At 39.8% G+C, this 71,270-nt stretch overlaps 5 protein-coding genes across 8 annotated transcripts; 2 read left to right on the forward strand and 3 right to left on the reverse strand.

Moving 5' to 3' along the window:
• Window positions 1-21,748: 21,748 nt before the first annotated feature.
• Window positions 21,749-37,633, reverse strand: rpap1 (RNA polymerase II associated protein 1). 4 transcript variants are annotated; one of them, XM_054614181.1, is made up of 27 exons: window positions 37,525-37,597; window positions 37,026-37,225; window positions 36,674-36,822; window positions 36,127-36,219; window positions 35,681-35,867; window positions 35,399-35,563; window positions 35,020-35,250; window positions 33,038-33,153; window positions 32,817-32,915; window positions 32,193-32,294; window positions 31,944-32,111; window positions 31,550-31,729; window positions 31,148-31,282; window positions 30,862-31,032; window positions 30,291-30,448; window positions 29,954-30,124; window positions 29,304-29,499; window positions 29,025-29,134; window positions 28,650-28,845; window positions 28,251-28,397; window positions 27,908-28,050; window positions 27,214-27,646; window positions 25,774-25,892; window positions 25,451-25,682; window positions 25,113-25,289; window positions 24,458-24,514; window positions 21,749-22,790 (listed from the first exon to the last, which is right to left on the reverse strand). In XM_054614181.1, exons 2-27 carry the CDS (start codon window positions 37,219-37,221, stop codon window positions 22,641-22,643), a joined length of 4,281 nt encoding a protein of 1,426 aa, XP_054470156.1. In that variant the 5' UTR covers window positions 37,222-37,225; window positions 37,525-37,597; the 3' UTR covers window positions 21,749-22,640. The 4 variants fall into 4 exon arrangements, with proteins under 4 accessions (XP_054470156.1, XP_054470157.1, XP_054470154.1 ...); XM_054614182.1 differs by lacking the exon at window positions 37,525-37,597 and adding an exon at window positions 37,438-37,514; XM_054614179.1 differs by lacking the exon at window positions 37,525-37,597 and adding an exon at window positions 37,396-37,479.
• Window positions 37,634-37,735: 102 nt separating this feature from the next.
• si:dkey-13p1.4 (transmembrane protein 151B) lies at window positions 37,736-43,243 on the forward strand. Its single transcript, XM_054614213.1, has 2 exons — window positions 37,736-38,301; window positions 40,714-43,243. Exons 1-2 carry the CDS (start codon window positions 38,170-38,172, stop codon window positions 42,331-42,333), a joined length of 1,752 nt encoding a protein of 583 aa, XP_054470188.1. The 5' UTR covers window positions 37,736-38,169; the 3' UTR covers window positions 42,334-43,243.
• A 2,980-nt stretch (window positions 43,244-46,223) lies between these two features.
• On the forward strand, window positions 46,224-51,314 carry lrr1 (leucine rich repeat protein 1). The gene is made up of 5 exons (XM_054614229.1): window positions 46,224-46,670; window positions 48,551-48,649; window positions 49,463-49,715; window positions 49,939-50,413; window positions 50,511-51,314. Exons 1-5 carry the CDS (start codon window positions 46,488-46,490, stop codon window positions 50,764-50,766), a joined length of 1,266 nt encoding a protein of 421 aa, XP_054470204.1. The 5' UTR covers window positions 46,224-46,487; the 3' UTR covers window positions 50,767-51,314.
• Window positions 51,315-51,497: 183 nt separating this feature from the next.
• Window positions 51,498-53,668, reverse strand: dnaaf2 (dynein axonemal assembly factor 2). The gene is made up of 2 exons (XM_054614385.1): window positions 51,930-53,668; window positions 51,498-51,839 (listed from the first exon to the last, which is right to left on the reverse strand). Exons 1-2 carry the CDS (start codon window positions 53,643-53,645, stop codon window positions 51,498-51,500), a joined length of 2,058 nt encoding a protein of 685 aa, XP_054470360.1. The 5' UTR covers window positions 53,646-53,668.
• Window positions 53,669-56,003: 2,335 nt separating this feature from the next.
• LOC129103790 (Krueppel-like factor 11) lies at window positions 56,004-59,761 on the reverse strand. The gene is made up of 4 exons (XM_054614386.1): window positions 59,631-59,761; window positions 58,553-58,835; window positions 57,085-58,071; window positions 56,004-56,838 (listed from the first exon to the last, which is right to left on the reverse strand). The coding sequence occupies exons 1-4, from the start codon at window positions 59,667-59,669 to the stop codon at window positions 56,537-56,539; spliced, it is 1,611 nt and encodes a 536-aa protein (XP_054470361.1). The 5' UTR covers window positions 59,670-59,761; the 3' UTR covers window positions 56,004-56,536.
• Window positions 59,762-71,270: the final 11,509 nt, after the last annotated feature.

The following is a 71,270-nucleotide window of genomic DNA, read 5'->3' on the forward strand; positions in this document are numbered from 1 at the left end:
CATCAGTAACATTTTCTGTTTTCAGCAAAAAAGCTTTGAAAACCCACTGTACCCTGTAGCATCAAACCGCAAGTAGACAAAGTAAGCAAAAAGCTGAGGATCAGAGGGTGATATTCATTATGCAAACCGGTCTCCTAGATTCCTTTCCTTACCTCCTCTCCATGTGCGAGGAGAGAGGAGTCTAGGCAACAGGCGTTAATCCAATGAGACATCCTCGCCTGGGACACTTAATTTTAAAGCTAAGTCAGTTAAATATGGCATGTGCACAGCTGCATCAGTTGTCCACTGTTTTGTTATATCGCTGTATTTCATGATCCCTGTTATATGAGCATAAGTTAATGGCAACCTATATACATACTTACAATGCGTCTTGTTGCTGAAACCTTCCCACCATCAACTTAAAAGGTGGTGATATGTCAATGTTGTGTTGACAGCTTGTGTCCGCTACCCTTCAAGTGGCAGGGAAATGTGTTTTTGGAGCCTAACATCAACATCCCAGAGGTTTTCTTTAGGGTCTTATATACTCTGCTGCCTTATAAACTAGAGTCTTATTGAGTGTCTTGAACTTTATAAGCTTTAGGGTCTTCCACCTCCACCCTCCTCTAAGACACAATTGTAATTGAATGTGAGGCCCATCTCGAGGTCTTCCGCTCAGGTCACTGGATATAATTTCATGCTTCCATTGTGGGAGTTTCATGGTTTCATTCATTAATCGTCATGCAGGCTCTCCAGGATTTCTGTACGCAGTCGACCAGCTGGAGTCGTCCAGAATTACAGAATTACGGTACTAGCTGTCGTCCTCTCTCACCACGTTCCCCTGACCTTTGTCTGACTACGTATAGGCTACCATCTCTCAGGAGGATCTCAAATCTAATCATGTAATTCAATTAGAAGAACCTCATTACTTTGAATCGCCTGTAGAAGTAAAGCTTTGTCTCAGGTCTCATTACATGATATTTCTTCTTCCGTGAACAGTCTGGTTTGTTGGGTGATTGAGGACGAGAGGAAGAGAAAAGTGCAAAAGTGGGGGGTCTTCATTTTGAGAAATCAAGCCGATAAATCTTTCTTCCATTAGAGGAGGATGATCCATCTGACAGCTGCCAGGTGTTTCAGAACTTAAAAAATATTGTTTCTGAAGGCTCCTTTTAAAATGATATCTTTTGTTATGTTATGTTCAATTTCAGTTGATGGTGTGTCATTGAAGGGTTCATTCAAGTGTTGCTCATACTTTGTGTCTGTGTGTTCGTTTCTGACAAAAGTTTCTGACTAGCTGATTAGCCTGGGGAACAACGATGAAACTTGTTTTCCTTGTAACCTAATTAAGCCTTGATTGGACAAGACTTCTGGAAACACAGCTTGTTACTTTGGAAAGATTCTGACAGTTTGTGCATTTGCAAAGAATTATCACTTTCTGGAAAAAGAAACACTGATTGAAACAGACTTTTTTTGTTGATTGCATTGTCTACTTTTATTTAAGGGTTACAGGTATAATCCACATGGTGGATGCCTGCAGATGGATCTTTTTATTGCAAGGCTGCAGCAAAATAAATATGTGTTACAGTACATGTAGATAATTGTCTTGAAGTTGAATTTCAGTGGCAGATAATAAATTGAGCAGATATTGAAAAATACTTTTCACTTGTGTTGCTGATAATACAGATTGCTTGAACATCTAATACTCAAGAAGTTTTTTTACCACTCAACATTTGTGCAGCTGAAGCGAGAGCTGAACACAGTTGCTTCAGGAAGGCTATGAATGTAAGGTGTTCATCATGACCTAAATGTTCAAAACGTCACTGACTGTCGGACAATAAATGTACTCCCTGTGGGCATATATTTCATTTTATTCATTGCATATTTACTTCTGCTTTGCTGTATATCTAAAGATGTGATACAAAGTAATGGAGGGCAAAATAAAAGGGCAACTAATGAGGATGACCTTTAAAGCTGCAGTTATCTCAATGATGCATGTGTTTCCTATTTAATCCCTTTAAACGTTTACAACATGCTAAGCTTATTTTATGACTTTATTAGTTAACAGACAGATGCAATGACAGATGTCTTTGTGCAACAGAGAACATTATCTCCACAATCGGCAGGAAATGACTTGCTCTTGATGTCTAATCTAATAAATGGGATATATGAAGCTGCATGGGACTGTCGGGATGTGTTTCCTCTATCTTCGTTTGTTTGTGTGTAGAGGACCCATCAGGAAGTTTTTTCCAAATATTGTTTCCCTGTGACAGTAAACAAGTCTCCCCATACCTCACAGCGACTATGGCAAAATGCAAAAAAAAAATCCAAACTTTGGGACATGTCGACAGAACAGTTAATATGTGAGCAGATGAGGTTCGTTGTCAGTACAGGTGTGCACATGAACCACATCTAAGGCAATAAAGATCACATTTCCCTATCGATTTTGTGCACTTTTTCTTTTTCTAAACTCTCATATGTGGGACACAGGTTCATGCCTTAATGAGAGCGAAGAAAGGTTTTGGAAAGTCACAGATTTTTCTGCAATTTTCTGTAAAAATCTGACATTTTCCAAAACCGTGTTTTGGCTTACTATTGTTGGCACAAGAATAAAATCTTTGACTTAACATAATTTCCTTTCTGCTGGCAAAACATCAAATCCTGAGTCAGATTTGAAAACCGTTGGAAACACTGTCGACGACCTTGATGCAAAGCAAGCAATGGAGTGATGCTCTGACAAATGGAAATTCCTGAAGAGTCAAGGAGGTCTGCAATAAGTACAGGGGAAGAAAAGGTTTGAGTAAATAAAGAAAAAAATGAGAGAGATAAAAGAACAGGGAAAAAAATGAATTTGTCCTAAATTTAATAATGAAATATAAAAGTCAGTATTAGGCTTTGAATTGAAAAATAAAGAACGGCTTTAGGCCTACACTAATAAGTTTAATGACATTAGATGAAAACAGATTGACAAAACAGAACAGACAGGAAAATCAAAAGAAAACACAACAGACACTTGGCAAGTGACCTGAAAGTACATAAAGAGGCGATATGAGAGTGCAGAGAAACAGAGAATACTGTCTGGAGTCTTGAGACACTTAAGAGAAGAAAAATCAGAAGAGTACGCTACATGGTAGGCTACTGTGTGATAAATATAAATCTAGAACTGCCAAACCTGTTAGTGAAGCTTAGCATAGGACTGCAAGTAGGAAACAGTTAACAAAAGCCTGGCTCTGTACAAAGTTCAAATAGTTCACCATCTATCACCACCACCTACTGTAACACTTCAAAGTTTTTGTCATTTTTGATATGTTATTTTTTCATAACACTTTCAGCTTAAAGACATATGCTATCTCTACCGTCTGTGTATTTGGATGACCGATGCAGTTCTAGAGTTTGAATACATATTCTTGTCTGCCGTCCTACCAAATGATAATCTCAACTCATATTAGATATTACAGGAGGAGGTCTTGGCACCGACGTAAAGTAGCCTATCCAGCACTGATTATGAAGGAGAGCATTATGCAGCAGGTTCAATTGTGCGTGTTTTTATTATTTGTACCTGTGTAGACCTACATAGAGTGGACCACACTCTGATCAGAATGATTGTCTAACCAGAATGAATCCTCTCTAGAAATCTACAAAACAACAGACAATTGAAATATGAAAATATTGGCCTAACTATGAGTCCTTTCCTTTTCCAATAATAACATTCCAGACAGAGCAGCACTGCCACTGTAGAGATAAAAATATTTTCATCTCTCCAATCTGCTAGGAACTTTCTTGTGCTGTCAGATTAACAAAACAATGAAAAAGAAATGAATCCTGTTTTGGTTTCCTTATAATGAGCCGTTTATATCAACATACGGATAGATATAAACGTCCTGTTCCATTTTTGGAGGACTTTTTTGAGGACTGAAAACAATCTATATCCTTTAAAGGTCTCCCATAGTTAATGTATGAGAGGTTTCCAAAATAATAATTTCTTACAGTAAACCCATTTGAAAAAATAATTATCACAATAAGGTGTAGTTGTATAAGCCAAAAACATAATTCACATCTGATCGCAGGGACAGATCATAAAGACAGAGGTCCTCTCTGTTTTCAGAGAGAATGCAGCATCCTATGTGCCAAACAAGGCACAAGCAGGCAAGAGATGTCAACCTATCAGAGTTACAAGACCGAGCAGAAGCACTGATTGAACACATAACTGTGACCGATTGTCCAGGTAAATCATTATTTAGGATTAATGTTGTTTGAATACAGCCAAGAGCTGATAAGAGCCAAATCTAATATGAAACATGCACTGCATGTGTATGCCATCAAAGTCAAAATCAGAGGTGCATTTGAAAAGAAAAATGAAACCGTGCAACTGTCCAAAATCTGGTTTGGACAAAGAAGCTGTAGGATAACGGTATCTTCATTCAGAGCAGCCACAAAGACAGACATACAAATTGAAAACAGTGCCCCTCATAAGAAAAATATGCTGAGGTTACCAGGTATTTGAGGTTACCAGGTATTTGTGAGCATAGACGTTATAGCAGTTGGGCTTGTGGGCTAATCTCCAATTCAAACAATGAATTCCACTTGTTTTATAACAATGTGTATCACATAAAAGCCTGCTTTTGTGTTGTCCAGATGGGTTTTGCATGAGGAGTTGGCATTAAAATACTATTAAATGCACCAACACCTCGGTTGTCCTGGTGGAAACTGCTTGAGTCAGGATTCCACCTGATGGCTTAGTTTCCTACAGCTGATGTGGTTCAGGTGTATTTAAGTGCAAATGAACCAGACGTTGTACAGAAGTCTGTTTGCCAAGTATTTTTCTTCTCCAAACCAGCGACAACGTGTGCTAATCCTAGTCAACAGTGGTGCTACTGTCATGAGGCAGAAGAAGGGAACATGTTGGTTTGTGCAGGTTTTAGGGCCGGTAAAAAGTATCACCAAACTTGACTTCACAAGAAAATAATTCATTAACAGTGGATATGTCCCAGCTGCAGAAAAGTAATCAGTTCAAAAATAAAATCAGTTGTAAGACATTTTGAAAAGGAGTTAATGGCCCTGTTTTTAAGCCTTTTCATAGGAAACAGATTAGGGCCGATAAAACACATCTGTTTTCTTCAAAAGGAATTTCTTACAAGCATCTTTTATTATTCAGTTCACAAGTAAAAGGGGAAATTTGGAACCTTTATGTTGATGTCCAATCAGTGTTGTGGAGTCAATTAAAGCAATACGTTCTGTGCAATATTGAACCAGAAGGCTGAGTTTGCTGCAGAAACATCTGTAGCTTTTCCTGCATTAAAGGCAGTTATTTGACGTGACAGTGACGTAGTGTGCACAATGCTTGCTGGTACTTATAGGCACTAGGGGTTGTCAAAATTGGTCCAACATTAGGTCTGAATATTTATTTTAGAAACAGACGTTCAAAAATCTAGTTTGAGTCCTAACTGAATGCGACGCAAGTGAGTGTCAGTGACAGAAATCTTTGTAATTGCATTGTTTTCTAACGGAATGTCCTCATGGTACACTCACTACAAGGTACCACTGCTTTATAACGTCAGTGGCAGGATACCCTAGTTGTCGTCAGCTTATTAACTTCATTACGTCACATTACCCAACTGCACCATGTCACAAATAGTTCCCTTAGGATTTCACACTTTCACCTAACACACAAAAAACATGAACCGTTATTATGGAGGGACTAGGCAAATTAACTATTACTACTAGTTAACTACTACTAAATAAAAATAGTGTGTTGACCATGCTACTACTGGAGTTCTGGTGTCTTGTAATGAATTCATTAAGAGGGGAAGGAGTATGGAGTACATAAGTTTCAGGTTGGAATATGAAGCTTTCAAGGCTGTAAATAATGTGTGTTTTTCCAAGATGTGACAATGGTACCACCTCTTTTTTTTGTCAATACATTTTTATTGTCTGGTTATACAGTTTTTGGGATTTTATATTTGATTGATTTGACCCTCACAATCAACTATAAATACGTCCATAACGCTATGTCCAAAAAAGTTCACCCTTGATTTTATCGAATAGAGTGCTAATTGGATCTTCAATATAGCATCAGGCGTTAAAACCAGGTGTTGTGCTCGGTGCTAAGTCTCTGAATCATTGCAGGTGTGCGCCATGGGAATCAACGACAATAGTCCAAAGAAGTGGTAAGTACACATTTTACTGCTTGTGTGATTGTTTTCGCTGTACTGTTTTTGATCAATGATTTATCTGATAAAGATTTTGGATCACTTTGATCAGTCAAGTAAAATGCTTAAAAGGCTCCAGTTTGGATTTGAGTGGAGCTTGCCAAACAGCTCACTCCTACTGGCGCCATCTCTGAGGTACCTGAATCGGTTACTTCTATAATTAAGGCTACATCCCGTAGACAGTAAGGACCGTGACTTCAGCGATTGAGACCATGAACTCAAGTTGGTTACTGAGCTACTGACTTCTATATATTCAGACTTATTTTTGGAACCAGAGGAGACACCCCCCTGCTGGCTATTAGAAAGAATGCAAGCTTAAGACACTTGGCTTCACTTTTCACACCTGGAGGTTGCCACATGCACATCCACAAAAGTATGTCCCTGCTGGAGGCAGGTGTGAACGATGGCCTCACACTCTTCTGATCCAGGTGTCATAAAAGACAGAAATGTACCTTTCCTTTCCAGATACTTGCCAAAAGCATTAAGGAAAAACAAAGAGCTCCGATTCAACTTCCAATTGCTCAGACAGAGTTGGCAGGGGGCCGAATAGACCGCAGGAACAGTCCAAACCAACAGCTTAACTGATCTCAAACCAGGCTTCACTTCAAGCTAAAAGTAGCCTACTTAACACAGCATGCATCGGATCAAGTAGACTGCAGGCGGATAATGAAGGAGGCCAAGAATAATAATGAGAGAGAGAGAAACAGAGGGGATGCAGACAGAATGGCGTTTGATCTGTTACTTGTGTGTTTTGTTAATACTCACCAAGAGGTCCGTCTGGGATTTCTTCAGTAATAGAAGAGTAGTGATCTCTGGCACAAATCTCCCAGTATAAACCACTAGATTGTGATTCAACCATTATATAGACTATCATGGCAATAAACAATTAAATAACTATTTCTATGCTTTTCATTGTATTAGTATCAGCATTATAGGTTAAAGGGTGCATTATGGAGGATAACTTTATGAATTACAACAGATAATCTGAGTTTACGCAGCTCACTCTGCTTTGACGAGTGTTTGTTTCGTCATATTTTCATCATCCAATGTAGCATCTTTCCCGCTCTAACCACTACAAATATTTTCACCAGTGGTGTCACCTCCTGTGATTTTTCTTCCATCATGCCTTGTAAAACACATAAAAATAAAAATATCATATAAGATCAGGTTTAGTTTAAATATACAAATTTGGATTTTTAAAACAACATGAGCCAGGGTTTAACTTTGATATCTAGATATCTTCTGACCTACAAATCAGAAAAAACAAATGCTTGCTGTAGTTTCTGTAAGTAAGGTTTTATGTTCTGGAATATGTTCATCCATTCACGAAAAAAATTTGATTGATGAAAGATTAGATTTCTTAGTTCCAGAGGGAAATTTACTTCTACAGCCAGCACACATAAATATACAGATATAATGTAAAATGTTGGCATTTTAATACCACAATTAACAAATGAGAAGGTAAACAAACACTTCCTGTTGATCTTTAGCTCCTGCTTTATCCTCTCTGCAGACCTGAAACTGCTATCTCCTATTTACCAGACTCACAAACTGATAAAGGCTGCTTCATGGTCAATAAGAAACTCACTGCTGTTCACAGCCATCCTTTAAAAAAAACAGGTCAAATAAGCTTACTGACCTATTATTAGAGCCTCTGCAATTTGCCACAAACAGCTCCATTAAAACATCAATGAAGCGCCATGCAGGCACTTCACTGCTTCATTTAAGGTTTTCCTAACCACACCAGTATGGCTTTGGCTGTGCAACTGAAGCCAAATACTTTATTAAATTGTACTTTATATGGTGTTAGAAAGCCAGGATATGAATTTAAAATTAGGAAAATTTATCAGTGCCCATTTATTGTTCTGATTAATGTATTAAGCATTTCCACACTGAAATATCTCAATAACTATAGCCATGAAATTTGATACACTCCTGTTCCCCTGTAAGCAAGCACCATCATCAGGTCAACATTTTTATTTAAACTGTGCAATACTTTGCTTTATAACTAAAAACTAGGGAAACTAATGACATCCTAATCATCCTATGATGCACTTCTTGTTTAGACAGAGCGCCAGTATGGTTGTAGACTTGTTTCCTTGTGTAATGATAAAACCTACCTAAAAGAGTAATGGAAATATTTCAATTACTCAACAACCCAAAAGGGAGAAATGGAAAGTGCGATTTAGGGTCTGACCGATCTGCGATTTTTGACAGGGGATGACATAAAGGCATGTTTTTTTACAGAATGTAAGAGAGCCAAAATGCCTGAAAACTCAGGAAAGGTGAATAAAAATACAAATAGATATGGTTAGAGACAAGCTGCTGTATTTCACAGAACTGGTGTAAAGCAAACAGACTCAGAATACTATCTATTAGGCTATTGTTCAAACCAACACAGAGTTTATAAACATCCAGCTGTGAAGAACATTAGTGCTTGGATACAGGCTGTAATTCTGAAATTACATTTTAAAGAGTAACGAAACCCCAGAGATTTGGTTCCTCTAACCTGGAAAAATCTAAAATGCTTATTGAATGTGAAAAAACCCACTGCAAAAGCCTATATGGGCCCCATGGCATCTCGTTTGGGACTGGGAAGTTGTATTTTCACGGTTTGGCCGCTATGTCAAATTGGCTTCAAGCCTGCAGCTCTTCAGAGGGGTTTGGTAAAGACCCACTGAAGGCAGTGTGACAAGAGGTTTAACCAAAACCACAATGTTTTCCTTAAACTAACCAAGCAGAGTTGTTGCCTGATCACTGCAGGGACTTGCGCATGCACGAAAAATCCAAAACAACTTTGCGTAAAATATCATATGAACCGTTGTTTGAGGATACATTGAGTTGCGTCAACACGTCCCCCAACAGCAGATTATCCTTGTTTAGCACAAAATCAGAAGCAAGGTGTTAAAGATGTTAGATATTGCTGTTTCATACAACTCAAGAAAGCAAATGAGCATATTTCTCAACATGTCAAACTTTGTAAATATATATGGATATAATCTAAGAAAGCAGAATTTAAGTATCCTACTTTCAGCAACAGGGGAGCCAAAAGACTGCAAAGAAACTACTTCAGGAATGCTGACTGTCTGTTTTCTCTCCATTAAAGAAAGTGATGAGGTAATGGGAATGATAATGACAGCTCTGAATAAAGGCTAAGAGAGGGACCTGTTTGTCCTTCATCTCGTCGACCTCTCACTATTCTCCAGGATTTGGCTTTGGAACGGAGCAGAAGCAGCAAAAATCGGATTTAAGTGATCAAAGATGCAGCTGATGATTCTCCTGAGTCAACACAAACTTTACTGTGAGAGTGTGTGTGTGTGTGTGTGTGTGTGTGTGTGTGTGTGTGTGTGTGTGTGTGTGTGTGTGTGTGTGTGTGTGTGTGTGTGTGTGTGTGTGTGTGTGTGTGTGTGTGTGTGTGTGTGTGTGTGTGTGTGTGTGTGTGCACCGCAGATCCAGTGTTGTATTTGATCCCATGAATTTTCTCTCCCTTCATTTATACTGTATCTATTAATCCATCCAAAACCAAATTCGGGACATGTTCTGTGACCTATAAACTATTTCATACTGGACGTATGTGCTTTAATAGTTAGGGTTCAAACCCAGATGGGGTTATTATAACTCCCACCAAAGTATTTTGAGCCCAACCCATAGGTGGAGCCACACATACCACAAACACTTACCTCAAAACTCATTGAACAGGATTTCACCTTTACTGGTGCTCTTGGGGCAAGTACTAACCAACATCTGAAGTGTCATATTAATACATTATGTCATGGCCTATTTAGCAGTATATGCTATTTTTTGCCCAACTTTCTGTGTGCTGGAAAGACCTAGAGCCTAGACCTATAATAGTGGTATTTTATTACTTTATAATTCAAGGTAACTGTAACCATATAATTCGTATTCTGGAATCCATTTCCATAGTTGGTCCTAGGACCACAATACACACACATAATACAGTTATCCATCATACTTCAGGTCACAGCCCCAAACCCAGTTAAGGAACTGGGACACTTTTGGTAAAATTCTACAAAAAATGATGTCTCTGAGCCAGAGCCGAGAGGTGACCAGATCTCAGCGCTTCCTCCATATGTGCTGTATACATGCAGCAGATATAAGGAATAACTCGAACAAGGCTTCCCCATTCTTCAGAGATGTCTCCCCCCATGGACTCCATATTTACAGTGTTTGCATCACCATACAGAGGAGAGGAAGAAAATCCCATGAAATGTATGCGTCAACTGCTGCTGGTTAATCTGACAGGTCAAGCTATATAAACATCCAGCATGGAGAAGCCATGCCTTGCTGTGTCAGCTTCATGTCAGGAGGTAGGGGGGAGGAAAAAGAGGATTTCAATCCAAGACGGAACAAAGAATCCACACAGCTCCTCTGACATGTGGCTGCACTTGGAGGGATTAATTAAAAGAATATCTTTGACTGCATTTTTTACGTTGACCAGACAATAATACTACAGCTGGTGTTATTAATGACTATGTAGCTCTCTTTTTATCAGCATGTCATTGTCTAATGTGTATTGGAGGATGATGGATGATTATGGAGATAAATAGGCCCAGTGCAGTTCTTCTTCAGGTCCATTGCTCCACTCAGAGTCTGGAGATAACTTGCTCTGGGATAATTTATGATCTCTTTCTGTCTGGAAAAGTTATCAGCAAAGTATTTGAAAGCGACATGCAGACATTCCTATTGAGAAGAACTCAAGCCAAACATTTTTGGACTTGCATCTATCAGTATCTCCTCTTGTCCTGCCATGACCTGGTATTTTAATCTGCTTCAAGTAAAGTCAACTTCAGTTATATAGCCATGATATTAAATATCTGCGGGCTGTTAAGGCAGACATCAAGGAACCAAAGCTCTCTAATAAAAAGATGAGTTAAAGCGTCAACATATTGTAAAATTACTCAAAATGTTCTGGTTGCGGCTCTGCAATGCTGTTCGTTTGTTTGAGCTTATAACGTCAGTTTGCTAACATGGTAACAATCTTAAAGCTAATATGCTTATGTCTAGCAGCTACACCATCTTAGCATCTTAGTTTAGCATTTCATTTGCTAATCCGCACTAAAAACAAAGCATATATGAGGGTGAAGTCATTGCAGGTTTTTGGTCGTCAACCAATGTATTGGACACATTTGAATTTTGACCTGATGATGGCGCTACATGAAAAGTTAGGGTATCATCATTATTATTTCATTCATCCTTAAAACATGAATGTCTGTTCCAAGTGTCACGGCAATCCAATATTTGTTGAGTTGTTTCACTCAAAGACAAATGTGGACGTCATGGTGGGGCTCCAGGAAAGTAACATCAAAGTCAGTAGTATTCCTCATCTGGGGGAAAAAGAAAATCTGTATAAATGTTCATGTCAATCCAGCCAAAGTTATTGAGATTGTCAAGGCTGGTTTAAGCAGGGCCAAGTTCATACTTGGAAGGAAATCCATACAGGCAAACAAATCCAAAAGAGTTAGAGAATCTTGAGTCCTTGAATAAGGCTGAAGGTCAGGCATGTTAACGCTCAGGGTTCAGGTAACAAAAAGGTTTGAAAGCCAAAGCATACAACAAAGAAACAACCAAGAAACAAACTGGCAAGGAGTAGCCACAGAGCTGATGAGGGAAAGTGGGAACAGGTGTGTAGATCGCTGTGGGTGGCAGTCAGGTGATGGGGAAAGGAGGGATAGTCCGAGGGCAGCTGGTGGACGGATGGAAAATAGCAATGTCTTGTTTTGGGGAACTAGAAATGTGACTGGAGGGACTGTCATAAGTGTGATCGAGATCCTACAGTGTGGAACAAAATGTTGGACCAAACGACAGATATACAACAGAAAGTTGTGACAGTTCTAGGAAATTGTAAATACGACAATAAGACTTAAATTAGGAGAAACAAGTTAATGAAGTAAATATAGTTGTGTATTAGATCAATAAAGTTTTGACAAAAGAAAGTGTTCCAGGGTCATCTACCCTGAGCAGTAGCAAGATAAACCCCCCATGCAGTCCAGACACCAATAGTGGTGGCTGATGACCCTGCTGAGACTGGTGGGCCGATGAAATGATGAAGCTGATAAAATGATGAAGCTGATGAAATGATGAAGCTGATGAAATGATGAAGCTGATAAAATGATGAAGCTGATGAAATGATGAAGCTGATCAAATTAGGAAGTTGATGAAACTTCGAAGACTGGGCGATGATGGAGAGGCAGAGCAGCATGAACGTACTAAAGGCAGAGAGAGGATCTTATTCTAAAAGAGACAGCAGCAAAATGATGGGCTAACAATGTAGTGATGTCACTGTGCTATTTGAAGGATTTCACCAGTTGATGAGAGCAGCTGATATTACAACTGACAGCCCCAAACAATCAGAGCAGTAAATCATCAGTGAGCATGTGTGAGAGGGGTGAATGGAAGGATGTGTGATGAATAAACTACAAGCCTAAGCATGCAAAAGAATAGTCTTCCTGACTGAACTTTCACCAGAGCTTCATTATAATCAATCCAATGCACATGTGTGAGAGGAAACAGAGCAGCAGCAGATATCCCTGGTGATCTTAACACGTCTCCTTCGTTTACATTCCCATCCTATTCACCAGCAGCATTATCCTTTTCCATCTACAACAAATACACAGATCAGAAAAAAGAACAGGCAGCTCCAAATTACACTAGAATCTGATCCGAGAATTGTTTATTCTGACTGATGTGAGGAGCGTTTCACTGAGGAAACCTGTGAAGATTATGTGGAGGATGGAAATGATACGGTCCTCACAAAGCCAGGAAGGTCATGGACGTCTGCATATGTGGAATGACAACACAGCAGCACACACACGTTACACACACACACACACATACACACACACACACGTTACACACACACACGCGCCAGAACTAATGTGGCTCGATCTGTTAGCTGGACGTGAACGTGTGAAGGAGAGAAAGACCTGTCCAAAAAATGTACATGTCTGGAATATTTCATATCAATCTCAGCCTGGATGGTTTGAGAGCTGCCATATTGACACCAAATTAAATTATCATAACGAATCACATCAAAACCATGTGAGAGTTAAACAGCTGGATCAGGAGGGAAGGAAGTTCAATTCCAGATTTCACCCGCAGCTGGAGAGCTTTGCACAGTGTGTGTCAACCAAACAGGGACATGATGTCTTTTTGTGTGGTTTGTGTATATGCGAACCAAATGTGCTCAAAAAGACAGATGAAGAAATGCTCTGAGTGAGTAGTTTTTAGTTGGAACACACATTTGTAAAGGGCCAATTTTAGATCATGACATTGTTTGAGGGTCAAATAAGGATTATTTAAAGGAATAACTCACCCATGAATTGACCATTTGTATTTCAATTACTCATTGAATGTTACCTTGAATTCTTGAATAAAACTTTTCTTTTCTTGCATGCCTCCCAAGCACATGCATCTCCAAAATCTTACACTTCTTAACACATCTAAAATAGATTTTTAATATAGTTTTGCTGTTGTTAAACCTAACCTTTATATACTGTAATTCATCAAGGATTTACTTTGTTTGCGAATTTTTTTGCCGTCTGTGTTCCTCGTGGAGGCATGCAAGAAAATCAGTTTTCTTCAAGATTACAAGTTAACCCACGGTGAGTAATAAATATGCATATGGTCATTTTAAGGGTAATGTATTCCTTTAAAGGTATGAGTTATAGTGGCTACAATGAATGTTTTATGTTCACTACAGGTCACATGACTATACTTGTATACGAAAACAATTACTTGTAGGTTTTAACCTACAGAGAGTTAACTTTAGACTGCAGTTCCACTTAGTGCTACAGGATTTTATAGCTTTATGTAGCATCCTTTAGTTTTTTGGCCCACAACTTCACTCTTTTAGTTCACTCTCACATCGATCATATTGTTGCTTTCAGCAGCAACCGGTTGCTATTTCCAACACAGCAAAAAGCTCTAAACGCCCAAAACAACCGGTGGACAAAGTTAGCGACTAGCTGGTGAACATTGTGGAGCATTTAACAGCTAAATACACAGATTTTTCCCTCTTCGTGAATTCTAGTGTTGCTCGGTAACTGCTGGATGTTTAGGCAACTGTAAGTTAACTTTAACTCTGTTAAATTAAAAAGTAATAATGCGTTAGTGTTAAGCATGTTTCCGCTGCACGTTTAAGAAAGTTGAAATAGGCACAGAAGGCCTTCACAAGCACTCCGCTTAAACATGGAATTCAGTTTAGTTGTCACAAAGATCACTTCTCAGTCTCTGAAAATAGCTGTTAACAACTTCTGTGGATATCCATAATGATGTCATCAGTGTTATCTCGACTACATATTTTTTTAGCAGAAAGCCTTTGTTACAAACTAGAGTTGTGAAGTTTGAATGAAGGATGCATATTTGGATATATTGAAAGAGTTTGCATTACAGATTCAGTGTTTTTGGAGCTTAACCTGTACTATAAAAGTCTGAATAGCTCGGCCTCTGCTGCAGGAAACAAACAGATGGAACTAATGGCGTTAATGACAACTCCGTTACAGTAACTATTCTAATGCAATGGAACAACTACTTTTGTTATTAGTTAGACACGTTTGGAAGGTGAAAGAGAAAAGATAGATCTGAATAATCCACAGAAAACACAATCAACAGTATTCATGGGTGATTTTTTTCTCCATTAAAAGTTGAGTTATGTACAGGTTTTGTTTTTAAAGATGTTTTAAATGTAACTTTCAAATAATGTGACTTAAATGTGCTTCATGTAGAAGGTTGGCTGCATACGTTGATAAAATGAACAAGCAAGAACCAAGTCCTCACTCAGCCAACTGTGTCCTTTGAATGTTTCCAAAAGTCTGCCTCTGCCTCCATGACCTCACACGCACACACACACACACACACACACACACACACACACACACACACACACACACACACACACACACACACACACACACACACACACACACGGGCTTGGCTGGGTCATTAACACACTAATCCTAAAGTATGATCATCCCGCACTTCCTGGGTCACTAACACACACACACACACACATCGACTAATCCTAAAGTACACATCATCACACACACACACACACACACACACACACACACACACACACACACACACACACACACACACACACACACACACACACACACACACACCATCAATATCTCTCTGTGTTTGAAAGGGCTTGTGTGTGTAGGTGTGTCACATCACACTGAGGGTGCTGAGGAGAAAATGATTAACACAAAGCTCCAGTTTAAAGTGATCACTTCAATATTGACGGTTTTAATGGGTTTATAACCACATTCACACACACACATTCACACACACACATTCACACGCACACAGCGCTCTAATTAATTAGTGTGCACTGACTCTCACTCTGAACTCCTGTTTTGTCGCAGCATTGCTGTCCTCATTGTAGGTTAATGGCTGTAATGGAAAAGCTTTATTCCATTTACATTGATGTTAATGTGTTTTTAATGATCTCATGTAAACAGGGATTAGTTCCCTGTGGTTCCATCTCTACAGGTCAGAGGCCTCCAATTCATTCTTCAGCTGATTTCATGATATATTTAAGAGCAAGTACTTGATATAGAACTGAAAACAAGACATTCATTCTCACAAAGAATAGCCCATTTCCATAGAGACACCTCTAGGTTGATGAATAAGGATATAGTAAAACATTTGAACTATAAAAACCTCAGTAAAGGACAATAACAAAATTAATTTCCCCCTTTATTTCATATTGTTTAATCATATTGTTGATATGCAACAGCTGCTGTGAAATGAATAAATCATTGGGAGCATATGTGAAAATGAACATCATTCAGGGGGGCCAGTTGGAATTGACTCGCCGTGCAGCCTTTCAAAGCTTCACAAAGCTTCAAAACTTCATATTGAATCCAAAGACAACTCTGTCGAGCCATCTTCATGAACCCCTGAGGAGTTATGAGTGAAACGTACATAGAAGAAAGACACAAGCTGCTAGGATCCTCCCTGTCCAACATGAAGTATCATCAAAGAGAAAAAAAAGCCTTCTCCTTCGTTGGTCGAAGACTCAGCTGTGTTCAGTGTAACTGACTAAGGTTATACGAGGACAAGTCATTTGTTGTTTTAGAATATGACTCAGTCTGCACGCATAATTTAAATGAATTGCAGAGATCTTGGAATCTGAGAATATTGTTTTAAGCTGAAATCATCAATATTTTATCTCAACAATGGCTCAAATGATTATAAATGTGAATTTGAGTGCTAATGTTTCTCTGTTTCTGCTGTAAGTGTTTTGCTAAGACGTTAAGCATAACCACCTTATACAGTTCCACTGCGCCCAAGTGGCCAAAAAACCACAGACATCAACAACAATTTATACTAATTGAAAAGGAAGTCGGGCACAGGAGGAATATTTGTGGTAAGTGAATCATTCATGTTCTGTACAAAGTTTCCAAGGGAGAGAAAGACTGAAATTATACCCAAACTGTTTGTTACTAACATCCATCACAGTTTACAGTATCCAGATTTCAACTTTGACCCAATGTATTTAATTTTTTTGTGTACGTTTTTGTTGTTTTAAAATATGCATTTAAAGATTGTCTGGCCACTTGTGTGCATTAAAGCTCTAAACACAACACTGACATATTAACATCTTCAACAATAATCCACTTCGGCACTCGGCCTGTCACAGCCACACAGCCAAGCAGATATTCAGGACAACAGCACAACTTCAAGGGTGATATTAATTTAATACCACAGTTCTCCAAGCACCTTTTATTAGATAACAATAATAAGCGTCAAAAGAATATAATTTGAATCTGAATCAGAATTGTTTGCCAAGTATGAAAATTTCGCTCTGTTTTTTTTTTGCATCGCTCTTGAAGTTCTGCACTGAAATATAAATAACAGCTAGAGACAAGGACACCAAGCTTCTTGCAAATCAAGAAATGTCTTATTTAATTTTCAAAGAGGTGAAATCATATCAAATTATTTTGAAGAAAAATATTTTAATGATATGATTTCAGTGGTAATTAAGTTTCAGTACTCAGTTTTCAGTGGCTGTTAAAATGCAAATACTTATGTCTCTTCTCAGATGTCTCACACTCAGGCTTTCATGTCGGGACACATGGCTCCTTCAGACTCACACGTCTCAGGCCCGGATCGAGAAGCATGGCCCCTCGTTAGCTGGGCATTAAATATTTAACATTCCCCCAACTACAGAAAAAGACGAGACGGTGGACAAAAAAGAAAGAGATGTGAGCGGCAAACCTGACATAAACACATAGCGGCAGCGAGTCAGTGCTACACTTTGAACGTGCAACCCGAGGTTTGAGGGCGTAAGCGCACACTTGAGTCTGGCCAGGGGAGAACATCTTATTGAAGTTTGTAACACACTCAGACTGACGGACCAGCTCCTTAACATTAAGATTAATGAATTCAGTGTGTTCTTTTTCTGTTTTAAGCATGGTGCACTTGGTGGTAGACATTAATCTATTCTCATTAATATATCTTTTGTAGGATGTGCTTTAACAAATGCAGTTAGTTTACATACTACACATTCACATGACCATGCATTAGCACAGTCGAACGCATGCTGAGCTATTTATCGTCACACATTATCCCTTTCAAAAAAGTTTCACACCAGCTGCTTTGTAAAGTCCCATATTTTTTTCTCTCTCTCTCTCTCTCTCTTCTCTCTCTCTCTCTCTCTCTCTCTCTCCCTCTCTCCTTGTTTTTCAATCTGCCATCTGAGTAGCCATGGCCTGAAGGCAGGCTTTGTTAGCGGGACATCGTGAGAGCATCACGTCCCCCCTCTAATATAATCAGTTTCAGTGAATTACAAGGGCGCCTAATGGCATTAGGACCTGGTGACACTCATTTAGTCCACTTAAATCCCTGCATGACGACTATGGAGAGTTGGAACTGAGAGTGACAGCTGTCTAAAGAGCATCTCTTCCTGGTCAGAGGGGAGAATTACAGTGAGGATTTTTCATGCTGAAGGAAAAAAAAACTAATTCCAAAGCTGTCAAATTCTTCAAAGAGGATCTCTTATCTTGACTTGAAGCACTATCTTAAAATACAATAATCTGTCTGAAGGGGACTTAAAGTGAGTTGAGCTCAATTTTGTCATATGCAACATATTTGTCCAAAATGCAAATCAAAAACCTCGGAGAAAGAGGAATGTTTGTAAAAAACTCTGAACCAAGAAATAAAGGGAGCCAAAAGGAGACTGTTGCGTTGGTCTAACATTATCCCCACTTTCAGATTAAGTAAGCAGAAGCAGAAGCCAAATCAATTCCTGTCATTTATTCATACCTGCGCTGCGCCTTTGCTGATAACGTATGGTGCTTGTTCTTCGCATGTCAAACACACTGTTCATGGCCCCTCACACCTTTGAAGATGCTCTGCGTGTGATTCTGTGATTGATGAGGTTGAGCTACACACAACATCAGAAACAGTCATTAACAGTGATCATAAATAATACGCACACTATCTCGACCTCTTGGATCAGAAGGATTTATCGTTAATAACCTCAGCTCAAATGTTGTTATTTTTTATATCACAGCGACATCGTTAGCCACTTTCTTGGACATGCTACCATATTTTTTCTGCAAGAATGAACTTCTGATGGTTTTTTTTGCATTGCAGTAACTTCAAACCATATCTACTAAAACTTTTAGATCTGGGTGGAATATTTGGTGAATATGTCAAAAAAAGAGTGGTGAGTTTTCTTTGAGTCAGCATGGTCAAACTCATCTGGGAGCAGCTCTGGTGTATACATTTTTTATAGATTGACTTCTCTCATACTTTACAACTCAAATTGAAGGACTTGATAAAAGAACAGCAGCAGACTGAGAAAACTGTTTTCTACTTTTCTTGTTTTGTACCCGTAGTTTTGAAAACAGAATGACTATCATTTTTGTTTTCATCTCATATGTGTTCTTAAAAGTGCTACATTCCAAACTCAGAAAATATTTTTGATCGAGATATTGCCTCCTATCGGGGACAGATTAGCTGGCCGCTAGCAGCTAACAGCAACAGTGCAAACAACAGCAACAGTGTTGACAGAGTTAACAGTGTTAACCTTTGTTTATTTGTCTGTTTCTGTGTATGATTGAGCGTAAGTAACCTTTACATGGCCAATAAAGCCGATTCTGAGGGGGAATTCTGCAATGACACAAAAGGACGGGACGGCTGTAGCTGCCGTATGGTCACAGTGCCGAGCAGCGGCAATATGCAAGCCATTGGCAGATTCCTGCGGCTGAAAAAACAAAGTGAATCTGTATTTTTCAATAATTGACAGCAACATGTGCACAATCTGCCACGTTATGCTCCACATGAAAGAAAACAAAAACAAGCTAGACACCACAGCACATAATTAAGCTTTTTTTACAAGAATGTTTATAACAATTGCATGAGACTAATGAAAACATCGGCCTTGCAGCTTTCATAAGTCATCCAAAAGTGTGTAACCATATGCACTGCTTGTATTTTGAGGGAACCATAAGTAGGTCTTTAAAATCCCAAGAGTCCTGGGAGCATAACATTTTGTGCAGTATCTCATCGTTCAATCCTCTGGGGGAGAAAGTTTGCAAATCAAATATCCACTATCATCTCTTTTATTAGTATTTCATCAATGTTGCCACCTCTCTCTGGCAGAGTCACCAGTTTAATGCACTGGATCCCAAATGATGAGATGTCATGTTTAACGTCATTTAAATATATTGCTACGGAGTAGCTTTTTTTTTTAATGGAGCTTTTGTGTTACTTTATTGGATGTGATGTCTTAACAAAGGATTAATCATTTAATCATATAAATTAAATCAATAATAAAATACTTTTTCTCAGTGTGAGGATGAGTAAAGTAAAACCCCGACTGCCAAAGACTGGGCTAACAGTCTATGGAAGAGCCCAAAATCTTAAAGAGCCCATGCTGATGTAACATCACACAGTCCTTATTAAAACCTCTTCCACATGGATGATACAAGTGCAGAGGATGTGCTTGATGTAATAATATGGTCAAAGGTAACTACTTTACTTTTAATTATCAATCTCATCAATCATCATCTCTATCTCATTTTATCAATGATATCGTTGCATGTTACACTTCTCATGTAATCTATATGACGAAGTGCTTGCAGCTTTCATTTCTTTTTTCTTTCTTATTTGTGGAACATAATGTGGCAGATTGAACACATGAATAATTAACCCCCACATGTGCACAGAGTCCGTGGAGCATTAGCTTGAAAAACACAGATTATTTTCTTATAAACCGTCCAATCAAACCTCTCTTCTATTGGTATCTAAACTACGATGTTTGATGATAAATATTATCTGATCATCTTGGAAAAATGTATGGTCGTCATCTAATAATAAATTTATATTTTGTCTTATGGTAAAAAGAGAAAAAAGCAGACGTATTATTGACCAAAGTACATAGGCCATTTTATGATCAAGTCTAATTGTTTCCCTGTTTATAGTTTACTCTAGAATCACATCGGGCAATTTTACGATTAAGCTAGGTTGGATTCGTTTCTCGTAACGGAGTGATTCTGCACATATTTACCATGAATGAGACCACATACAGACCAGAGGTGGAGTAAACCGTGTGACCAGTAGTACCCTAAGATATACCATTGTTTTTCTCCGACCAATTACATGCCAAGGAATTTCACTGGTAAAACAATCAAGCCATTAAATCAATAGACTTTTTGTCTTAAAAATAAAAACAAAATCAGGTCAGAGTAGTTTATCAGAGACAGCCAAACAAAGGAGTGTATAAATAACACCTGTCTTCAAGCTGTCTGTGCATAGTGTCAACTTGTTAAATCCCTGGAAAAGGGAGTTTGGAGGTAAACCAAAAAACATGCTGCTCATTTTGACAAAGATGGACTCCACCTGTACGAGCACAATCTGTTTTGAAAAGTCTGTGAGCCGTTTCGTTCTGGAATAGACTGACCTCCTTCCAAAACATTTCTCAATCTGAAACTGGAAGAGTGGACAGAGTGGAGGAGATTTTACAGCTGCAGTATAATCATAATGAGATGATTAGGCATTCAAAGATCTACATTTGAACAGGTGGTGGTAATTGCCCAGAAACTAATTTTGTAGTTATGTTAGAAGCTAGAGATAACTTATAATGGGTGAAAAACCCCACAAAAATACAGACTTCTTAGCCAACAGCAACGGGATTTGATTCTGCAATTTCTGGATTAGATGGATGGAAAGTTTGTGGAATTTTCTCAAACCACAGAGGAGCTTGTAATCTTTAAACAGAATGTTTATGCTTATAAATAATTAAAATGACCAAAACTTGATTTACAAGGTTTTCCGGTAAACGTGTATATTTTATTAATCAGAATATGTATAAAAGTAAAACTATATATTCTCTTATTCAAGTTATATCTAAAAATATCCAAATCCAAGTGAAACATCATATATACTGGTTACATAATTAGTTTAATGTCATCAGTTTGTGAATGTTATGCAGCAGAACTTGTTATCTAACTAACTGATTTAACACTGGCAACAGTTAGAGAAGCCTCACTAGAAATCAAATAGGTCCTTTGTCTGTGAAGTGCTTCAGAGTGAGTGTGATCGATCAGCACACTGAGAGGGAACAATGCTTATCTCAACATTCCCAAGCGACCCAGGCTGGCCAGGGTTTTAATTCAACTTTAATTAGTTTAAACCCACTGAAAACAGTATGTTTGCTGTGTTTTTTTGGGTCAAATTCTGTGGTTTGCATCTGTGGCGTGCTCGTCTATAAAAACAGCTCCTACAAACTCAGCTATATTTTATTGGCCATAATTGCGGGCATTGTAATTAAAGAATAAAACACTGAGGTTAAACAAACTTAAAAACCTGTTTTATTCACAAAAGAGACAATTTCAGGCACTTGTAAAGTAGAACATGTCTTTACTCTGAGATGCCAAAATGATCCTGGACTGTTTCAGACACACACCGACTTTGGCAAAGTGCTGGTGTTACGAGGAAAGCAGATTCTTCTTGTTTGCTCATGGGAAAGGTTTGTGTGAATTGCACCTTGCTGCAACTGCACTTCATTTTGAGTATTTGTATTCAACCTTTGGGTTGACTTTACTGGTTGTGCTTCAGTTCAGACATGTTTAGGTAATCTGAGAATACCAAAACTTTAACAGACTTTCAGATCATTTCCACTGACAGTCTGTAAAATATAGTCTTAAATTGTAAACTTTACCTTTATTATGCTCGAAGCAGAGGGCTGGCCAAATCTATCTCGTTGTGTTTCTTTTAAGAGGAAAGGCAACAGAAGATTTTCTTGTGACCTTTATGAGAAACTTAAACATTTTTTAAATTAATGTCTTACTTTGTGTCCTTTCTTTTTCCGCATCGTCTTCTCGTGTCTCTCCTTCGATTTGCTCTCGTTCCCATATTGTCCCTCCTCCTGAACTGCCGTTTCTGGCTAACTACTTTTTTTATTTTCCACTCCCTGCTCCTTCAGTGTCCTTTGTCATCGCTGCTATCCTGCTGTCTCAGGACACTCTCCAGACGCTTTGCCCTATTTGGAGGCAATTGCTCATACAAATCAAAGCCAAACTCTGAGCGCTGTTGTGGCAGACGAAAGAGCAACAAGTGGTTCCTCAACACCTGGAAATGAAAAAGAGAATGAGAAGGAGGTGAGAAGAGCAGTAGAGGTGGTGGTTGCCAGGATGTATTTGGAAAAATTGTGGAATAGTTTAACTAATTTGAAAGAAGGATTAAACATGGATATTAACACCAGAACACTATGTGTTTCGATTGAGAATGCATAAAAACTAGTAAGCAAGCTAGCAGAGAGGTCTGAGCAGCCAAACTATAGTCTGCCTTCGGAGACTATAGTTTGGAAATTGTCAGTGGGTAGTGAAATGAGAAGCTGCGTGTCATTTGCATTAATTATGGTAGCTAATGTTATTTTTGCTGATAATGTAGCCAAGGGGAAGGATAAGTTGAAAAGAGGAGGATCAAGGATGGAGCCCTGCAGGACGCCACTCACTAATTTGTGACTGTTGGAGTTGAAGTCCCCAAGTGTTTTAATAACAGCATGGGGATAAAGTGCAGCGGACTTTGGCCGACCAATTAGCCAGACATGCTGGACCAAACTGCCCCAGGGACGAGAGGGAGAAGAGCCTAGACGGAAGCTAAGTTAACCCAGCTAGTACCTGAGGCTACTCCACTAGCCAGCCTACTGCTGGCTGTCTGATGTTCGGTTGGGGAAAAATAATATGGATGAAATAAGACTTCAGGCGAACCCAGCAACGGGAGGTTGTTGCTCAAACACAGTCAAAGTTAATAGACATATGTATTCGAATTGTAATTGGTCCAAGTGTATGTTGCAACTCTATTCAATGATAGTGAAATTATAGAAAAGCTCAAACTAAGAAAACAACTATAAGTTGGGGAATTTTCTAAATTTGAATATGTATTCGAATTGTAAAAAATGTGAACATGAAATTTAATATTTTTCATAGTGAAAAAAAACATAACAGCTGCTGTATACTTGCATGGACTGAATTCACCGCATGACAGGAATCAAACAATGTGAGAATCATTAAGATATAACTGGGAATCCCCAATGGAAGCAAGACATGAGTGACGTGTAAGCGTTCTGTCATCCAGTTCAAACTGACTCTGTCTTCAGCTAACATCTCTGCCCGTCTGTCAGCAGCAGCTCTGAGCTGCGACTTGTTAAACTGCCTTCATGAAGCTGACTGACAGCTGCCAACAGCAAGTAGGAAAACTTCCAGCTTCCAGTTGATCTCCTGACAATCTCCCTCCAGCCAGCTACCACCTTATTTAGTAGTGAAATTTGTAGTGAAATGAGGGGGTATCGTATAGATAACTCCCTCTTTTTAACATGATCAACCAGCTGTGCCTCATCCAGTGGTTCAGTTTCAAAGTGACCAACAGGAATAAATAGAAACAGGGCGTTTGACAACAGCTCAAAAAGTTGTTTTTTAAGAAATAATATTCTAAAGTCATTATTGGCAAATTTTGAAAAACTTACATATTTACATACATACATTATTCAGTGTAATAAATGTAAAAAAATGCCCAGCAGCAAGGCAGTGACTTGGATGGTGGTGCACAAGATGAGAAACAGACTGATTTGCCAAAGAATGTGGAGAGATTTTCGAGAAAAACACCCTCAGAAAGTTACATGTGAGGCGAGGGGAGGAGTTGGTGAAATCAATAAACACAACGCAGCGTATAAAGATCAGAGAGAGAGTGAAGGATGAGGGGGAGGAGGCAGTTGATTACAAAAAGTAGAGAAGTACCTCATCAGTCAGGTAGTAAATTTTCCTCAGCATACTGTGTCGAGCTGCTTCAACCTCCTGGAAAAAGGACGAGAGGATTTAAGATCAAAGGCCTCACTGATGTACTGACGCACTTTAAGTCTCAAGTGTATATTTGACTCTACACCTGCATGCATTAGCGTTTTCAGCAACACTGCTGTAAAAAAAAAAAAACGTCACTGTGAATGAAGCAGTTAAGTTTAAGCCCTTGAATGTTTTTCTTATTCTTGGGTGTTTACCCCAAAACCTCACAGTTAAATAATAGTCACAAAACATGACTTAAATCAATGTTTAGGATCATGAAAGAGTCAAGTGGACTTTGTGAGACCAACTCAGAGGAAGCCCCTTTGACAGTTAATTAATAACGTGAGTTTTGAGCAATGAGCTCATATTTGGTGAAGAAAAAGTGCATAAATCATCGTAAAAATACTACACTCAATAACACTCAACACTCACGCAAATCCAACCTTTTATTAAATGCAGCTGTAGCACCTTCTGGATTTGCTAAATGACACCATATGTGGTATTTTTTTTACTGTGGCTGACATCATAAATGTACAGAGCAAAATCTTAACAATACTAAATAATCTAAAAAACTCAGGGGCTAGAGTTGCATGGATGCCATATAGTGCTGTACCTGTGCTGCAGCATCCTGAGAGAAGATGAAAGCATTGACGTGGGACAAGGTAACCACATATAACACAGGACACCAACGAGGCTTCAGGGTCCCCGTAACCAAAGAGCGGAAGTAGAGATGGAGGAGAGGGAGGGAGTCTTCAGGGGGGGAGGTGAACCGCTCGATAGGAATGGAGAGCTTCAAATAAAGAGACAGAAAGATAATAAATTGATCCAAATCGGTCAGAAATTAATCATAGAATATGTGTCAGGTAACAATTGTTAAATTACTCTGAAAGTAATCTTAACCCATGAAAAGGCCACTAATGAGAATAAAAGCAGGAACTTCCTCATCATTACCTGTTCCAGAGTGACTCCCAGTGACCTCAGCATCCCCACATGTTCTCCAAACACAGCCAGCCTCATGATGGCGCTGTACCTCCTCTGCAAGGGTAAGAGCACCCAGGAGCCAAACAGCCGGTCTCCGAAGGACACAGCTTCGTACTGGGTCAAAAGAGCAGAGTACAGGTCTTGGAAAGAAGCTAGACCAGGAGGAGGGACGTTCAGGTCCAAAGAGTCCAGCTTGGATCGCCTGTAAATGGAAGAGATTCGGTTTGACTTTGTTCTCTGTGCTCAATTTAGCGTTGGTATTGAAGGTATAAGGATATCGAACATTTTCAGACCTGGTCAGCAGTCTGAACAGACCCCACATCAGTTTCTGAACAGGTCTCTCCAGGAACAAGTCACTGGAACACAGGAACACACAGGACAGGCGGGCGAGTTTTGCTACAGGGAGGATCACCTACAAGATGACAAAAAGTTCTGGAGGTTAGTTACAATAACAAATAGATAGATAATTATAACTAATAATAATAAAAATAAAAATCATAATAATAGTTATAATGCCTGACAAAAAAAACACTAGAAGAGAAGCTGGACAACCAGAGGATCAATATAAATCATGGTATATATTGAACAAAAATATATTCACTCACCAATATCTTCTTAGGTTTGAGCTTTAATGTATTCTTGAGAACAATGTGCTCTTACAATGTTGAATGTCATTGTCCTCGTACATTGAAGGCATTTGCCAGTTGATCTTAATTAACTGACAAGAGGGAGGCGCACCAGAGCAAAAGTTTATAATATTTATACTGTATTGTTTTCTCATAGGTCCATATATTACTTTCTGTGTGGAGGTTTGGGAAAACACAAACAAAACCAACACAAATCACATTTTCATGCTACAGAAGGGAGCTTTAAGAATTGTAAATCTGTCGGATTATTACCAAACAACACACCATTTATCAACTTGCATGCTTTAAACTGTTGTGATGTAGTTGTTCTTAAAAGTACAATATATTAAAATAAATCATTTGCTTCATAACTGTACTCAGAGGTAGTCTGAAATCAGACACAGCCCCTGTATGAATTTAGGGTACGTTGGGTACGTATGGTATGTATGTTTAAAAGGAGGAATTAAGATTGTGTAGTCCACTTTGAAAATATAAAATGTTTTTAAAAATAAGGTGGTAAAACACTTTTTGTATAAAATGTTTGGGACTTTTGGTTTGTCTTTGTAAACCTAGTAGTGTCAGGGTTGCCTGTTGGGTAGGTACAATATGCTTAAGATCGAGCATATATCTTTTCTTTTTTAATTTTATATTTGCATTCTTTTTGAAAAATTATTATTGCGGACCAAAATAAATGATTACTAAAAATCTTCAATTGTTTCGAAGTGGAGGTACTGCAGGAAGTAAATACCAAACGAGCTGCCATATTTAGTAGTGTCAGAAGTGGATATAAATTAACGATGTATGGGATGCTATTACTCGTTAAGTGTAGTTTTAGTGTAGTGTTTCTCTATGTTAGAAGATCATAATGCTTTGTAAAATAATGAAACTTTGGGTCTGTACACTCTGTTCTTACCTAAGAATAAATCCCAAATAAGAAATCATTCATCAATGTCAGAGTCTTCCTGAAAACTGCATAAGTGGGTTTAAAGCAGACTTTTTTCCTTAAGAACGTTTGGTGAATGATTATCAAGGCAACAATAAACAATTATTTTCGATAGTTCTGCTAAAAATAAAATAAAATTGACCTGACTTGACATGTTTCTGTACCTTTAGTGCCTCCTCCCTCCAGACCTCCAGCAGCAGCAACCACTGCAGACAATGAGTCACCGCCTGCAGAGCCCCCTGTGGGAGGTCTTCCACCTCTAACCCTCCTCCGTCGGAGACCCCTGTCCGCTCATACAGGCTGACGAGAGGGAGGAAAGGCCAATCAGATGGCACGGTGGGACCAGTGAGCTCTGGGAGGAGATGGGAGCTGATCCAGGGGTTGCGACCGAGGAGAGCGTCTCGGGACGTCAGTACGGATGACTCCAGATGGGCCAGATGAGTGAGGAAGCAGCCTCGTATGGATGGCAGCTGGATGCAGGCTTCTCTCAGGAGAGCTCCGACAGTCTGCAGAGAGGGAGAGGTTTGGGGTTTTGTTTCCTCTTGGAGTTTAAGCTCTCCCAGCTCTACAGCTTCAGGTCCTCCACTTTGGCCCTCTCTGGAAAGCAAACAGGAATATCCCTTTTGGTTGAAATGGATCATGTGCTAAATTGATAAAATTCCAAAGAAATGTTACTTTGAATATAATATAATCTGTGAAATTAGATTATAATCAGGCCTGTTTTCAAGCACTAAACGATTACTAAGAAAGAACGTACGGTATCAACAAAAGAAAAAAGGCTCTCATGATATATTGTGTTGGCACTTAGTGGCAATCAATTCAAAATTAAAATTAGAGAATGAGAAACTGAAGACTTACGATATAAAGTCCTTGTTGAAGATGATGGTGGACAGCAGTTCATGTCCCAGAAATTCACTGCCTGGTAACAACCATGGTAGCAGAACCAGCGCCACCTGGTGGTACAGTGAGGCATACTTGGCTACTTCTCGCTCAATGGAAACCTGAGAAGGAACAAAAAAGGTGAAAATTAGGAGTAGTGTTATTATGCATTACTAATGAGAGGTGGATTTGGTTTGTAACAGAACCTAGCACAACCTGAAAGAACAGCAGAAGATAATGCTGCTGCCTGAAACAAAGCTTTAACTGCATGCTTTAGGTCAACACAATATTTTATGGCACTTCGATAAAAGTTGGAGCATACCAGTCTGTGAGCCAGCCGGAGCAGCAGGTAGAGGAGGTGGTGTTCATGACGGACAAGCCAGGCTCTGGTGTGAGACAGGATGGGCATAGCCTGACTGGTACTTCTCAGGTAACCAATCACAGGTTCTGACAGGAGGAGGCCGCTGAACTAGAGAGGGAAAGGGGTTGAGATAAAATATATGGAATTTTGGCCATTGAGTGCACAAGACTTTTAAGAGGCTGCAACCAAAGATAACACTGGATAATTTTACTTATTAATTCTTCATCTTTCACTGCAGTTGTGCTTAGCAGTGATCTAATGAAAATAACTAGTAATTTGTATCTCTTGGCTCATTATTGTCCGACCCTGTAATGATAAGAAATTACCTCAAGGTCTCCCTAACTCTCCCAAAATATTTACCTTGCAGCTGAGGCCTTTGTGGAGACCTGTGATTGTTTCCAGGAGAAGCCCCAGGGCTGTGAGAAGAGGGAAGGGGGAGCTAGGAGCAACAAGGCCCGGGCGGTCCCTCCATCCTGGGCAGGCCAAACCAGGGAGGCTGGGAGTTGTTTCTGGGCCCAGATGACTAGACTGGACATTACACACCACTGACGAAGACCTGGGGTAAAAATAATAATAATAATAATATAAAAAGCTGTCAACAAATTGATGGTTTGTAAGACTGTTCTGATAAAGGTCAAGAACAAAACAAAGGCAACTGCCATCAGTTTTCATACATCATTATTTGACAACATGAACTACAAGGACTACACTGGTCTCACAGTAAGTCAGACTTACTTTAGGTTCTTGATCAGGCCTTGAACCACATTGTGGGACAGCAGGGGGAGGAGAACCTCGGACACCAGTCGCTCCAGTTCTTGAAGGGTCTCTACTGGCTTGAAACAGTTCTGAGGAAGAGAGTCATGCAGATAATGGATTCATAGCTTGTTTAAGCACACAGAGTTCAACCATGTTGATGTGGACCTGTCAAATTTTAAGACAACTACTTGAGAGAAAACAATACATGTGTTATAGAAAGTATAACTTGATTTGTCCTAATGCAACAGGAAGCACTACCTGTCTGGAGAGCTGATGGTAGTAAGCTTCTATGTAGACCAAGTAAACTGGTATTACAGCCAGGCTGATGTCTTCCTGGACTGGATTATCAAGGCTCTTCACAAAGCCCCTCAAGTGACCCAACAAGGATGCCTGCAACCCTGTGACATGACCCCAAGACACTGGAGGAGGAGGAGGGCACTCTTCTCCCTGAGAGCTGTGGTAAAACAGAGACGGTAATGTGTTTATGGCTGCAACGGACAAGTGTTTTCATTGTTGATTAATCTGTCAATTATAGTATTCTTTAATTAATTAGTTGTTCGGTCTATAAAATGTCATAAAATGATGAAAGATGATGAGTGTTTCCTAAAGCCCAAGTTGACGTCCTCAAATGTCTCGTTTTGTCCACAACTCTAAGATATTAAATTTTGCTGTACAGAGTAGCAAAGACACCAAAAATGAATAAAATGCTGGTATGAGTTAATTTAACCTTTTTTTCTTTTAAAATTAATTAAACCAATTAATCTATTATCAAAATAGTTGCCGATATATCTAATAGTTGACAACTTATTGATTTATTGTTGCAGCTCTAGACATGTAGATAAAAAAGGATCCAAATGTGTTGTGTGATGATTTTTTTTTTTGAAAACCCCTATAATCCTAATCTGTACCTGAGCATGCCAGCCTGTAGCTCCTGATGGCAACCAGCTGTGTGTGTGATCTGTGTAAGCAGAGAAATCAGAGCCAGGACCCGCTGGAGCTGCAAAGGCAACAGAGGATCTGAGGGGGCCAGGACTGTGTGAACCGACTGTAAGGTCTTCGCTAGGCTTGGATACAGATCTCTGTGGAAACATAATGACAAGAACCGTGAGAGAAGAGCACAGCAGGGGAGTAAGTACAGCAATTATGAAACGGTTTCACAAATTCAGTGTCTCTAATCAGGCTACTTTCTACTCCTGAAGAGGAAGTTCTCTGCCCCTGGTGGTCAGATTGAAAGTGTTCACTTGCATGTATAGTTTGCAGGCCTGTCCGTAGCCGGCTGCCACAGCCCACAGCCTGTAGGCCTCGGTGGTGATCCGGAGGGCTTCGGTTGGTTCCAGCAGCAGCTCGCTGGGATCAGCACTCAGCAGAAGAGGCAGACGCTCCCTCACTCCAAGAGAGTTTAACTGGGGAGAGGGGAGACAATGAATAAAGGAATAATTCAGATCGAAAATTGGATACTGATTATATGGTCCTTTTCATGAGGCTACAAATACGCAAATCAGGAACAGTATTTTATTTTCCACTTGACTCTTTGTATTTTACAGAGAGTCACAATTTTAAGTAATCCCATAGGTTGGATTCCAGACAGATGCGCATACTGTACTATGCACAACAAATGGTTTGACATGATAAAATAAAAAGGTGTCAACACCCTTCACACACCACTGGATACTTTCATATAGGCTGCATCAGTATGGACACAGTTCATCCAGTTCTTAAAGACCTCTCTAAAACACACAGTCGTCCTAATACATTATAAAGGCTATTAACCACGGCTGCTTTCACTGGCCCTAATAGATTCCATAGAGGCACTGACCAGTCTGGCACAGGCATGTCTGCCAGAGGTCGCCAACACTCTCAACAGCTTCACGGCGCTGGCCAGTGGGAGTCCGTAAACAGACTGAGGAATGGGAGAAGATGGCGCCGTCCAGGAAGTTGGAAGGAACTCTGACAACACCGTCTCCATCAAGCGAGGACACTCAAGCACCTGTGAGTGAAATGCAATCTTACTGAATTTGGCATAATAAATATAGACAATAGTAAATTGTACTACAAGCATTGTTGACAAAAATTTGATCAAGTGAATCGAGTATTGTTGTCACCTGGGTGGCAGATGAGGAGGAGTGCCTGGCGATACGAGTCAGGATCTGCAGGACGTCCTGGACCACTGGAGGAGAAGGTCGGAACACCTCCAGGATGTAACGCAGCCTGGGGAGCAGTTTCATCTTTAACAGACCCTGAAACACAGAAAATAATCATTTAAATCTACAAAACTTCTTGAATACAAACTGCATGCAACAGTAAGTACTATGTAAGGGCAGTTGCAGTATGTACTAAAAGTTTTTTTTTAAGTATGCGATTAGGAAAGCTCACTGTTAGTGAGCCTCTGCACTCAAATGGTGCTTATATTTTCAGACAGGCATGTTTTGATCCGACACTTCAGCACTGGTACATTAAACATCTGAAAAAGCCAAGGAAAACAAGTCAAAAGTAGACATGTTTACCTTGACAACATCCTGCCTGGCCACATCATGATCACTCTTCCTCTCCTCCTTCTCCTTGGCCGTCTCTTTCAAAATTTCTGGGAGGCCTTCATCCTCCTCTTCTTCCTCCTCCTGAGCAGACGGCAGCAGAGGGAAGGAGGCCAGGCCGCGAAACCAGGAGAAGGTATAGTCCAAACACTCCTGAGAGGGCAAACAATTTATATATGAACACGAGGGACAACACAGAAAACCAAAGTGTATTATCACATCTACAAATACAATTTTCACTTCTGGGTTTCTGGCCGGATTTTTTTTGCATTGCATTTTGCAGCTGCTAATCAAACTTTAGCAGTCTTTGCAGATAAAATGACACAATCGAATGAAAAAGACTGAATGATTGAATGGATTGTCTTACTTCATCGGCTTCACACACAAGCAGTGCTTTAAGTGCATGCACAGCTGCAGACATCACTCCCTCCACACCGTCGTCCAATGCAAAGCGGAGCAGGAAGAGCAGGCCGGCGTCGAGCAGAGTGGACACCACGCTGCCTTTTAGCACTGACCCGTACTTTCCAGCATGTGCCTAATGGGTAAGAAGATCAGCCACTTGAGTCACTACAGACATGTGCCTCTGCAGTTACACTGTGTGTGTTTGTTTATGTACCTTTGAGAGGATGTTGGCCAGAGTGCCGAGGGCCAGACTCCTCTGCTGGATGAGCTGACTCCGAGACAGCAGGAATAGTTCCTGCAGGGAGTAACCTGCCCGCTGCAGAGAAATCCTCAATGTTAGGATTAAAATCATCTCATACTGGAAGACCTGGAGCCTTGTCTCAATGATAACTTTGAGATTAATCTGGTTTTCAGGTTCACAATGATGCTTCACTTTTTTACAGGTCTCATAAAAAGTAGCATGACAATCAGTTTTACTGAAAAACAGGTTGTGTTTAAGGCTACAAACATGCTCTCTGTAGAAAATGTAATCAATACTTTTACATTATCCCAAGGTCTATTTACAGAAACAGATCCAAACAAAACACTGCATTCAAATGAACAAGACAGGAAATCACAGGTAAAGTTCAGAACTAATCAGAATTCATATTTGCAGTTTGCTGGTACTGTCATTGTGCTTTTTTGAGCCAAACACAGTTATTAAACACAAAAGAAAATCATGAAGAATAGATCTGATGGTGTTACAAACATTTTATCAGACTTTAAACATTAAGGCGTCAAAATAAGAAATGATATAATATGAATAAAATGAGACTTTGTTGACTTTTTGTCCACTGACCTCAGGCTCCTCTCCGTGGTGGTGCAGGCCTAAATGGGTGGGCAGATCCTCATCGGGTGGAATCAAGGTCCCAACAAAGTCAAAGCGAGCCTGCATGGCCTATCAGTACACAGAACCACAGAATGTGTTGACTCAACGCAAAAAAACTCAATAAAATGCAAGCTTTAAGTTAAAGTTAATAAAAACAGCATCTGCTGGTGTCAACATAAATATCTCCTTACCTTGTCGGTTCCTTTCCTTCTGGGTGCAGGCAAGTCTCTCATCCACTCCAGCTTCTCTGGTTCCAGCTTATCCATGTGGACCCATTCCTTCTTAGGCTTCAGCAGCAGGTCCTTCTCTGAATTCGCACACACAGAAGGGTAAAAGTGAGACTCATAACTATGTATGATTTCTTGAAATAATTGGTCCAACTGTTGTCTGTTGTAGCCAGCACAGATAAAGTGACAACTCCAACAAGCGTCACTGCTGTAAACACAAACTACTCCTGCGCTCACTACCCTCAACATCGCTCCTTCCCACAGCTATGATTAAAGATACTTTGTGAGGAGCTAAAGAAATGTCTGGCTATTTATTATCAACCCAAAACAAGGGTTGTTTACTCTAAATTGGGAGGTAGAGAAGGCAGTAAATCATCTTTGCGAGGAAAAAAGTCAATCACCCTGACATAAGTCTTGAGAAAGGTCCATGAGACCAAAATGATGACTCTTTTTAAATAAATCAATGCAGATGTGATGAGTGTGTGCAGGTATTGACTTGACTTTTTTTTTTATTGATTCCCTTCACCATAAAGGAGACAAGTGGTTTGAGTGTTAACTTCTACTCAACTTATAAATCATCTTTGGCCAGAATAACAGAATTACACAACCAGCTCTGTTTATAACAAATTTTGTAAAATTGATGGTGTACATGATGTGAAAGATCTGTCTTGATAAGATCCATTAGCAACACTTTCATCAGGACCGGGAGTATTATTTGAATGATCTGCAGTAACTTAATTGCAGAGAGTGGCTACTTCTGGCTCAGTCTGGCCTCTCTGCTAATCATACAAAGTGAAGTCAATGATCAGCATTTTGTGGGGATTTTAGCCTTGCAGCAGAAGCATTGTACATAAATTATACAATTAAGAGAATGGATCCTTGAGAGAAAGGGAGAGCAGAGAGAGTGAAGGGAAGAGAAGTGAGTGAGATACATCAGGAGGCAGAGAGAGCTAGCAGCCAGCCAGGTGTGATGGTCTTCTTGAAGGTGGCACATTTAGGGATTTTCCCTAAAGATATACCACTAGTCAAAATAATTTGATAGACTCAGCAACAAGGTTACAATTAAACAGTGGTGAAAGAAGTACTCAGGTCCTCAACTTAAGTACTACAACACTGTGAAAATACTACAAGTAAAAGTTCTGCATTTAAAACCTTATAACTTAAAAGGTATTATCGGCTAACTTTGCTGAAAAGTATCCAAAGCAAAAGTACTCATCATGCAGGAAAACAGTCCCTGTCAGTGTTTTATTATATATATGATGTGTTTGGATGCATTTTACTGCTGTAGACATTTAAGGTTGTGATAACTTGACATCCTTTATATGCCGTTGTTTGGTAGCTTAATCTACAGCAATGCACCATTTTCTGCAAGATCATCATACATATTTATAGCGTTGCTTTCCTGTGAGAACCATGTAACTAATAGCTCACACAAACAGCCCTGTTTTCAGCAATGTGACGATGTATCCAAGAGGTATTTTAAATTGAACTTAAGGATGTTTACTCAACCCATATAGGGAAACTTCAGTTTATCACAAACATCCACATTCAAAATCAGCATATTTGGAGATACATGGTTGTCAGTGGACAACAAGGGTTTGGGAAAATTGTAATATGAAAAGTAACTAAAGCTGTCAGATGAATGCAGTTGAGTCAAAAGTGCAAATTTTACATCTGAGATGTAGTGGAGTGGAAGTATAAACTTGCATAATATAGAAATATTCAAGTAAAGTACCTACAATTTGTAATTAAGCAAAGTACTTGAGTAAATGTACTTTGTTACATTCCACTGCTGTAATTTAAAACAAGCCTACGGAGGGAATAAGTAGTGTGAAATATTAGTACAGTCATCCCCATAACTTTGATGCTGTTGATTCATTTATATCTCCAGCTGCAGCAGAGAGAAAGTAGACCTGATAAAAAGGTTGCTTTTAAATTCATCATACCCGTCACAGCAGGTGATGTTGGCAGATCTTCCGCCCCCTCCTCTCTTTCCATCTCTACTTCTCGGGGTTTCTGAAAAAGCACAGCAGCACCAGAGGAGGCGGACTCCCTGCTCATGTCTTCAAGAGGAAAATTGTCCTTGCTGCTTTTGCCCCGGGGTTGTTTGGATGCGGAGGCAGAAGACGGGACGCTCTGGGCTTTGCGAGATCTAACAAAGTCCACTAGTCTAGGATCTGGGAAGCAGAAATAATCGTGTTACACACAGTCGTACCAACAAAATGTCCTTTACTAGTTATAATACAAGCTCAACATGTATCATGTCTTCATCTTAATATATATTAAATATCAATAAACCGTCATGTTGACAACATGATTGCCTACCGAGCTGAGATAAGAGTTTATTCTGCTCCTGTAGTATCTCAGACTGAGACATGGCCTGGAGTTTAGCCTGGTTCTCACTGTGGATCCTCATGGTTTCTCCTGAGCTATCTGGGACCCCAAGCCCCTGACCAGACAGCAAACTGGGACCTGAGACTGCAGTTGGATCTGGCAAGTGGAAAGGAGAGGGGAGACCAAAATAATGTGAAGAGGGGGTTCTATGGATAAAGATACCATAGACAAATATCGAAAATATCCGCTAACGTGCGAATATCATTTACTCACGATCATGTGCAGCACCACACTGATCTGTATCCATGCTGGTCTCAGTGGGCAGGTTCTGCTCTCTGTGTTCAGGTGTCTGAGCAGCTTCAGGTGCACAATGCAAAGGTGTCTTTCCCTCCTTTAGTCTTTGAGCTGCTATCTGACGCGCAAAGATACTCTTCTTTCCAACAGCGGAAGATAGTGGCACCTGGTCGTAAGGATGAATGAACTTTAAAAAATCTATTTGAATGCTATTTATTGTGATGATACAATGTGAGTATGGACAAACAGCTTGAATAGTACATTTTCATAAGTTTAAAGTTATTTTAAGTAACATGAGATTCTGCACGTTAAGAGAAGCTATTCATTGTAAATGGCCAGAGTCTGTTGCCATGTTTATAATTAAACATTTTACACCCTGTAAGAATCACACCCATTATAAAGAATTGGCATTAAAGTTTTCTTACCTGACTGCTGGTTTCTGAACGGTGCAATACTTTTGGGAAAGCAATGCCTGTAAGTGCTGGTAGAGATATTGGAGTAGAGCTGGTATCTCTTTCCTTAAACAAAGAGGAATGATATAGATCCAATGATAAAATAATATATACAAACACTGTCAATTAGCTTAACCAGCAAAACCTGGATTACTGAGAAAATCAGTAAAAACACGAGATGCATATACACTTGGAGAGGTCCAACAGGGGAAAAAAGCTGCTTTAATAAGCACAGAGTTACTAATTCTAACTTGGCATTTGCATAAACTTTTGATTTGATAAACTCACCTCTTCAAGCACCTCTTCAAGAAGTACTACCCTGAGCCTTCCACTTAGCACTTATTGTATTCGTATTAGTTTGTTTCTGCACTGTACTTTTGCTCTTAGATGCTTGTTTAAGAAAGGAGATGCACTTATGACTTCTGGTGACTAGTAGTTCTCTATGTTGAATACACTTATAGTAAGTCGCTTTGGATAAAAGCGTCTGCTAAATGACTGTAATGTAATGTAATGTACTTACAACTATTCTGGAGAGAACAGCGCTGATGTGAGTGTCATGTCTGTCCAGCGTCTCCCCAGCATCCTCATCCTCAAAAGTAACACGATTGGCTTTGAATCGAGACTTCTTAGGAGGGGCTGGTGTCAGAGTCGGGAGTTCGTCTGGAAGATCTAGAGGAAACAAAAAAGCTATACAATTATCTTACATACTAGCACATACGGCCTATTGTTGTTATTGTTGACATGTGTGTAACAGATGCCTATTTAGTACCACCTTAGCCTCATGTTGTGCATGAGAAAACCCACAAAATGTCAACTGTTGATGAGTTTTTAAATCTCAATAATTAAAGATAAAAACAAGACACTTCTCTTACCTTCTATGGTAACAACATCCCTTGGTCTTCCTTCATCCTCCCTGTTACACCCCCCTCCTTCTCCTCCAGCCTCGCCTCTCCTCTTGTCAGGTCTGCGGACCACATTGGCCGCAGAAGGAGCTCCAGAGGTCAGGAACTTCTCCTGCTCCCTGAGGAGGTCAGCCTCAGAGTCGGACGGCTTTGGACGCCGCAACATCCCTCTAAAGGACACAACAGATCATATTAAATACAATGATTCATGTCCGTCTGTACCCAAACAGTCAACTAACCAAAACACGTGTCTAACGTCATGTTACTATCAGTATCTAGGCATTGCTTTTACGTGAGTGACGTTTACACCTGACGCACACCTGGGATGAATGTAACTCACTGTTAGCTACAGCTAGCTTGATGTTAGCTTTAAATGTCAAACCTCACTCAGCTGAAGGTAAAAAACTGTCCAACACAAGACCAAACTGTGTCACCACAAAACGGCAGTCTGTGTTGTTTGAAAACACACCACAACTGCAGCAGCTAACCTTCAGCTAAGGCTAAGTGATGGTCCGTGGTACCAGCGTGACACACTCTCTCTGTAGTCCACACGGAAGGTTTATAATGTGACACCAAACTCTGCCTTCAAAATAAAAGCTCGGCCGGAATGAACATAAAGGAAGGCGCAGCGATTTTTCTTTCTCTACATCCCCCTATTTATTCCACATAGTACACGGATATTTAGAGGCGTAGAAGGCATACGCAATGTATCTGAGTTGTTGGTATTATAACTCGCAGGGTTCACCACATACCTCAGCTTTATCTTGCGTTATCCTCCTCTGGATCATCTGGATCAACATTGCGCAGTGATGTTTGTGTGTGGTTTCATTCGATCATTTAAACTTGGACACTGACAACAAGCACTCACTGCATAATGGTCAACCTCTGCTGCCTCTGCTGCGGTGAAATCCCTCAACCCCGCCTCCCTCCGTCCGTCCAGGCGGCACCACCGCGGGATCCCCGCTCCGTGCAGCAGCAGCAGCCTGCTGGCTCCGGCCCAGACGATGTGAGGCTGAGGGGGCTCAAAAAGGGGGAGAAACCCAGAGGGAACAGAGCAAGTCAATAGGAAGGAGTGAGTTTATAACATCGCTTTCTGACATGCAAAAAGTGCAGCATGCTCTCCTCCGATCCGGTGCAGGACGCGGCGGCCAGAACTCCCAATGATGCTGAGGGAGAGGAGCAGGAGGAGGAGGAGGAGGAGGAGGAGGACTCCCCAGCTGAGAGGGATGTCCTGGAGGAGGTAGGTGTAGTCATTCAGTAGCTTGTTATTAAACAAAAACCTTAAAAATGAGAAAAAGCAGTTCTTATCAATTGATCAGGCGACCTACAGCTAGAAAAGTATCAGAAATAACAGCAATTATGCATAAAACATTATTGTTGTGCAATAAATAAGCAAATAAGCCCACTCTTAAGTGCAAGTTCCTTAAGCATAGCATGTTTTAATCAATTCATTAAAAAAATATATTAATAGCAAATTTAGATTTAAAACACATACATTTCCAGTTCTGTGATCGAACAAAATATATTGACATTCTCTCCTCTGCTTCCACCTGCAGCAACACAGCCTCTCTGCGTGATGAATGTCAGAGTATTCCATTGCACATAGTGGCAGTAGAATCCATTGATGTGGAAAGATACTCTCACAAATGCATGCATAATAGAAAGTCAGTTGTTAAGGCAGCAAACAATATTTTTTTGCAAAGTCAGACCACGATTTAAAGTTTTGATCAGGTGTACATACATATGTCTGTGTTTGCTCCACTATGCCCTCTGTCTTTACTGTCATGGAATAATTACTTTGATTCCATCTGGGGAATTGGCTGTGTGCAGCCAGCCATGCACAGATAGTGAGAGAGCACGAGTTGTCTTACCTCAGAGCCATTGTCCATGTAACTGCCAGGTCCTATTTTATACTGCAGAGAAGATTAAAGTACAATTTGGTTACAAGCAACTCGTGTCTTTTTCATAAGCGTCATATTTATCTTCAGCATACAGATTTAGTTTATTAGAGCTTATATTTTGGGGATTAGTATAACCTTAAATTGACTAGACATTTGACTGAGAAGCACTATTTAAAGTGAGCCTCTTGCACATCTAAACTGTATGCGGTCCGTAATGTCTGCAGCCCAGAGGCCTGGACTATGAATGCCCTCCTCTCTAGTACACAAGAATTCATCCCTGTTTGCTCCATAAATAACTGAGGTGGAACCCGCAAAGTGACATCCCCACCCCTGTGTCAGCGCAGTAATGGATGGGCTGGTTGTCAGCATAAATTGTTTCACTCCATAAAACACCATAGGTAGTCTACAAGAACACAGGATCTCATGAGGACGATTATCAACACAAGAACCAAAAACATTAAAAAGTACCATTAAGTCATATAGAAATTATGTTAAATGTGACATGATGGGATCAAAAAACTTTGAATGTGTGAAACCCTTAAACACACAGATACACACATTAAATGTGTCAGTCCTCGGTTGCTCTTTTTGTGCACAAAGGGTTACACCCGAGCTTCCTTTACTGTTAGTGTTACTGATGAAATAGCTTTAGGCCATTGTGTCTTTGCTGAATGTAAGCACTTTCTGTTTCCGTTTGTCTGCCCAGAGCTTTCCACCCAATACTCAGCAGATGAGTGTAGATCAGAGTTGTGTGTGCGTGTCTGTACTAGCAGTGCTGGAAGAAGTATTTAGATTTTTTTCTTGACTAAAAGTATCAAAATTAGAATTTAAAAATACTACATTACATGTAAAATGTGTATCACATTTAATTTTAACAGAATGGCCCTTGTAAGCTTTATGTTATTATGATATTATTTCATTATATTTACCCAATGGGTTAATATATATAAACATAATTTGTCCTGGTGGAGCTCATTTTAATTATTTGACATACAGTTCATACATGTGGGTCATAATTCACTATATTCACTTTAAACTATATAAAATAGAGATAGTCATTTAGAGTTCAAGTTATTCAATATTTTACTTAAGTACTCCACTCGAGTAGATATACTTATCATTTCCGTTATCAATAACTATCTCATTAGTTTTTTCACTACTTTCTATCCTTAAATATCAGAAAAAAGTGAACGTTCCCAGTGTCCAAGGTGACATCTAAAAATGGGAAGCAGTGAATCCTTACATTTAGAACCGTACGTTTTTCCTTGATGAATGAGGTCAACGTTTAATTTTGGTTTAATTTAATTTGTTATTTATTCCGTGGCTATAGCATATTATCTGTTCAAGGTGTCTATAAGTCTCTATTAAAAGATACGCGTGGTAAGTAACAATAAATCACACGTTACACAAGTGCTAAGGTGTGATATTAATGTGACAACTTTACCAGCTAGTACATTAGCCCATGTGCAATATAAATTCAATTAATTTCAGAAAAAGAAAAATGTGAAAACATCTCATTGAATATTTATTTATGTCAGCTGCTTTGACTCACAGCCTCCTAGGGACACTGGGTGGCTTTAATTTAATTCCTCTGTGCTTTCTTTAGTTTGATTTACTTTGTGCTTAGCTATGGGAAAGCTTGGCAGTCCAGAGCGGAGCCACGTTCATTTGCATTTCTACTGCATGTCACCGCCAGGTTTCAGGGCCTCATCGCTTTAAGTACCTTTTTCTCATTACTCTCTCTCTCTCTGCAGCAGCGTCCAGTGAAACAGTCCCTGGGTGCTTGCGTCTGCCGGGAGTCCCATTGGCGCTGCCTGCTGCTCTCCCTGCTCATGTACAGCTGCCTGGGCACGGTGGCCTGGTGTCAGCTGACCCGGGTCACCAAAATCAGCTTCAACTCGGCCCTCACCTCCTCCTTCACGGCCTCCTTCACCTCCTCCCTGCGGGGGGCCTCTGGGATGGGCGTCGGAGGACACTCAATGATCTACCACGACAGCCCCTGCTCTGACGGCTACATCTACATCCCTGTGGCCCTCCTGCTCATACTCTACGTCTTATACATGGTGGAGTGCTGGCACTGCAGAGCCAGGAGCGAGCTGCAGAGCAAAGCCGACGTGGACAGTGTGTATGAGCGCGTGCTGCGGATGAGACAGGCCCATCCTTGCATATGGTGGAAGGCTATCAGCTACCACTTTGTGCGACGGACTCGGCAAGTCACTCGATACCGTAACGGGGACGCATACACCACCACGCAGGTGTACCATGAGAGAGTGAACACCCACGTGGCTGAGGGTGAGTTTGACTACGGCCACTGTGGGATGAAAGATGTGTCGCGTGACCTCAGAGGCTTGGAGGGACATCCGGCAACTCGCCTGCGCTTCACCAAATGTTTCAGCTTCACAGAGGCCGGTCCAGAAAATGATTACCTCAACCAGAGAGCCAGGTTCTTCTCTGAAATTGAGGGTTTGGACGATTACATGGAGGCCAGGGAGGGGATGCAGCTGAAGAATGTGGACTTCAGAGAAAACCTAATAGCCTATGTGGACCCAGATAGGATGCCTTGGTACGCTTCTCAGGTCGCCTTCTGGCTGGCAGCTCTGCTGATGTTGTCCTGGCCTCTGAGGGTGCTTATTGAGTACCGCACTGCTTATGTGCACTACCGCATAGAGAAACTATTTGGGTTAGAGTACAGTCCCTCTCCTCTAGATGAAGACTCCCCTCTGGGGAATAATACTGGTTGTGTTATCCCAAGAGTAGACACACTGGACAGCACTGAGATGGAGTGGCACATACGCTGTAACCACCAGGTGATCCCGAGCTACTCAGAGGCCATGCTGATAAACATGAGCGCAGCAGACTCTCACTCACTACAAGACACAGAATGCCCCTCATCCTCAAACTGCTTCCTTCTGGACAGCAGCCAGACTGCTCAGAGTTACGGCGCTCTGCAAAGCCAGGAGGACTGCGAGCAATGCACGGAGCCGAACGGGCAGGGTGACGGAGGAGGCAGGAGGAGGACCACCACCAGTTCCAGCTGCTCCTCCATCTTCTCCTGCCGGGGAGCGCTGCTCCATTCCCACCTCTCCTCGGACACGTCTCGATTCTCCCTCTGCCGCATGTACGGCTCCCATCGCACCATGGCTCTGTGGAGGAGCCGCAGCAGCAACCTGACTGACCCCTGCTGTGTGGACGAGCAGTGCTGCCGGTCTGACTCCAGCCAGCTGGCGCTCAGCGAGAGTCCGCCGACTTATAGGGACGCCCGGTTCTTCCCAGTTCTCATTGTGCATCGGTCTGAGGCCCGTGGCAGCGAGGACGGGAGGGAAGTGAGGCGATATTACATACGCAGAGGGTCTTCCTGTGTGGAGACAGATCTGTGAGGGACATAGACACTTATTGATGAGACAAAATAGATTCAAATCAGTAATGATGGATGGTGTTGGTCTCTGTTTGCTCCATAAACAGAAAGACATCAATGAAGATTTATGGAGCTCTTTCAGAAAAAAATCCACTGTACGTGAAGTAATAGAAACTTCTATTTTTTAACACAGTTACAAAAAGTCAAAGATTCCTCGTATGGAATTGCACATGTCTATATTATTACAGTTAAATTGTCAGTATGAAAACAGACGCAGGTGTGGGACAAACAAGATGTAGTGAATCTAAATGCTGCACCTCTGCAGTGTCATACTCTCCGAGTGTCAGCAGCGTCTGTCAGCTGCAGTGTGTATAATGACAATAATCATCTGATTAAATGGTGCATACATGCCACTTAGACATGAAAACTGCACGACCTCCGCATCCTAATGTTTTTATCACAAAACTTGGTTCTTACATTGACCTTGTATGTGTTATTATACGTGTAAGAATTGTGCCACTTAGAGGTGAGAATGATTAAAAGAAAAGTTGCATGTCATTACCATCAGTTATTGTCTTTTGCCACAGTTGATTTATAGTGAAACCAAAGACACGAATATCTGTTTCGTTTGTTTGTTTGTTTGTTTGTTTTTCCAAAGACTTATATTAAACACCACAAAGCTTTTATTGATGAGCGTTATGATGAGTAGGAACATGAACTGAATGTCAAAATGTAAGCAATAAAAGTTGTACTGACGAACAGTTTTGTGACTTTTACCGTGTCTGTTTGAAGGGAATAACATGATGTTTTATTCACTCAAATTAGTTGATTAACTCATACATTGAATCATATCACTGTGGCAAATTTCAATATTTAAATTTAAATTCACAAACAAATGTATACGGCCCCTGTTCTGTGTGCTAATAAAGAATAAGAAGAATAAAGAAGAGGGATAATTCCTCCTGTGATCATGTTAATCTGAAGTGACAAATACTCTCAGCTCACTGGTTCCTCAAGTACAACTAGAAGGAAAGAAGCACTGGAATAACTACGCTGACATGCAATGACTTCAACCAATAACCAGTCTTTGTGGCTGCTACAGAAAGTGTGGTTGGTACAAATAAACCATTGATGCAAGCCTACGTGTGATTGCAGCATCTTGTGCCATCTGGGCAAAATAGAAGCAATTCTATACTTTAACTATGATAAAAGCAATATTTCAAAAATACTCTGTTACAAGTAAAAGTACTTTCTGACCAAAATAATTGTACAATGTTACAATACTATGCAGTATATTACTTTTCAGGATTATTATAACTGATGTATGAATGAGTATGTAGCACTGTAATGCTGTTGTTGGAGTAGTTCATCTATAACAATGCATCATGTTAATAAGATGACCTTGTAATTTATATTGAAAATCTGAATCTACAAAGTAACAACAGCTGTCAAATACATATTGTGATATCTCCCTGTACTTTCTTTCTGCTGACCACTAGATGGCAATATTGCTGAGGACAATATTGATTTATTTATATTCATATTTCTTCATGGGGACATTCAACAGTACTTTGGCAAAAAAGAAAGGCAAAAAAATGTTAAATGCATCTCAGTTTTCCTCAGCAGATGGAGTTTTTTCTCAGTTGTAGAAACTTCAGTGAGCAACATGTCAGTTGAAAGCCAAATAAAAAACTAGTAAGTGAGTTAAGAGTTATTCTCAAACCTCTATTGGTTGCTTTATGATCAGCAAAACAGCATCAGCTAATAATGTGGACTGGATGAGTGACATTGGCGTCTTAGTTCTTAAGTGTGGCTGCATTAGAGCATGTCTTAAATACTTTTATTTTTAGCTAACAAACTACCACATAACTCAGTGGTGGGAGAGGTAGTAGCAATGAAACACTAGGGAAATACTTTGTTCCAAGTAAAAGTCCTGCATTCAAAATTTGACTTAGGCTAAGTATATAAGCAACAAAATATAGCCTGCTTAAAAAAACAAAAGGAAAAGTTGGCTGCTCATTAAGCAGAATTGGCCATTGAGGAATAATATATAACCAATGATAGCCTACTGGATTAAAATGTGTGATGCATTAAGTAAGTAAGTAAGTAAGTAAGTAAGTAAGTAAGTAAGTAAGATTTTATTTATATAGCACCTTTTAAAACGGAGTTACAAAGTGCTGTACAGGATGCGGAACCACAAAAAGGATACAGAAAAATGAAAAATAATTCAGGGAGACAAACAGTGTACAAATACAGTTAAATGCAGAAAAATAAAATAAAATAAGATAATAATACAATTACAGGCCCCTTACAAGGAAAGCAAGACGGTAGAAATGGGTTTTGAGAAGTTTTTTAAAAACCATTTACAGACTCAGCTGATCTAACAGAGGGAGTGGAGCTAAATGTAATAGATTGTTCATTTTACATACTAATAGCCTACATCATAGTTTATTTGTTGATGATATTTTGTACTATTAATCTCAATGTGAAAAGTGAAAAAGTAGGCCACACTATTTATATTATAAAGTAAAGTAACATAGAATTAAAGTAATCAAATAAAGTAGCTTCCATGCTCATCAGATCAGCACAGTGCTGAAGTAAACACACTTTGTACCAGTGTTGTCACCTTGTATTTAGTGTTTATTGTAGATCTGTCTGAAAAGTGATTGGTTACTAAAGAAAAAAAGTAGGCCACACTATTTATATTATAAAGTAAAGTAACATAGAATTAAAGTAATCAAATAAAGTAGCTTCCATGCTCATCAGTGCTGTAGTAAACACACTTTCTCCCAGTGTTGCCACCTTGTATTTAGTGTTTATTGTAGATCTGTCTGAAAAGTGATTGGTTACTAAAGTGAAAAAGTAGGCCACACTATTTATATTATAAAGTAAAGTAACAGAGAATTAAAGTAATCAAATAAAGTAGCTTCCATGCTCATCAGTGCTGTAGTAAACACACTTTGTACCAGTGTTGTCACCTTGTATTTATTGTAGATCTGTCTGAAAAGTGATTGGTTACTAAAGAAAAAAAGTAGGCCACACTATTGTAAAGTAACATAGAATTAAAGTCATCAAATAAAGTAGCTTCCATGCTCATCAGATCAGCACAGTGCTGTAGTAAACACACTTTGTCCCAGTGTTGTCACCTTGTATTTAGTGTTTATTGTAGATCTGTCTGAAAAGTGATTGGTTACTAAAGTAAAAAAGTAGGCCACACTATTTATATTGTAAAGTAAAGTAACATAGAATTAAAGTAATCAAATAAAGTAGCTTCCATGTTCATCAGTGCTGTAGTAAACACACTTTGTACCAGTGTTGTCACCTTGTATTTATTGTAGATCTGTCTGAAAAGTGATTGGTTCCTAAAGAAAAAAAAGTAGGCCACACTATTTATATTGTAAAGTAAAGTAACATAGAATTAAAGTAATCAAATAAAGTAGCTTCCATGCTCATCAGATCAGCACAGTGATGAAGTAAACACACTTTGTACCAGTGTTGTCACCTTGTATTTATTGTTTATTGTAGATCTGTCTGAAAAGTGATTAGTTCCTAAAAAAAAAAAAGTAGGCCACACTATTTATATTGTAAAGTAACATAGAATTAAAGTCATCAAATAAAGTAGCTTCCATGCTCATCAGTGCTGTAGTAAACACACTTTGTACCAGTGTTGTCACCTTGTATTTATTGTTTATTGTAGATCTGTCTGAAAAGTGATTAGTTCCTAAAAAAAAATGACTGTAATATTTATATTATAAAGTAAAGTAACACTATTTATATTGTAAAGTAACATCAAATAAAGTAGCTTCCATGCTCATCAGTGCTGTAGTAAACACACTTTCTCCCAGTGTTGTCACCTTGTATTTAGTGTTTATTGAAGCTCTGTCCCTCTGCTGCTAAAAACGAGCGCTTCCATGACGTCACTTCCCAATAACGCGGGAACATGCTAACAGCGGCTAACCCGCAGAGAGCCGCGGACAGAGGACCATCCGGGGCCGGGAACCAGCTGTCAGGACACGGTCCAGACCGCCTGAAGTCTCCGTCCACCCCGCAGTATGTAGCGTGGTCTCCTGCTCTCTCTCTGGTATGCATCCTAACCCCCAGGTCCCTCTCTCTCGGCCTTAAGCCGGACTTCACGTCGGGGTTTGTGTGTGTTTTGTTTTGTATTCGGTTGGGAGGATGAAGCTGCAGTGTGATGTCGAGGTGGTGAACCGGATGCTGCCCTCGTTTGGGATGAAAAGTCGAGGGAAGGGGAGCAGAGCGGTGCTGTCCATCGGGAAGCAGCTGGACAAGACGAGTCAACGCAGCAACATCTACATGATGATCTGCACAGCCAAAGACAGAGCAGGCTCCAAGTACAAGGTCAGTGGTGGAGGTGGTGGTGGTGCTGAAGGTGGAGTTGCATTCATGTTATGTATCCCTGGGTGTGTGACCTCTGTTGTTGTTTTTCCTCCAAATGAGGCTGATGTTATGTAGGTCTAGGTTAGTATATCTAGGTTAGTATATCATTAATCACTCAGAGTTATCTCATAGACCAGCTACTGTAACCTTTATAAAACACAGAAACAGGGACTTTTTATAAGAGCAATGGCTGCATTTGAGTATAATAAGAAATGAAGTGCCTAAAACATGAAGCTTTTTGCACTCGTATTAGTTGTTGCACTTACTGTATTTGTATCAGTTCGCTGCACTTATTGAATTTGTATTTGTTTACTGCACTTATCCTATTCGTAGTAGTTCAATTTGTAATTTATATATTTTTATAAAGAGATAAAGAGGTTTTTTTATTGTCATTGCAGTGATACAACGACATTTGTTTGGTAGCCCTCAGCCAGCCAGCAGCAGCGAACAACAAACACAATGACAACAATATACAACACAATAACAACAATAACAACAATATACAACACAATAACAACAATATACAACACAATAACAACAATATACAGATACACCCTGAGCCTTCCTCGTAGCACTTATTGCATTCGTATTAGTTGTTGCACTTACTGTATTTGTATCAGTTCGCTGCACTTATTGAATTTGTATTTGTTTACTGCACTTATCCTATTCGTAGTAGTTTGTAGCACTTATTATATTCGGATTAGTCTGTTGCAATTATTGTTCTCGTAGTAATTTGCCTCTGCACTATACTTTTGCTCTGGTTTATGCTTTTAGATGCTTGTTTAAGAAAGGAGATGCACTTATGACTTCTGGTGACTAGTAGTTCTCTTGAATACCTATGTTGAATACACTTCCTGTAAGTCTCTTTGGATAAAAGCGTCTGCTAAATGACTGTAATGTAATGTAATGTAATGTAATGAAGCTGCATTACACAGTACCACAGTACAGTACTATAAACCTTTTATAACTTTGGTGGATCAGTATACGTAGGATCTGTTTGTACTTAGTCCTTAATAGTCCGTCCATCCAGGAAGGGAACAAAACCCCCTTTTTCAGCAGGCATTTGCTAAATTTGTTGACTTGAGTTGGAAAGTTTCTATTTGAAAAAGACTTAAAAAGGATAAGAATAGTAAATAACCATTCAGTCATGAATCCTGTCCATATTGTAACTGACCTCAAGAGAATGAACCCCCCTCCTCTCCTTTATTGGTGTTGTATGTTTGTAGTGCTATATATATTTGTGTTTGAGTTAATGAACCCGTTGACACGGTTATGTTTGGCTCCTTAAACTATCATTTAAAAAATATGTATCTGAATGCAAAGGGGCTGAATAAACATTCCTTGAATCGAATTTAACATTTTGATGCAAATCATTGTGCATCCAGTGTATAGGTCACATTATAACAAAGCATTTACATGCTGCACTCCTCTTAGCTCTTTCAATAAGTATAGTTTAATAAGACAGTAAATGAGTTGATCTTCATGTCATATTGTTTGTCAGATTTATATAGTAACTTTTTGAAATTGACAGCATTAAAACCTTGCATTAGCAACACATTCCAGCACCTTTTACTGTGTTTGTGGTTTTCAGTTAACTCAAACCCATGCCACTTAATACATTTACTTTTTATTTGTCTATTTATTTTATTCATCAGCTTCTGATTTAAAACGCCATAGCTCTGTAAAAATATACGCCTGCATGTTGACAAAAAAGCTTTCTGTATTCCGGTCTACACATGTTGAGGCAGTGAATCACTCTTGGTTGAACAGTAATGTGTACCCGCCCTGTTGTTGTGTCATGTATTTTTCCATCACTGACATTTGCCAACTTTCTCTTGCAGCTCAAAGACAACATAGAGAAGTTCTTTACTTGGTTTGTGGAGGAAGGAAAGGCCACTGTGAGACTAAAGGAGCCTGCTGTTGACATTTGTATGAGCAAGGTACGACTTCCACCGTGGTGTAATTACAGTCTGAGAATAACAGTGTTTATCAGTGAGGACTGGTTGTTTGGTTTTTTTAAACCACATTTTCAGGTTTCTGATGATGCAACTCCATTCTTATTTCCTTGGAAAAAAATGTCACATGACTCCACCTCCTCGTTAATCAACTAGACAGACACATTCAGTTGTTTTGACTGCAGCTGATGCCTGGACAGTCGCCATAGCAGCCTCATTGTTTCCAGTTGCTGTAAAGCCCTCCTCGCTGTTTTGAGGGCCGTGGTGACCTTTCACTTAGATTCTAACATTGTTCAACTTGCAATGTTGAAAAGAAATGCACTCGCACACACACACACACACACACACAGGGCAGGTGAGCAGGTGGAACTGAATTTTCCTACATTGCTGGAAATGTGTAAACCAAACTTAAATTAGCCTACAGGCCCACCATGTTTTAATCATAAATAAATTGGCCATACATTTAAATGAACACCCTGATATGTCTTTTGGGTGTTTTCTTTGTTGAGGGTCTATTACTTTGGACTGCATGGGATTGTTCAGGTCTTCACCAAATTGTATCTAATCCCTGTCCTTTACATCCTGAGTCACTCACCTTTCTGTTCAGAATCATAAAGTTCACCACATACATTCAAACGAAGTGTGTCAAGATATTCCAGGCCAGTAAATTTAGGTTAGATATTTCAAGGAATCTAGTCATACACAACCACCTGAGAAGATACTATGAGGCTGCTTTTCTTCCTCTTACCTATGAATCCATTAATCCACCTGTATCTTCATTTATCAATTTATTTGTAGGCTGATGCAAATAGCTTAAAGAACTTCCTCTCAGCCGCTCGTCTGGCGGACAGAGGAAGCGACGCGAGTAGCCTTCCTCTCTCCACGCTCACTCCTGTACGCGCCAGAGACGTAGAGCAACCCAAGAAGAAGCTCACCATCGTCTCCAAGAAGGACTACCCCCTCACCTCCAACTTCCCCTACTCTCTGGAGCAGCTGCAAGTCTCCTACTGCAAACTGTCACGGGTGGACATGCGGATGCTGTCTCTTAAAGGTAGAGTGAGCTGGCGGAGTTGTTGGCTGCACACTGTAATTTCTGTTTTGTCCTATAGTGTTTGATTTACATTTCTGCTCTTCATTCCCTTTTTGTTTATATTGGGAAGATTAGAGGGCATTAATACGTTAAAGGTTGATGAGTTTAACTTTATGCAATACTAAATAGCTGGATTATCCCTTTTTAAATTGTGGTATTTTTCTTTGTTTTTGTTTTTTTGCAGCTCTCCGCAAGCTAGACCTCAGCAACAACCACATCAAGAAACTCCCCGCCACCATCGGTGACCTCAGCTGCCTCTCCGAGCTCATCCTCCACAACAACCACCTGGAAGCCTTCAGCGAGGCCCTCTGCCTGTCCACCCTGCAGCGGACCCTCCAGCTCCTGGACCTCAGCCAGAATCGACTGCAGACCCTCCCCGCTCAGTTCTGCCAGCTCAAAGAACTGGTGAACCTCAAGCTGGACGACAACGAGCTCGTCTGTTTGCCGTTCCACGTGGGCCGGCACTCCAAGCTGAGGTTCCTGTCGGCGGCGCACAACCAGCTCACTATGTTGCCCTCTGACTTCCGGAAGCTCAGTCTGGAGAACCTGGACCTGTTTGGGAATCCGTTTGTCCAACCTAACCCTTTTGACCACACAATGAATCTTACATTCCCACTTCCACTTCAAGAGCTGGCTTCCAGAGCTGTGTCCAACCTCAGGTAAGAAACAACAAACATGCCCCGTGTATCGTTCTGTATCTTCACTGTGGTTCTTACAGCAACCTCCTAACTGTATCCTTTGTGATTCACCTCACAGGTTACCATACGGACCTCACCTCATCCCTGCCCACTTGTGTCGGGACCTTGAAGTAGGCAAGATGTGCGACTGCGGCCGGGTCTGCATCAATTTCTACATCAAGACGGCGGTCAGCATGAACCTGCACCAGGTCTCTCACACAGTGGTCCTGGTGGACGACATGGGGGGCACAGAGGCTCCGGTGCAGCAGCACTTCTGCTCCCTCTCTTGCTACTCCGAGTTTTTAGACAACTCGCTCCAGAGAGGAATCAGATGAGGAACAACAAACTCTTTCGTTTGCCAGGAAACACACCGACTGCTGGAAATTGCTGTGGATTTTGCAACGGTTTGCAAGTTAAGATAAACTGTTGGAGGATACAGTTTTCCGGTAATGCCTTTAAATGAAAAGGAGAATATTGACTCTTTTAGGTTTTTTTTAAAAGTGCTTGAATCAGCCTGTTTTACACTTACAGTCAACTCATAATGCACTTCCTTACATACCTGCTCCATCTGTTACTGAATAGCACTGACTCTATGTAATGACAGCAGGAAGCCACACTGACACAACATGACAGTTTGCCATTGCTGCTGGTAAATGTCATACATCGTCTTTTCTGTTCTTCCTGCCTCTCAGAGCAAACTGCAGGCTCCCCTACTGACCTACTTCTACAAGGCAGGGGAATAAATCAAATTAGATTAATTGAGAGTTTCTTCCTGAACACAGTGCCTCTGGGTCCGTGAGCATTGGCCAAAGGGAGTTGTTTTTTACAGTGCTGATGACCCACAATTTTTATATTCATGTGAAAAATAAAATAAAAGTATTCATCATGTTGTCATAAGTAGTTTATTTGGAGACATTTAAATGATTTGTGTCATGCATTTGAGTTAAGTAAATTAAGATTCTCAGGTTTTGAGAATATGAACACTTAATATTGTTGTATTTAACAATATAACTTTCATTCAAACTTGCTGTAATAAACAAAAAAAAAAACAACCTCCTCTAAACCCTCAGTCCAGGTCATACATCAGGGAGTTTTGGAAGATGAACCCAGCAGATGTGGAATGGTCACTGATGATCTTTTCGTTTCCATCTTTATCAATTTCCCTCAATAACACAGGTGGTGGCTTGTTGTCTTGCTCTGGTTTGAGGATTTGCACCGTCGGCAGGTCGTCTTGGTCTATATTCTTACCCTCCTGCTGCTCTCCTGAACCCATGAACGGCTCCTCTGTGACCATGTTTCCTGAAATGCAGCAGTCCTCTATGTCGTTCTGGCTCTGAGGTTCGGCAGCCGTGGACGTTTGGGATTCCTCACTTGAACTGAGATTTAGAAATGCAGCGTCTGTTTCCACCTACAACAGAAAAATACAAGCAGTTTAGTTTGACCACACACGGTAACATTCTCGTCTACACAATTTATGATTTTTCAGGGTATATCTCACCTTCTCTCTGATTTCTGAAGTCTTCATTTTGGGTGATGAGTCCAAACAAGAGCTCGGATTGACATCTCCCTCTATTTCAGTGATTAAAACAGGGAATGAGTTTTCTTCCTCAGCAGAAACATCGACAGTATCCCTCTGAAAACTTAGACCAGAGTCCTCGTTATCTTCAAGTTGCTGCCTTTTCTGTAGGTTAGAGTCTCCAACCTCTTTTTCATTTTCCTGTTTCTGTTCTTTCAATATCTCCTCAACATCTTCTTGGCCTTTTCTTTCCTGCTTTTCCAATTTTGCCTCTTCCCCCAAACCAATTTTCTCTTCTTCACTATTTTCTCCTTCCCGTGTTTCCTTCTCACCCTCTACCCTTTCCTCTCCGGCTACACCTTCCTCGCCGTCCCTCATCTGCTCCCCTCCTTTCTCATGACCTCTTTCACCCTCTTTTTCAACTTCCTCCACCCTTGTCTGCTGCCTTAAATCCTCCTCGACAGCTCTCTGCTCCTCCTCGCTTCCCTTGCTGTCCCTCTCCTCCTCCTTCCACATATCCTTTTCGTCCACCTCCCTTTTCTCCTCCTGACTCTCATCATCACTAACACAAGTCTGAGCAGACCCTACAGTGAAATCCAAAGCTTCATCAGAAGGAAGAACAGACAGTGTGACTGTGAGCTGTCCTCTCTGTTTGTTGAACTTGGCCTGTCCTTTGTCTTCATCCACAGGGTAGGCTAAGGGCAGCTCCAGTCTGTAGGCTGGTTTCTTGGACGCCAGCAGCAGCTGTTTCTCTTTTACCTCAAGGCTGGCGTCTGAAGCCGCCTTCAGAAGCGGCATGTCGATGGTGACCACTATCTCTTTGGGCCTGGGGCTTTGGGCAGAGTCTCTGGCGTATCTGAAGTCCTGTAGATCCACAAAAGATCGATATTTTACCGTGTAGTTTGGCTCGGTGGGCTCTCTGACTTTCTCAGGCTGAACGCTGTAGCCTTTAGGTTTAGCATCACTGCTGCTTTTTTTTGCTGCAGGTGATTTTGTGGGCTTCACTTGCAGGGAGGTGGTAGGTCTTTTTTCATCTGGGTATGGGAACGCAAGAGGGTCCGGCTCCTCTGGGGGCTCCTTGGATTTGTATCCAGGTATGGGTTTCCGGATGACACAAGGCTGAGGGGCCCCCTTGTATTTTGTACTCATCTCCCTCACATTGTTTTTGTCCAGAGTCACTTTGAAAGCATCCTGGATCCCCTGAATGGCTGTGCCGTCCACCATGTCCATGAATCTCTTGTTTTTGCTTGCAATGTGCACCGTGTCAGGGTGGAAAACCACATCGTAGATCATGATCTTGTTCCCTTTGGGGTCTGTGTCCTGTCTCCCTGGGGGCAGAGTGTGAGGCAGGGACCAGGTCTGTCCTCTGAGCCCGTCCTCCGACACCCCTCCTTTACACTCAGGCTTCCCCACGTTTTCACTGGAGCAGACATTGATGAAACACTTCTGCTTGCCGTTCACACTGGTCCTGAGAGACCTGAACGGATGCGGGTGGATAAACTCAATGGTGTTTCCTCTCTCCTGCTCCAACACTTTGATCTCCTCTTCATACCTTTTCTTATTCTCGGGGTCCGATAATTCGTGTGCGTAATCACGCAGCATTTTCCCAAAAGTCTCATCTCTGAGGGCTTTAGTCAGCCTGTCGACTTCATCAACCGTCATGTTCAGTTCTCTCAGCTTCTCTCCGACCTCCACCATGATGGCTGTTGTGTTGATGTAACTATAGCAACGCGAAAGGCTTTGGTGCAACAAGGAAACACTTCCCCTGTGAAACACTTTGTTTGCCTTGCTTAGATCCGACAGGATTTGATAAATAATGAAAATGATTTACTGAATAAATATAATCATAAGAATCTTTTAAAAAGTACAGTAGCAGTCAAAAGTTTGGACACACCTTCTCATTCAACTACTTATCTAAAATATAAAACATATTCTGGTTTGTTGAGCATTTGTTTGTTTACCACATAATTCCAGATGTGTTCCTTCATAGTTTGGATGTCTTCAATATTAATCTACAATGTAGAAAAAAATAAAATAAAGAAATAAAGAAAAAACATTGACTGGTACTGTATATTTAATTTAGTTCAAAATAATAGTTGAACAAAATGAAGTAGTATGATGGATGATAAAGACCCACACCTGCAGTGTCTTGATTGTGTTTTGTTGTTTAATGATTGATTATTCATTACATATATTTTTTTAATTACCTCTGACATTTCAAACGTAAATATATTGATCTAAATACCCTCACATGTATTTGAATATGTCGTGCATTAACAGGTTGAATGGGTAATATATGAAGAATAGCTTAGAAAAAACAAGTAGGCTGCATTATGTTTTGAGAGTAAACTAGACAGCTCCTAATCTATGTCTAGTCTAATCTAATGTGAAAACCACTCACTGTTATTGCCAATTTGACAATAATAAGGTAAACTGTCGGTTGTCATGTTTTGACATTAATATTATCCTCATTATATCGTTGATATGCCTATATTTCTATGCATAAAAACATGTATAAAACAAGAAATAATAACACACTTGGGAGCACACATTTTAATGACAAGTAATTTGGATTGTGAATGTATTTAGCTTTTTAGTTGAAATTCCCTTTTAATTAATATTCTGTTCTGTCAGAATATATTAAGTCCTGCAGACAAAACGTCTGTTGGTTTAGGTTTTTAATAAAAAGTAATTTTATTGCAAATAACATAAATAAATGTACACAATCCAGAAAAGAAAATGTTGGCAATGAGCAACTAACTATGATGTTCTAGTGTAAATAAATGAAATGAAGTGAATTCGCCGCCAGAGGTCGCTGTGGATCACTGCTCAAGTGGCACACAGCCAGTGAATAAGTCGGTCAGTAAGGCAAAGGGGCGGGTGTGCAGGAAAGAGAAGTGATTGGTCGCACCCCCAACAGTTCATATTCCTCACTGTGTGATTGGAAGTGCTGTGTTAACACTGGGTGTGGGACCACTGCTTATGAATGTGTGGGTGAGAGGGAGAGGATGGAGTCAGCACACAGAACCACTCTGTGATCCAGCAGCATCCTAACGGTTTCTTTTTTAATTATTTACTTTATAAATTTTCCACTTGCATCCTCTCAATTTCTCCAGCTGAAAATGTCTTCTATGTCATTCATTTAATCAATTCAAGGATGGTCTAGACTTTATGAACAAGCATAACCTTCCCCTATAATTTGTTCATTTCGTATATACATTTACTACATTACTGCATAACCTGTTTACATCAAAGTCTACACAATAAACTGAGACTGTTCCCTTGTCTGTAGCTTTTAGGTAACCTTTCTGATGTCTTATCCTTCCGTATAAGACATCAGAAAGGTAAAACAATGCACAAAGAATTACTCACTTAATCGTTTCTTTTATTACAAATATGTATTAAATAATATGTAAAGTTAGACAGGGAGATACAATCAAGGTATAATCATAGTACTGATGGTTAATATTCATATGCACTATTTTGTGCCTTTACAATCTATAATAAGATTTTCTTACCCAAATGTATTTTTTTATATGTATTTGTATCAGCGTTGTTGGAGGGAACCTGAGAACTACGAATATCATTGCCAACGAGGGCTTCACTGTAATTGTTGCGCATCTGACATTACTAAGAACTTCAACCTGTAATCACTAACCACAAAAACAAGCAATGTTTGCCAAATGATACCAGACTGGTAAGAGATTTTCACCGACTAAAACTGAGTTTATTGTGCAACAGTCACACCGCCTCCTTGTCCCCATGTGACAGTGCTGGATGGGCTCAAGTGATCAGTTAATAAACTCTCAAACAAGGTAAACAAATCTGTCCTGTCTGCTGACTCATCAACAATCTGGCTCTGAGTTAATGAACAGGACACAATGTCCCTAGATGGTTTTACCAAAGATCTTTTATAACAGCAAAAATTCATTCAGTCAGTTGACCATGAGAGGGCGGTGGTGGGGGGAGTCACACTGTGACGCACACAGGATGTGGGCAGACACCACTCAGGGAAAGATCGCTGACTATATCTAGATCCCACACTTAGTTTTTCCTTATAAGACATCAGAATGGTCAAAAAATGCACAAAGAATTACTCACTTAATCGGTTTTTTTATTACAAATATGTATTAAATAATATGAAAAGTTAGACAGGGAGATATAATCAAGGTATAATCATAGTACTGGTGGTTAATATTCATATAGTTTTGCATGTTTTCCCAAATATATCAAATAAATGCATTTCATAGTACAACAAACAATACATTCAGAGACAAATATATATATCAGTATCAACACAAACAAAGAGAAAGTGTTGTAGGAGGGGTGGAAGGTGAAATGTATAAGACAAACTTCATACAAAGGCTTTGGCAAGAGTGCATTGATATTATCAAATATATCAAAGTAAACAAAATAATCCTTTAAAGAAAAAATACATGTACAAATGAGCAAAGTAGAAAGGAAAAAAAGAGTCCAGTGCATGTTTTTCTGTCATTCCCATGAGTAAAATGGCAGCAGCCTTGTGTGCTTGGCTGCTCCCTGCGTCCCTGTGGTATCTTGGGAGTGGGTAGGATGGCAGCGTTCATTGTCTACTTTGAGCCGGCAGGTACCAGCATGCTTAGTGTGGCGAGGCCGGGCTTTGAGGGAGGTGTTTTGCCCGCAGCCATTTTGTTCAGGCTCCGAACATCTGCCTGCCAGGAGGGCATCTTCTTTGTGGTCATGTGGCGGCGGGCGTGTTTGGTGAGGTGATCACTGCGCATGAATCGCCGGTCGCACACGGGACACACAAACTTCTTCTCACCCGTATGTGTCCGCCGGTGACGGGAGAGCTCATCGGAGCGGGCGAACCTCTTTTCGCAGCCTTCCCAGCTGCAGCTGAAAGGCTTCTCACCTAAGGGAGGGAAACAAGGAGAGCAGGGAGTCAGCGGGTGAGTCAAACTACAGTCATAAAAAACTTCACTCTGACGTGCCTGAGATAAAACAATGAGCTCACTTCTCTTCTCATCAAGAATAACAAGGCCAAGAAAGGAATGTCCTACTAAACAGGATGCAACACTCATCTGTGGTCCCAATTTTATTTTCACATCCTCACGACTATCAACCAAACCAAAAACTTATGTACGCAGTTAACCCTCACCTGTGTGTGTTCTGAGGTGAGCTTTGAGGTGGGAGCTCTTAAAATATGTCTTCCTGCAGCCGGGGAAGGTGCAGACATAGTTCCTCCTGCGGGAAAAGTCCATCTTTGTTGCTGTTGTGCCGCAGCTGGGCCCCGCTGGCACGTACACAGGGGCCGGGGCCAGAGGTAGCAGCTTGGTGTTGCCCAGAGTCATGACAGTCTGAGGGCAGTGAGGGGCCTGAGAGATAGAGGACTGAGGGAGGACCAGCATCACCGTGCCCTGGGGCATCGCTGAGCCCATGATGAGGGACTGCTGAACGGGGGCTCCGTTAGCTGAGGCCGGCTGGGGGAGGATGGGTGTGGAGGCGGTCCGAATCCCATTATTGGATGTCTGAACCGCACCCGGGATGAAGGCTGAGATTATACCCGATTGGCTGCTGACAGGGAACATCTGGCAGATGATTTGAGGGCTGGGGATTGAGGGCGGGGACAGGGCCGCGGGAGCAGAGGGAGTGGGTGGGCTGCTTCGCGGTTGCATATTGACAGGAGTGGGGGTGGAGACACTGTTCAAACAGGGATTTGAGGGAATAGCGTGCCGCTCCGTTGTTGAGGTGAATAATGTGGGTGTGATAGAAGCAAGAGTAGATGGAGGTGTGGTTATCCACTCAGTCTTTGTAATACGCTGCTGCTGCTGCTGCTGCTGCTGCTGCAGTTGTTGCTGCAGGCAGACCGTTACTGTGTCTCTGGTGCTCTTTGGATTGGGGGCCACTGGAATGCGGTGTTGGCAGGGGGTGCTGTCTGCGGTGTGGCGGATGACGCTGGTCGCCATGGCTCTGCAGGGCTGTGGCTGAGGTGGGAGGGAGGAGGGCGTCTTTCCGGCAACGGGTGCCGGGACAGGTTGATGGAGGCCGGACCCGCAGTGTTGGGAGGACACAGCCAGGCCGGAGCTCGACTGGAGCGCTGTGATTGACGCCTCGACAAAGCTGGGGCTATGAGGGGGGTCATACACTGGAAAAGGAAGGGGGGGGGGGGACATTAGAAGATTTAACCAGTGTGCCCTGATGCCGTGGTAATAAGGAGGGTGTCACTAGATTTAAAGTGTTTGCAGAGACAAGGATCACAAGTGGCAAGCAGGTACACACAAGACTAATGATCACTCTGGGTTCTAAAGAGCTATAAACTGTGATTTTTACGACTCTGCCTCTGAGAGGAGACGCTCTGTCTGAAGGTCAAACCACCTTTAAGTATCATGACTTTTCCTGCTGCAGCACCTCTCACCTGCCCGAGTCTCATATAATAAACCATGATCCAAAACTTATCATTACACAATCACTTTAAAAGGCCTTATGGTCTAATGGAAACCTCGGGTGTTCTCTCCGGTGTGTTTACTAGACAAACATTAGTAATCTAAATGGTTTCACAGCTGTAAATAACAGGGGGGGGGGCAGAACTTGATGCTGCAGATCTGACGTACAGCATGAAAAGTCACTTACCAGGGAGGAGAGGGACACAAAGTCCTTCGGGGGCTCTGGAAGTTCTGACGGCATCAGGGAGTCACAAGAGTCCGACGCTGGGGTGAGGGGTCTGGGCTTGCAAGGGGTCGGCCTGCTGCTGCCGAGGAAGTGGCCCTGGCCCCAGGAGCTCATGCACACCAGGGCTTCAGCTGCCTCCAGGTCGGTGTACTCCAGGCCACAGGTTCCACTGGGGACAGACTGTTCGCTGTCATGTCTCCTTCTCTTTGCGTAGGACCCGCAATGATCCATATACTCAGCCTGAAAGGAACAATGAACAAACTTCAGACAAAGGAAGCAAAGTGAAAGTACTTCAATGTTGCCACATTATTTGGTTATCAGGGTTATTTTCAACTGAGTGATTCGCTTTGGTGATGAACTTTGACCCAGGTCTGATCACTGCATGAATTAAATTAAAGATTTTTTATTGTGTTAACTGGAATGGGGGGGGGGACTATTTCCAGGCATCATCTGCTCTGCCACTGTTCCTCAATCTAGAGTTCCCATCCAAACTGCACGATTCTGCCCATAAGGGAGATGGGGTGGAGGTGGGGGTGGGTGGTGTTGGTGACTACACCCCAACCCAGCGTGCACTGCCTTTGGCTCGGAGCCAGGACGCCTCCCATTGCCAAATATAGACCAAACAGTGACGTGCTGCGGAGATGAGCAATGTGAAATCCCCATTAAGCGGTTCGCATCAGGAAGTAACTTCATCTCGTTACGTTATAACTTTATTACACATTTTTACAGTGAACAAAACAAATAACCAGATTTAACAATTTGTCAACACCTTGTTTAAATTAAATATATTTTTAGATGAGCACAGATAAAGGCAATTACTTTTTTAAAGAGCAAGTGAAAGTAAATTATTGCAAATATTTAAATGTAGTATGGTTGATTAGGTATTTGATATTAATTTTTTTATTAATATATGTTGAATAAGCTTTACTGAAATATAAATTAAGTAAACAAGTGAATGTGACTAATAAATAAATGTCGCGCCCAAATTAAAGTAATGTAAACAGTGAAACATTATAATAATAATAATAAACTTACCCCGTTTGAGTCCATTTGTGTAAATGTGCGCGATGGCATGGAGGAAAACAATGTCTTAATATCACTGCGGGGTTGTCAGAGCCGTGCAGAACAAAGAGGGTTGAGGTCTGACTCCCTTTTCTCTCAGCTGTGTGTGTAAAACACGGGGTGGAGGAGAAAAAAAAGGAAAACAAAACTAACAACACGCACTAGCGGGGTGGCAACACGGAGCCAATCAGAATCGAGTGTGTGCAGAGCCGCAGCCAATGGGAGAGCAGGGAGCGCATGAACAGTGCGTGATCGCCGGACGGTTGGAGGAAAGAGGGTGCGTGGCCGTTGGTGGGCGTGCCCGTGAGAGTCAGCAGTGTCAGGGTAAACCCGATGAACTGCCATACACGAACTAGGCGAAAGGTCGATCGAGTCTATGCTGCGTTCACGGGCTGTGGGAATAATGCCTTTAGAAGTCAGCCAGAGAAGAATTTTTTTTACCGGTCCAAAGATAAAGAGATAAAGAGGTTTTTTTATTGTCATTGCAGTGATACAACGAGATTTGTTTGGTAGCCCTCAGCCAGCCAGCAGCAGCGAACAACAAACACAATAACAACAATATACAACACAATAACAACAATATACAGATAGAAATACACAAAGGGAATGAAAATTTTCATTTGCAATCCCTTTGCAATTCCCTTTGCAATTTTCATTCCCTATCTGTATTTCAATTTGTAATTTATATATTTTTATAAAGAGATAAAGAGGTTTTTTTATTGTCATTGCAGTGATACAACGAGATTTGTTTGGTAGCCCTCAGCCAGCCAGCAGCAGCGAACAACAAACACAATGACAACAATATACAACACAATAACAACAATATACAACACAATAACAACAATATACAACAACAACAATATACAACAACAACAATATACAACACAATAACAACAATATACAACACAATAACAACAATATACAGATAAAAATACACAAAGGGAATGAAAATTGCAATTTTCATTTGCAATCCCTTTGCAATTCCCTTTGCAATTTTCATTCCCTATCTGTATTTCAATTTGTAATTTATATATTTTTATAAAGAGATAAATTATTAGCCAAAGTACCAGGACTACAAACAGCGAAGTAACAAATCATTTGCACAAAATCTTCCTTTCTATACATGGGCCAAAAACTGGCCTACTGGTTTGTTGCTGTGCCTTTTAGAGCTAAAATGTATCTTACATTCTTATCAATGTAGTTTCCAAAATTTCAAAACTTGGACTCTATTTTAATGAAACAAAAGTGTGTGTATTTGCTTTATCCTGTCTGTTGTGTGGTTCATAATATTACGTTTGTCTGTCTTATTGAGCAAAATGTTTTGATATGATTTGACAAGACAGAATAGGCCTATCTACATTTTTTTTTACTTAAGATGACTAAATAATTCTGACCAGCCTGCTATTATCACAAGAATATGTTTTAGGATTTTAGACACTGCTTGACTTTCTAGATGCTAGTGGAAAAATGGCAAGCTCTATCGTCAACTTGAACGGGAGGGGGCCAGGCGAAAGTTATTTGTACCACGTTTCCCACCATACCTGAATGCAACATCAGTGTCCCTATGAAGTCTGGGTTTCCGTCTTGTTTTTCAGAGCTGTTTGTGCAGCTTTCTGACAGAAAACAGCAGATAAACAAGTTTTTGATTGGTCAAATTGCACAGACACATAGACACGAAGCTTTATAGTCAGTTAAATGCTTTCTTTTATCCATGTAATCACTGTGGCCCATAACCATGTTACCAGTATAATACTGTATCCTTATCACTTCAAAAGTAGATATTTCAATGTGATTTTGCAGTAAATCAGGTCCCCCAGGAGAGGCCAGTGATTAAACTCTATAAATTATAAATTTGGCCAAAATGTAACTTATATACCCGATTCTTGGCCTGATCTTCACACTTGTTTTGTCTGTGGGTGTAGCCTCTCTTTAAGGATTTCTGGGGTGGAGGCAACCTCAGTGACCCATTATGCACGTGGTGTATATTACATTTTTTATTTATATTGTTACATTTGCAGACAAATTCATTTTCATGGGAATTCAACTGTACAGATGCACTCTGCTGAAAACCTTTTGTCCTGGCTGTAGAAAAAAAGATATTGTGCTTTGTTCTCCTTTTACTAAATATATTCATTTAACTTTATGTTAAGATAATAATGTATGATGGGCTGTTTTTTCCTGTGGCCTGTTGTCTGACAATTTCTATGAGATCATTCCCACAAGCACATGTAGGAGAACTCAAATTGGTCTTGACCTAGATATGCTGTTATATCACCAACTGCAATTAGACAAAGAGAAAATTCCCACTGAACTTCTGGAAGCCATGATGTAAAAAAAGCTCCACAAGAATTAGAAAATATGACCAAACAATATCAATTTTCCTTTTGTAAAAACAATAGTAGACCCAGTGTCATTTTCATGAGCATCAGACTATTCTGTTTCTCATTTTGCCTGCTTATATATAAACAAAACTCATATGACCTCACTTTCACACTCATAAATTTGTGTTTTGTTGCAAATGCCAGCAGCAGAAGGTAGAGTGGCAGGTGTGTTAGCCCGGCCCTGGCAGCGCCTGGCTGCAAACGGAGGCCATGCCTCAGTATGACTCACATAAGCATGACCTAAGGGAGCAATGAGGGCTTGGAGCTGTGGCAATATAGCTGCAGTGCCAGCAGTTAGTGAGAAGAGAGGGGAAGAGGGAGGAGTTACGAGGAAAACGTGTTAGCATGCCGGCATGACAGGCAGCCCGGGCCTAAGCACAGCCGCCTGTTTGTGATAGAAGTGGGGCAGGCCGCTTCAACTTAGTTACGGAATCTGGAGGAAAGGTTACGCAGGCCCAATCTGGGCCTCCACATGCACACTTCCCCTGTTCAGCCCACTCCCCCATCTCAGGAGCTCCAAGAGCGGGGAAGTTGCCCCAGCAGGGTTAAATATATCACCCAAGGGCTATATTTCACTAAAAGCACCCGAGCTCTGACAGGCAGCCATAGGCCGTCTGACCATCCAAACTCAGGTTGAGGACTGCAAATGCATGACATGTTTGCAAAGATTTTGATAAAATGGTTGAAGAGAGCTGTCAAAGTAGTAATACCTCAATGAGGTCACAAATAAGCTACACAAATCACTTGATAATTCCCTTTTTAGTTTTTTTATTATTAATTTAATACATTTTTTAGGACAGAAGACAGGAGAGAACCAAAGTAACAAATTAGTGCCTAAGAAAATGGAAACAATGTGCTGTTGTGAAATCACTTCATTGCGCTCTTCTCAACAGGTTCACATTTTTGTTGTTGTGACGGACGCAGAGCCAAACTGGATTTTTCTGATTATGTTGAAGATAATGTAGTAGCACTTCGCTCTTAAACCTCTGAAATGCATTTTATCATTATAATTTTACAAGGTGTAGTGATTTTATTTTATTCACAGAAGCTTATGCCAAAGTTATACAACTATCCAGAATGTCAGCTCCTCCCCACCAATACTACAAGCTGGCATCTGGGGGAAAGGACACAGCAAGCAAAGAGTTCCCAGGCTGTGTAAAAAAACCTCTAAAGAAGGATCCTTTATCCTTCTTCCTTCATTTCTTCTTCCCCTCTTTTTGTAGCCTTCTATTATTGCTTTTTTATTTCATATCAATGTAAATACTGGACATACACAGAAAAACTATAGACACACTACAAACACTGAACTGCTGTTCAGACAGACCATGTTATACAAAAAATAATGACAAGCCAAAGCATGTGGAGTTGATGTGCGCAAGTCCTCTTCCTGAAAACATGACATGGTGTTTTATTTCCTGATTTATGTATTTTGGCATTCCATCTATTATTTATGCATGGGGAAAGATGAAGTCAAAGACTCACTGCCACATATATTTTGTTTGTTAGTTAAGTATAGCAGCAGGAGTAAAGTGCATGGTATAGCATTTTAAAGGAAGAATTTCTGCTTCAAATGGAAATTCCATGTTTGAGTACTCACTCTAATGTTTAAACCAAGGTCAGCCTTTACTTCAGCTCCTTCTAAAGACACAAAATGGCCATCAAATGTATCACAAATCCATATTTATTATTATAGTATCCCCTACAATTTATAGTAAAGTCATGTGTGCATACTACAGACTAGCACAAATAATTAATAGATAATTAAATAAGACATAAAGAGATAAATATTGGACGATTAGACTCACAGTAAACCACAATTCAATAACATGGAAACAAAACATTCGGATAATGCTGTGATGTAAAAAAAGATATAATGGCCAGTTGGTCTTGAACAATCAGTCGAGGTTAAGGCCTAATGTGAGTGAATAAATAATAGTCATTTTAATTTTGCAAGAGCAATCGCTTGTATACTGAAGTGGTGAATAGAGAGCCTGGACAATCTTTGGCATGGTTCCTGTCAAAGTACAATGAAAGTAGCATGTTATTACGGATCTCATTGAAATTTTAGCTCACTACTTTGAAAGTACAGAATTAAACATTTGAAACCAAACAAGAGCTCACAATGTCAATGTTTAAAATGCTATCTATGGGACAAAAGCACAACCACTCTGTCTTGCAGGGGTGTGAGAAAAGCTTTCATTTCCTGATAAAATTGTTAACCTTTTGTACTTTTGTTATAACATTATATTTTAAATTGATAACAAAATACGTCATGATCAGTTATTGCTGGATTTGAATTATATTTTTCTGCGAGTGTGTGTGTGTGTTATAGATAGTAAATATTGCCTAACAACCAACCACAGATGGCCAGTGGTTGGAGCCATCTCTTATAGTCAACACTACACTGAAGGATGCTTTGTGTACCACACACACACACACACACACACACACACACACACACACACACACACACACACACACACACACACACACACACACACAACACACGTAGCCCCGCCCTCTCTCCTCCTAGACATTAGAAAGGAGGGACAACAGGGATTCCTCTACAAGCGCCTGGCTCCTGATTGGTAGGAATGGGATTCTAATCTGTTGCTATGAGACACTGACTCGTGTGCTGCCAGCTTGCGTTCTGTTGCCTGGCAACATGAGGAACAGGAGGCAGGATTGAGAGCTCCCTGGAGGAGCTCCCCTGCAGACGGTCTGAGCATGTGTGGTGCCTAATGATGAAGGCTTGGAAATCTGGGATATTATTAAATAATACACTTTGAATAATTGTCTATCTGGCTGTCTGGCTGCAGGGGAATATGTTTTTCTTCTGCAATGGCTCGCCATACATGCTCTATAAAAAAAGTACATACTGTTCTCTTAATCATCTTCTTTCACGGACCTACAGTTGTTTATTGAACTGTAGTCCATTTGAAGTCTGCTAATGACTCAGGCCCTTTTTGTCTTATTCTATTAAATGCTTTTAATGTTAATGCATTACTATAATTCATAATTTTTTTACATTGATAGCATTTGGAGACTTATTGAGCTCTTTTCACTGTTCAACAGCGGCAAATGTACTTTATGTCTTCTAGTTAATTCCTCACAAAAGATCCAAACATGAATAGTAAAGATAATTTTGTTGTGTTGGAATGTGTTACTTACAGTAGTAAGTAGTAAGTAAGAACTTATACAAACTTAAACAAAGAAATATTATACCTTTTTCAACATCTGACAGCATAGGAATACACAACCAAAATTTAAATATATTTTTAAGTTTTTTTATTTATTTTTTTAATACATTTTTTATATTTAATTATTTTAAATATGGGAGGAAACCGGAGTACCCGGAGAAAACCCAAACGCTGGGGACATAGATGTATCTAGACAGCAACGATCAAGGCAGATAATCCCAACTTGACCATCGCTGTGAGCCGCCGTTTTTTTTTTTTTAATATTAAGTGGGAGGAAACCGGAGTACCCGGAGTAAACCCATTGACGAAGGGAGGGTGGTGGTTTAGTCATCGCATGTGCCCCTAACACACCTCCTGAAGGGCTTGATTAGAGTTTTTCCCATTGCTGAGAAAAACCTGGCAACCGCAGACTTCTTTGGGGTTGGGCTGTAGAGGGCAGTCAGATGGATTTGCAGACTCTTCACAATGGCATCCTCGAAGGATGTGTTGTTTAATTCCATTGCAAACCCCAGTAGCTCGCTTTGAGGTCCAAACTGCTTTTCAAGGTCTTTCATCACGGCCTTTATGACTTTTCCAATGCTTGAAAACATTTCTGGGACACGGTAACAAGGCACGTCGAATTTTTTCAGCAGCTTGTCGGACAGGTGTCCGATGATGTTGTTGACGTCTACAATCAGCATGTCACATTTGGTTTTGCGAGAGGCCTTTGTGACGAGCCTCATAACCAGAGCACTGATGACGTTGTTGATCAGGTTATATGTTAGGGCCGATGCGGTCTCCTGGCTGGAGACAAACTTTGAACGGAGAGAGGAGTCCAGTGAAGGCTCATAAGATTCCAAAGTTATGGAATCATTATGGCACCTGACGTCCGAGTGGCCACAATCAGGATTATTGCAGGTGGACTCAACATTTGGAGATGGCGTCAGCCTTGGACTAGGGGATGCTGTAGTCTGTATGTCGATGTCTTTAGGGGACTTCTGCTTGCTGATGTCATCTTCGTCTGGGGTTGGGGTCAGCATTGTTGTGATCAAGTCTTGGATTTCGGTGAGTGCACCAGAAACTTTGTCGCTTTTACTTGTTTTTTCTGAGGGCTCCTTCTCCAACCAGAGCAGCACCTGCTGCAAGAACCTTCCCACGGCGTCCTCTGTCATGACGTAGAGAACTTCAGGAGAAAAGGGGGGTTTAGTGGCATCCACCTTCCTCTTGCGCTCAGAGATGACTGAGTCGGAGAGCCATTTCCCAGTTTGAATGATGGGAATCTGGTATGTCGGTCCAACCATCATATGGTCGTACATTTTATCAGTCAGCTCCTTTGAGAACTTCCTGATATTGTCACTGGACTTGATGAGTTCCAGTTTTTTGCAGCCGTTTGCTGAGGGTTTCCTTGACATGTTTATGTTGTTAAACAAGCTGTCCACATCTTTTTTGATGGTCTCAAAATTGACTTGAGGAGACAGCTGTTTTTTCACATCGCTCAGTGTTGGACTGCTGCTCAGAAGGCTTGATTTAGGTTTGGGGCTTGGACTATCTGGAATTGCTCCTGGGATACAAGCTTCATCTTGTGTGAGTCTTTGCTGAGATGACTGCGGATCCTGTTCCAGACTCACAAGGAAGTCGTTGTCTTTTGTTGTGAATATGCTCTTCAGGTCTGCCTTCAGTTTTTCAAATTGATTGAGAACGAACTTGAAAAAGCTGTGTTTTTGAACGGTTTGGTTGTCGTTTTCTTCTGAGGCGAGAAAGCTTTTCACCTCCTCTAGTACTGGCCCAATGTCAAAATGAGGTGTTGGTGAGCCAGATTTCTCACTGACATGCAGGTCAGTGATTATGCTGTGGACAATTTCAACCGCTGCAAAATGAGCATCCAGAGATGTGCTGTCGGACAGGTCAGCATTTTCAGTCTCTTGTTCGATTTCTGATGACTGACTTGACCATTTCATGAGGACCTCACTCACGGCTTTAGTCGCTGAGGGGATGGAGATCGCAGATGTTGCGCTCTGAGATGATTCACATTCTTCAGGTTCTTCTGTGTCCAGGATTGGTGGTGTAAGACTCTCAGGATGTTTTACGTTCCAACACGGTGTCATGCGCTGGACGTTCAGCTTAGTTAAATATCTTTTCAGACATTTCTTAGCATGAGACACCATGTCCTGAAGAGAAGTTGTGCTGGACATGGTGCCGTTGACGAAAAGGGCTGGCTCTGTGGGCCAAACAGAGCCGTTGGAGGCCGCAGAGACAACCGATTGCACTTTCTTTGCAACTTCACTCTTGACCAGTGCTGCCAGTTTTTCAGCACTCTCACATTTTCTTTTGGTACATGAAGAGCGGCAGCAATGCTAGCCGTGACGGACTCTCCCATACCTGATGTGAAGTTCTCCAAGGCTGTAGTTATTTCCGCTGGAGATGCACTTTTGTCGTCCTTTACCATTGGCAGGAGATTTTTTCAGGACGATTGTGGAGATTGTCTGTACCATTTCAGTACACATATCAACCAGTTTAGCTTGTGTGTCCGAGTCCAAGGTCTCTTCAGTTATCATGTTCCACTGCATCACAGAGGTTGTCTGTAGGAATTTGTTCACTATGGGTAGAAGATCCTCGGGTGTAATTCTGGTCTTGTTGTCCATCTCGGATCTTTCTTGGTCCATTTGTTGAGACATCTTCTTTCAAATGGCTGCTTTGCTCGAGTTTGTTTGAAAACTTTCTGTAAATTGCTCTTTAGTCTGTATGTCCAACCTGTCACGATGAGGGAAAACTAAATTGTGATTTCCCAGACTGACTGGCTTATCATTGTGCATTTAAGGAACACAGCCCTTTACTACGTCACATATCAAAGCCTCAAAAGGATGACGTAGAACGCTCATCAACGTCATTCCAAAGCGTGCATTCCATCAGTCACGCTCGCGAGCACGCGCACCCACACGCGCGCGCACGTACACACGTTCTGGGAAAATGTGAACGAGCCCCAATGCGACCCTCAAAGTTACAGATAAAACAAAAAATGCAAATCATTTCCACTCATTGACACTGAAGTTGTTCTGGCATGCACCTCCAGACTATAAATAGCTCGGGGGACCCGTCGAAAGAAGAACTGTTAAGTGTTAATATTTGATGGCGCCCTTACTCCCTCTATTAAGGTACCAGACTTATTGTTCTATTGAGTGTAATACGGTGCGTTCTGATGTGACGTCATCACGCTCTGCGTAAAATATACGTGTTCGGGAAAAGACGCCCGAGTTGTATAGTCGCCTGTTTTCGCCTCTTTAAGAGAAAATAAATATGCAATATTATATAAGTATAATATTGCGCACCCATGCCATAATGCTCAACAAATGTTAATAAAGTTAATAATGTTAATAATGTTAATAGTGTTAATAAATTAATAATAGTGTTAATAATGTTAATAATGTTAATAGTGTTAATAATGTTAATAGTGTTAATATAATAATGTTATTTATATAATGTTAATAGTGTTAATAATGTTAATAATTTGTTAATAATGTTAATAGTGTTAATAGTGTAATAGTTAATAATCTTTTAATAAATATGCAATATTATATAAGTATGTTAATAATGCTCAACAAATGTTAATAAAGTTAATAATGTTAATAATTTTAATAGTGTTAATAATTTTAATAGTGTTAATAATGTTAATAGTGTTAATATTGTTAATAATGTTAATGTTAATAGTGTTAATAATGTTAATAATGTTAATATTGTTAATAATGTTAATAGTGTTAATAATTTAAAAAAATGTAATAGTGTTAATAGTGTTAATAGTGTAATAGTTGTAGTCGCCTGTGTTAAGCCTCTTTAAGAGAAAATAAATATGCAATATTATATAAGTATAATATTGCGCACCCATGCCATAATGCTCAACAAATGTTAATAAAGTTAATAATGTTAAAAATGTTAATAGTGTAATAGTGTTAATGTTAATAGTGTTAATATGTTAATAATGTTAATAGTGTTAATAATGTTTAATAGTGTTAATAATGTTAATAGTGTTAATATTGTTTAATGTTAATAGTGTTAATAATGTTAATAATGTTAATAGTGATAATAATGTTAATAATGTTAATATTGTTAATAATGTTAATAGTGTTAATAATTTTAAAAAATGTAATAGTGTTAATAATGTTAATAGTGTTAATAATGTTAATAGTGTTAATAGTGTTAATAGTGTAATAGTTGTAGTCGCCTGTGTTCACCTCTTTAAGAGAAAATAAATATGCAATATTATATAAGTATAATATTGCGCACCCATGCCATAATGCTCAACAAATGTTAATGTTAAAGTGTTAATAATGTTAATAGTGTTTAATAGTGTTAATAGTGTTAATAATGTTAATGTTAATATTGTTAATAATGTTAATAATGTTAATAGTGTTAATAATGTTAATAGTGATAATAATGTTAATATTGTTAATAATGTTAATAGTGTTAATAATGTTAAAAAATGTAATAGTGTTAATAATGTTAATAGTGTTAACCCATGCCATAATGCTCAACAAATGTTAATAAAGTTAATAATGTTAATAATGTTAATAGTGTTAATAATATTAATAAAGTTAATAATGTTAATAATGTTAATAGTGTTAATAATGTTAATAGTGTTAATAATTTTAATAGTGTTAATAATGTTAATAATGTTAATAGTGTTAATAATGTTAATAGTGTTAATAGTGTAATAGTTGTATAGTCGCCTGTTTTCGCCTCTTTAAGAGAAAATAAATATGCAATATTATATAAGTATAATATTGCGCACCCATGCCATAATGCTCAACAAATGTTAATAAAGTTAATAATGTTAATAATTTTAATAGTGTTAATAATTGTTAATAGTGTTAATAATGTTAATAGTGTTAATAATGTTAATAAGTATTTAATGTTAATGTTAATAGTGTTAATATTGTTAATAATGTTAATATTGTTAATAATGTTAATAGTGTTAATAATTTAAAAAAATGTAATAGTGTGTTAATATAATAATAGTGTAATAGTTGTAGTCGCCTGTGTTCGCCTCTTTAAGAGAAAATAAATATGCAATATTATATAAGTATAATATTGCGCACCCATGCCATAATGCTCAACAAATGTTAATAAAGTTAATAATGTTAATAATGTTAATAGTGTTAATAGTGTTAATGTTAATAGTGTTAATATTGTTAATAATGTTAATAATTTTAATAGTGTTAATAATGTTAATAGTGTTAATATTGTTAATGTTAATAAATGTTAATAATGTTAATAATGTTAATAGTGATAATAATGTTAATAATGTTAATATTGTTAATAATGTTAATAGTGTTAATAATTTTAAAAAATGTAATATGTGTTAATAATGTTAATAGTGTTAATAGTGTAATAGTTGTTCGCCTGTGTTCACCTCTTTAAGAGAAAATAAATATGCAATATTATATAAGTATAATATTGCGCACCCATGCCATAATGCTCAACAAATGTTAATGTTAATAATGTTAATAGTGTTAATAATTTTAATAGTGTTAATAATGTTAATAGTGTTAATAATGTTAATGTTAATATTGTTAATAATGTTAATAATGTTAATAGTGATAATAATGTTAATATTGTTAATAATGTTAATAGTGTTAATAATGTTAAAAAATGTAATAGTGTTAATAATGTTAATAGTGTTAATAATGTTAATATGTAATAGTGTAATATAGTCGCCTGTGTTCGCCTCTTTAAGAGAAAATAAATATGCAATATTATATAAGTATAATATTGCGCACCCATGCCATAATGCTCAACAAATGTTAATAAAGTTAATAATGTTAATAGTGATAATGTTAATATTGTTAATAATGTTAATAGTGATAATAATGTTAATAATGTTAATAATGTTAATAATGTTAATACGAGAAAATAACATAACTGTAACATAATGGCATTCCTCAACTGCTAATTAGTCAGAGTTATTGTCCTAAATAAAATAAATAAATTGTAAATATATATTTTAGGTTTTCCTGGTCTTCCACTTACAACACTCTACATTTTTGCTTTATTCAAAAGGA

This window comes from Anoplopoma fimbria, chromosome 15, assembly GCF_027596085.1.
Source record: "Anoplopoma fimbria isolate UVic2021 breed Golden Eagle Sablefish chromosome 15, Afim_UVic_2022, whole genome shotgun sequence".
In the NCBI taxonomy this organism is placed as follows: domain Eukaryota; kingdom Metazoa; phylum Chordata; class Actinopteri; order Perciformes; family Anoplopomatidae; genus Anoplopoma; species Anoplopoma fimbria.

Bases quoted from the DNA above. Each gene is read 5' to 3' on its own strand.
- dnaaf2 (XM_054614385.1), bottom strand. From the start codon at position 53,645: ATGGTGGAGGTCGGAGAGAAGCTGAGAGAACTGAACATGACGGTTGAT. The intron at 51,840-51,929 runs GTGAGATATACC...TTTCTGTTGTAG, and splicing joins CTTCAGAAATCAGAGAGAAG to GTGGAAACAGACGCTGCATT.
- rpap1 (XM_054614181.1), bottom strand. From the start codon at position 37,221: ATGTTGCGGCGTCCAAAGCCGTCCGACTCTGAGGCTGACCTCCTCAGG. The intron at 35,868-36,126 runs GTAAGAAAACTT...CCTTACGACCAG, and splicing joins GTTCAGAAACCAGCAGTCAG to GTGCCACTATCTTCCGCTGT. The intron at 25,683-25,773 runs GTCTGAAAATGT...TTCCATTTACAG, and splicing joins CTGTTCAGACTGCTGACCAG to GCGATCCAAGCTGGACTCTT.
- si:dkey-13p1.4 (XM_054614213.1), top strand. From the start codon at position 38,170: ATGCTCTCCTCCGATCCGGTGCAGGACGCGGCGGCCAGAACTCCCAAT. The intron at 38,302-40,713 runs GTAGTCATTCAG...TCTCTGCAGCAG, and splicing joins ATGTCCTGGAGGAGGTAGGT to CGTCCAGTGAAACAGTCCCT.
- LOC129103790 (XM_054614386.1), bottom strand. From the start codon at position 59,669: ATGCCATCGCGCACATTTACACAAATGGACTCAAACGGG. The intron at 58,072-58,552 runs GTGACTTTTCAT...TTCCTTTTCCAG, and splicing joins GTCCCTCTCCTCCCTGGTAA to TGTATGACCCCCCTCATAGC. The intron at 56,839-57,084 runs GTGAGGGTTAAC...TCCCTCCCTTAG, and splicing joins TCACCTCAGAACACACACAG to GTGAGAAGCCTTTCAGCTGC.
- lrr1 (XM_054614229.1), top strand. From the start codon at position 46,488: ATGAAGCTGCAGTGTGATGTCGAGGTGGTGAACCGGATGCTGCCCTCG. The intron at 46,671-48,550 runs GTCAGTGGTGGA...TTTCTCTTGCAG, and splicing joins GAGCAGGCTCCAAGTACAAG to CTCAAAGACAACATAGAGAA. The intron at 50,414-50,510 runs GTAAGAAACAAC...TTCACCTCACAG, and splicing joins AGAGCTGTGTCCAACCTCAG to GTTACCATACGGACCTCACC.